At 40.8% G+C, this 70,802-nt stretch overlaps 1 protein-coding gene across 11 annotated transcripts; it reads left to right on the plus strand.

Annotated features, from left to right (window-relative positions):
* The first annotated feature begins 14,073 nt into the window (after window positions 1-14,073).
* NKTR (natural killer cell triggering receptor) lies at window positions 14,074-59,576 on the plus strand. 11 transcript variants are annotated; one of them, XM_068405002.1, is made up of 17 exons: window positions 14,074-14,156; window positions 14,526-14,620; window positions 23,085-23,159; window positions 29,302-29,409; window positions 30,303-30,347; window positions 30,660-30,687; window positions 40,678-40,707; window positions 41,583-41,728; window positions 43,001-43,223; window positions 43,793-43,948; window positions 45,902-45,989; window positions 49,013-49,158; window positions 50,158-53,106; window positions 53,347-53,442; window positions 53,775-53,834; window positions 54,382-54,480; window positions 57,159-59,576. In XM_068405002.1, the coding sequence occupies exons 2-17, from the start codon at window positions 14,563-14,565 to the stop codon at window positions 57,235-57,237; spliced, it is 4,386 nt and encodes a 1,461-aa protein (XP_068261103.1). In that variant the 5' UTR covers window positions 14,074-14,156; window positions 14,526-14,562; the 3' UTR covers window positions 57,238-59,576. The 11 variants fall into 11 exon arrangements, with proteins under 11 accessions (XP_068261103.1, XP_068261096.1, XP_068261098.1 ...); XM_068404995.1 differs by lacking the exon at window positions 30,660-30,687 and adding an exon at window positions 32,102-32,189; XM_068404997.1 differs by lacking the exon at window positions 30,660-30,687 and adding an exon at window positions 32,102-32,189 and having other exon boundaries at window positions 54,385-54,480.
* The last annotated feature ends 11,226 nt before the right edge of the window (window positions 59,577-70,802 follow it).

Below are 70,802 nucleotides of genomic sequence, written 5' to 3' on the forward strand. Positions count from 1 at the left end.
CCACGCTGCTGGGGATGCAGCCCAGGATAGGGTTGGCCTTCTGGGCCAATCCAAGTTAACTAACTTGTCTCAGTTTTAGAACATCAGATGTCAACAGTGCTTGGACAGCCTATAGAACTGCAAGCAAGAGGCCAAAGCATCAGGAAAATTATTTGGAAAGTCTGGTCAAATAGAGAGAGAACAAAACAAAAGAAAATCACCGGCCTCAGGAAGAGAGAAGGGGCTGTGTCGACTGAACACGATGTTTGCTGTAAATAATGCGGTGCGTGCACACTGCCTTTTGCAAACACTGCAATTACTGTCTGGCTGCCCTAAATCTTTGCATTTATCTCAGGAGACTTTGTCTGCTGTGTGTGATTTTTCACTGCTCTTCCTCTGAGCTGTTTGTTCCCCATCAATATTCCTTACGTTAACGTGCCCGTTATTTTTACCGTTTTCCCCTTCATTTCCCTGTAAGCGACAACAAAAAACTGGTGTAGAGAGAGGGTGTGAGTGAGTTCATGCGATGAGTTCAGTGGCAGTTCAGCCAAGGCAAACACCAGAAGGTGTCTTCTGACAGCGCGTTCATCCTACAATTGTTTGAGACAAGTCAACAGCAGAGATTGTCTTTAGTGAAGGAAAACGGTTGATGTAGTGCTCTGGCAGAGGGGATAATAGGAAGCAAACAAAGAAAGATGGTCTGAGCGAGAGGCAGAGACACAGTTTTGTCTCAAGAAATGAATTATTTTCACCTGAGAGTTAAGGGATGCAGTTTGCTCCCATTTAGAATCACAGAAACACAGAATGGTTTGGGTTGGAGGAAGCAGGACAGACACAATCTGCAATTTCAAGCTGGAAAAATCAGAAAATTCCTTAAACTTCTCACGAAGAAAATATTCCTTTATCAGCTGCTCAAATAAATGAAAAATGGATAGAGGAGGGTGATGCCTCGTGTGTGTGAAAGAGGGAGAGCTGGGGAAGGGGGAGCAGACCAGCAAACTGCTGCTCCCCTGCTCTTGAAGAGGGCAGTGAGCATCCGATGAGGAGGACACAAAACTCAGGCTTTTGGTAGGGGAATCACACGGGGAGGAGAGGGAAAGAGCAAAGAGATGAAGCTCTGCGGATTTTCTCCCTGGCACTGCTGACACAGGTGGGGAAGGAGGGTGGGAAGGGGTGGGAGGCACCGCTGGAGCGAGATGAAAGGAGGCGTGTGAACCAAGTAGGGCCATGGTAGCTTGATCTTGGGAACAAAACCTTTCTCGATTGAGGTCTCTTAAGGGCTGATGCAAGTAAACTCAGCGTTTGAGAGGAACAGGAACAGGAAAAAAAAGCTAACTCAGAATAAGGACAGGCTGGAGAGTTGGGCGGGGAGAAATTTAATGAAATATAACAAGGGCAAGTGTAGAGTCCTGCATCTGGGCAAGAACAACCCCATGTACCAGTACAAGTTGGGGACAGACCTGTTGGAGAGCAGCGTAGGGGAAAGGGACCTGGGGGTCCTAGTGGACAACAGGATGACCATGAGCCAGCAGTGTGCCCTTGTGGCCAAGAAGGCCAATGGCATCCTGGGGTGTATTAGAAGGGGTGTGGTCAGCAGGTCGAGAGAGGTTCTCCTCCCCCTCTACTCTGCCCTGGTGAGGCCGCATCTGGAATATTGTGTCCAGTTCTGGGCCCCTCAGTTCAAGAAGGACAGGGAACTGCTAGAGAGAGTCCAGCGCAGAGCCACGAAAATGATTAAGGGAGTGGAACATCTCCCTTATGAGGAGAGGCTGAGGGAGCTGGGTCTCTTTAGCTTAGAGAAGAGGAGACTGAGGGGTGACCTCATTAATGTTTATAAATATGTAAAGGGCAAGTGTCATGAGGATGGAGCCAGGCTCTTCTCAGTGACATCCGTTGACAGGACAAGGGGCAATGGGTGCAAGCTGGAGCACAGGAGGTTCCACTTAAATTTGAGGAAAAACTTCTTTACTGTAAGGGTGACTGAACACTGGAACAGGCTGCCCAGAGAGGTTGTGGAGTCTCCTTCTCTGGAGACATTCAAAACCCGCCTGGACGCGTTCCTGTGTGATATGGTCTAGGCAATCCTGCCCCGGCAGGGGGATTGGACTAGATGATCTTTCGAGGTCCCTTCCAATCCCTAACATTCTGTGATTCTGTGATTCTGTGATAAGCAGCCAACCACATGCAAAAATCTCAGTGCTGCTTTGCTCTCCATGGCTTTAATTGACTGTGATGGGCTGGTATGGAAAATGGTAAGTCTTGTCTTCAGTGGCCTCATGGTGTTGCATCACCAGCCAAGGAGACCTGTTGGGTACCATGAACACCCTGTGGGAACTTCATCTTGCAGCATATAACATTTATTGTGGAATGGTTTGGGTTGGAAGGGACCTTGAAAGGCTATCTAGTCCAACCCCCCTGCAGTGAGCAGGGACATCCTCAGCTAGATCAGAGCTCCATCCAACCTGACCTTGAATGTTGCCAGAAATGGGGCATCTACCACCTCTCTGGGCAACCTGTGCCAGTGTTTCACCATTTTCTTCCTTATATCTAGTCTGAATCTTCCCTCTTTTAGTTTAAAACCATCACCCCTTGTCCTATCGCTGCAGGCCCTACTAGTAAGTCTGTCCCCACCTTTCTTACAAGCTTTTATAGCGCCAGGAGAATTTGACTCAGCCACATCTTGTCAATGCCAGAAGGGCGCGCGTGAGAAAACGCAGCCGTGTTTGCAAATGTGAATAAATCCCCTCTAATGAAGTTTCCTGATGATTTTCCTTGGCTCATATGTTTTTAACCAGACCCAAGTGTATCCAATGCTTGGGTCAGAAATTATATCCAAAACCTTTTTCTACTATGTGGACCTTGATTTGGCCAGCTCTGCAGATGTTGGCCAGTAGCACTGAAGCTCAACTTTACAGAATGTAGAAGAAACATTTTCTAGTGCAGCCAAGATCTAAAAGCCCAGGAATATAGGTTCATAGCTTTTTGTAGATGAGCTTGTAACAACTAGATTTGTAGATTTTTTTGTGGCTTTCCAGTATAAATTTAACGTTAATTAGATAATTTTAAGTTAGAGGGTTTTTTGCTTGTAAAGTCTTTTTTTTTTAATTTTCTACTCCACCTTTGATGCAGTTAAATACTTCTTTTGCTAGAACACATGTACACACTTTCAGAAATTCAGTGCAACCACTGGCACAGGAAGATACTAAAACACTTTTTGGATATACAAGTAGGATGCTAAAGGTAGAGGTGATCAGGAAATGAAGTTTTGTAGCCTTAAAGCTGCTGAATCCACCCTCATAATCTATGCAGCCAGTGTTTTTATGGATCTTGATTTATGTTTATAGACACCGTGTCATTATATCACTCCATTTACCCAGACATACTAACGCTTCCACATCTGACTATATCGTTAGATGCTAAGTGGCAGGAGTGGCTGCATGGCTGGATTTTCTCATTCTCTTCCTTCATTAACCATTAATACTTCATTATTATTGTGACAGTAAAAAGCTTAGTTATTCATTATTACTCTCACAAAGGCCAGGCAGTTACCCCAGATAAATGCTTGACATATTTGAGCACCAGGACTAAAGATAATAGGGTGTAGCAGAATGTAACACAACTAATTCCCCAGCTGATCTAAAATCCACCATCAGAACAGCAACATTTATTTTTGTTTGACTGACAGATGCACACAAGTCGATCAGGAGACCTTTGCCAAGCTGTAGGTGCAGGATACCTCACCTAGATGACACCTCTGTGGTTCAGGTTTATCCCACTTAACCTGCCTGATGCACAGCTCTGGGAAATCCCTGAGCATCTCGCAGCTTGCTGCTGCCAAAAGTGGTGCTCCTGCTCTCTCGTCCTTCACTCCCAGCGTGTTATATCAGCCAAAAAAAATTGTTTGGAGGGGGTCTTAGGTTTGTGGGTTTATTTCTTTTTTTTTTTTTTCTCCTTTTTTTTTTGGTTGGGGCAGTTTTCTGCCAGTTTAAGTTGTTTATTTGGGGTCAGATAAATGCCATAAGTAGATCATTTACCATTGCTAAATAGGATGTGCACAGCCCCCTTTCTCCTGCCTGTGCAGATGTCCCCAGGGTCTTCCCTGTTAGAAAGAAGGAGATCTTGCAGATGTCCAGGACAAGGGGCAATGGGCACAAGCTGAAACATGGGAAGTTCCATGTCTGGAGTCTCCTTCTCTGGAGATATTCAAAACCCGCCTGGACGCAACCCTGTGCAACGTGCTCTGGGTGACCCTGCTTTGGCAGGGGGTTGGACTAGATGATCTCCAGAGGCCCCTTCCAACCCTTAACCATCCTGTGATTCTGTGATCAGGAGGTTGGGACAGGGTGCTGGTGACTGGGAAAGGCAGAGAGTCAATAGATGAGCTCACTTGTTTTAGGAAACCTTACTATGAGATGAGAGTTCAGGTCAGTGCATAAAGTTAAAAGGATGGATGCTTAAATGTATCAGAACAAAGGGGATAGAGCAAAGACTATTTATTCACATAAATCCTAGGCCAAGGTTAGTGCTCGGGGACATTTCTGCCTATACTTTCGCTGCAGCTGGAGCCATGGAGTGGGATGGGGTTGGCAGCCTCCCCCATACTCCCATCAAGATTAACAGCCTTCTCCTCTTCTCTTTTTCCCTCCTGCCAGCAAATCCACCCTGGTTATACCAAGAGAAATATTGATTTATGTGCAGAAACTTGAAGGCTCCATTTTGGAAATCTCCCTGTGGTTTCATATGTGGCCAGTCCTAATTTCTTGCTCTGGGAGGGAAGTTTTGTTGTGCACTGTGAGGGGTGCAGGACTGGAGGCGAGCTGCTCCCTGACTTAAAACATTCTCCTATTTCTTCCTTGCAAAACTGCCCTTGCCCCCATATTTTAAACCGATCGAACTGAAACATGCCGCAATTACTGTCTTTATATCACAAAAGTTCAATGTTAAAAGTGCAATTACAGTATATTTGAAATCCCAAGCAATTACCATTTGTTTCTAGCAACAATTGCAATCCATCAAACGAATATGCCAGCACAACTGGCAGTGTATCTGCAATTATTAGCATGCAGCTAGAACAAACCTAGGACATTCTAGCTTGCATTTCTAGTGGGAGGTAAATACTGAGCCATTTTATTTACATTTTGGAAGCTAGAATTTAGAGTTTAAAGTAAATACCAAACCATTTTATTTATATGCTTACATTCGGGTTTTATTTAAGCTTCTGCCTTATCATAAGACAAACTCTTCCTATGCGGAGGCATAAACAAGATTCTCACTACATCATGCTGGCAGTTTTATAGATCTCTGTCCACCGAGATCTTTTAGTATCGAATTAAGTGAGGCCAAAGTTCTGAACTCCCAGCACAAATATTTTGTGGTTGTTGCAGGAAAGAGAAATTGTCGTTCCCAAACAGATCGATGCAGTAGCCTGTCAGTGGTCAGTGTTGAATCTTTCAGAAGACAATATAAATCCTCCCCTTCTGACCTTCTCTGTCCCTAAGTGCACACCATGCACTTAATTGTTCAATCCAGAAAAAGAAGACCTTCCTGACCTTAGTGGATCCTAATTGCATATAGCTTTATTTATATCAACATTAACATTTATCTTGATGTTATCACTAACGCTGTTACCAGGAGGCACTGCATATTTTATTAATATTCCTCTCTAAACTCACTGTGCCAATCGAGGACTTATAGCAATCCTTCCTTCCCCAGAAAGTCCCTCCTATAAAAACCTCCCACTTCTTTGCAAGAACTCCCTGCATGAACTCATCCCTCTCCCTCGTCCCAACGATTCTGCCCATATTCATAAGCCAGAATTTCCCTGCGTCCTCTTTTGGTACCAGATTCTCCGTTCTTCCCCCGGTTTCAGGGACAGGTAACTGTTCCCTTTGCCTGCTCAGATCTACTGAGAATTACCCGCCTCGCTGCAGCTGTGGCTCTGCCAGCCACTCAGCTTTGTTCCTTGTTGGCACCGTTCTTGCTATTATTATCATTCTGCTTTGGAGCCTCAGCTGCAGATTCGCAGATTTAACACCAGAACAAAGTGCTGTATCAATTAGTTTGACCTCCTCGCTTGCAGGGACCACTACATTTCACTCAGTTACTTTTGTGTTGTGACTTGAATTCAAATTGTTGAAGTACAGCCAGCTGTCTGGATTTAGGTGTACCTGAGATGGCTTTGTGCGGAGTCAGCTTGGCTTCGATCTGATTTACTGGTTCAGGAATGGCAGTGCATACAAATGGAGCTGTACTTGTTCTGGGGCCAGTTTGGGTCTAGGAGTGATGTGGCTGCCAGTTGCTGAGCCTGGGCTAGAGCTCAGCTGGCTCTGTCTGGAACCAGCTCAGGCATCTGGGCTGCGAAGGGCTACAAAGATGATCAAAGGACTGGAGCATCTCTCTTATGAGAAGAGGCTGAGGGAGCTGGGGCTGTTCAGCTGGAGAAGAGAAGACTGAGGGGGGATCTTATCAATGCTTACAAATACCTTAGGGGTGGGTGTCAAGAGGAGGGGGCCAGACTCTTCTCAGTGGTGCCCAGTGATAGGACAAGGGGCAACGGGCACAAACTGAAACATGGGAAGTTCCATCTGAATATGAGGAGGAACTTCTTTGAGGGTGCCAGAGCCCTGGCACAGGCTGTCCAGGGAGGGTGGGGAGTCTCCTTCTCTGGAGATATTCAAACCCTGGACAAGACCCTATGCAACGTGCTCTGGTTGACCCTGCTTTAGCAGGGGTTGGGCTGGATGATCTCCAGAGGTCCCTTCCAACCCTTAACCATTCTGTGATTGTGTGATCTCTGTGCCACATGTCACACTCCTGGAGACAGTAACTTTGGGAGGACAGTGACAAGGTGTCCCACCAGGGCTACGCCAAGTCATTTCTGGCTCAGCACAGCAAATTGTCTCTGATGAATCTCTGCTGGTGGTAGACTGGTCTGCAGAGCTGCTTTGATGTCTCTGGTCCATGGTCCCCACCATGGGCACTGCCCTGAACCTCTGCTGGCTGCATATATTTGCATCACAGCTGAATTAACAAACCCTCCTGCAACCCACAGTGCTGGCAGCCGTGGTGCAGAAACGTCCAAACTGTCTGAGCTAAAACTAACAAGCTCTGAAGTACCTGAGCTGACTGTTTCAAGCATTTCAAGCATATTGTGCTGCATAACAGAGCGTTCTCAGATGGTGCTTAGCGAGAACGTTGAGCTGGGGTTTATACATCTTTAATGCAAAGGTAAAAAGGTAAACTAAACTTTAGATGAAAAAAAAAAAGAAGAAAACCTAGGGGAAAGGAATCATTGTGCCGTTTTCCCCTCAAAAAGCTATTAATTAAATATTAGTTTGAATCAGAGTGATCCTGGGGATATTACATTTCATACCAAGCTGCTTACAGGGCTGGTTAGCTGCCTTCAGCAATATGTATGATTTTTCCTTTTTTTCTACTCTTTCAGTACCATTTTTTATTTCTAATCCCTACCTCAGTGTCACTTCTGAACAAGCGTAGGCTTTTAGGCAAAATTGCCTCATTTCTTTTACTGATAGAAGCCCAATAGAGGTTGTCAAAGTACCTACCAAAAGACCTTAGTTGTCATCCATTCCAAAAGCTCATAATTTAATACAAGACAACAGGCGCAGAGAAACAGATGGGAGATTGCAAGAACACGGTAACACAAACAGTCTAATTTTATTGCCAGGGTAAAAACTCACTTGTGTTGCTGTTATGTAGCGTGGCCCACTCAGAATCACAGAATCACAGAATCAACCAGGTTGGAAGAGACCTCTGGGATCATCGAGTCCAACCATTGCCCTGACACCACCATGTCAACTAGACCATGGCACTAAGTGCCACGTCCAGTCTTTTCTTAAACACATCCAGAGATGGCTCATTGGTTTCCATGCAAGACTCCATATGCAAAACCAGACTTCGTCTCATTAAGTTCTGCACTTCCCTGTGGCACCCAAGTTTCAGTGGTTAATTATATGCTCTATAAAAGAATCACCTTTTTTTGACCTAATTTAAGTATTATTGAATGGGTAAATCAAGTCTGATATTAAGTAGTCTTCATCCTTTGGATAAAGAGTAGTTTTATTTACTAGCAAGGCTTCTTTTTCTTTCAATAGCCCTGAGTTAGAACCACCTGAAGTAAATGAAAAAAAAATTAATTGCATTGAGGTTTGGATCAGACCAAATGTGATCTTGAGACCTACACAATACACCAACCCACACGTCAGACATCTGGCATTTATTGGTCATGGAAATATAAAATCATGAAGTCCTTTCCCTACAAGCAGTGAAAGAGCGAAATGGAGATATTTTTGTAAAATTATTTGGGGAGAACTCAGACACTAATGAAGGGGAGCAAATAAGCAGCTAGGTAGATGGGAAGATTGTGGAGGTAGGAATTAGTCCGGAGCAGCTGGGAAGAATTATACAGCAAACGACATTAAACGATGTTCCAGCTTCTGAACTCACTCATAGTCTTGTTTATTGACAGCATTTGCTTTTGAATGTTTTCTGGATGCGATGTTGGCACTGCTGAGATTTATGCCATACCGGCCAGAGAGACCGAAGCTGTTTGTTTATGCAGGGAGTGCACAGGCAGCTAGAGGAGGAGACCTCATGTCTCCCAAACCTGACCTGCCTCTCAGCAACTGGATGACTTTATTTCTAGTCTCAGCAAGCTGCTGCTAATAATCTGTATACATGGTGTCCATTTAAAGTCCCATATACTAGTTCACATGAAATATAGGTGTCAGGGCCTAAAGAAGCTATATGTACAGCAATATACTCTGCCCCATTAAGCAATTTACCACGTAATGAATTAATGGTTTGCTTATATTTCTATCATGCTGGGACAGCATTAACAAATTCCGTTTACTGCCTGGATAGTAGATGGCTCCACCTACTCATGCCAGGGATGAAAACACTCCTAAAGCTTTAGGGCAGCATGTGGGAAAGCTCAGTAATCCTTTAGGAAGTGTGTTAATGGTTCAGGTATTAATTGGGTTATGGTTCACAGGAATTCCCTGGGGAAAGGGAAGCGTGAATGAAGAGAACCACAGGGAGTGTTTGGATGTGCGAGGTTACAAATATCCCTATAACCTGCCCGAGGACACGTGTGTCCCCACATCAATGCTCCTTTTCAGCAAAAGCAAGTCCTAGGACAAAGGTTTTGCTCGATACATGAATTTCAGCTACAGGACAGCTGTGTAAGCGTCCTAAGAGTTTCTCAGGGAGCAAAAGAGAGAGAAATTCATGGGAGCTGGCTCAGCATATGGGGGGCTATAATCTGGTTTTATTTTCCTTCTGTGCCCCTGTCTCTATGAAGTTATTAATGACATTGTCAGTATGTTAATAACAGTAAATATAATCTTTCTTTACTTTTACCTAATGTTCCTGTTCTGGAAAAGAATGATTTCAAAAGATCCGGCTTTCCATTTCTACGGGCAGGCTTGTTGGACTGCTCCCGCGCTGGACTCTGGGGCAGCCGAAGGGTAACGGATTGTTTCTGGAGTAATGTTCACAGGCTCTTTGAGGAGCTGTTAATGCACGGTGCCATCGGAAAGCTACTCTCGAAGGCAGGCACTGGTGACAGTCTCACCTGCTTAAACCCCCCGAATCTCCTGCTGCACTTGAGACATTCTCCTCTCTATGTCCTCTAGTTCCTAGTTTACTCAGTCCTGTCAAAATAGGAACCATTAACTGCTTCCAAGGCTCTATAAGAGCCCAGAGTTTTAATGTTTTGTGTAATGTGGACAGGAGCTGCTTGCTAGCCATGCACAGACCTTCAACATCTGGGCATTCAATGTCTGGAAAAATGTCAGCTGTTACTGTCGTGGTGTGGATTTTGATCAGCAGCCTGGAGCTGACAGATTTTACTGTTTATTACTTATCCCCAAGCTATTTACTTCCCTTTAACACTCTAAACTCTGCACTCAAATGCTGATGTGGTTATTTTTTAATGAAGCACCTTTTCACTGTTTAAGTTTGCTTAACAGATAACTGCCTGACGGCTTTTCACTTTTAACTTCTTGTTTGCACAGCAGTGAGGCTTGTCGTAATTAAAGCCCCTTTTCAGTTATTCTGGTCTGCAATATTTATTCTTCAGAAAAAATACCAAAGAAATCATTTTGCATGACTGAGTGATTGAAGGAAACACTTCAAGTGCTCTTCAGTAACACAGGTTTTTAAAATTAACTGTAGAATTTTCTGGCTTTTTTATCCACCATCTCTCAACGTTCAAAACTTCAGTGACCCTCGTGAACAGCTCTGAGTCACTTCTCCTGGTGCCAACACTTTGCATCCCTTAGTGCCAACTCAGAATCTGCACAGAGCAGCTACAGAGCAAGGTCTCAAATAAGCAGCCATGAATTTGTCTCACAGAAGTATTTTGAGCACCGCCCCCCCCCAACTGAAATGCCCCAGATAATGAAAAGCTACGCTGAAAATTCCTTCTCCTCCTTATCTAACTAATGTGTGTGCAAATCACAAATTAGCTAAGAAAATATTCAGCATCTGAGGAGCAGACCAGAGGTTTTTCAGACACTAGACCCTCTATAGTATTGCAGCTGACAAACAAAATATAACTGCAATGGCAACATCTAAAATAGCATGAGAAAGAACTGACCAACAACTTGTTGCTCATTAAAAAAACTTGTTTTAAATTTCAGACTCAGGTTTTATGTACAGAATTTGCAAAAAGATAAGGAAAAGCCTCTGTAAATATCTAAAAAAAAAAGCTGGTTAGTTCAAGCTTTCATGGCCACATGTAGACTAATAATTATTAGGTCAATCAAAGACACTTTGAAAAATAAAGACTGTGTCCTAATTTAAGCAGTTTTACCCTGATGTGCACGTAGGTTGTATAACTGCTCCGCAGTGGCTTTTGCACCCTCCTACTTCTCAAACTCCTGTAGCCACGCATGCTCTAGCTCAGAAAAGAATGCAACTTTTAGCCAAGATTTGTCAACATGAATTCTTAGGCATAAAATGTACCACAAAGAAATATTTGAAGTTGTTTTGAGGTAGAATAAAGTTGGATCTGCTGATCTTGGTGCATGCAAAAGTTGTCTATAGGATTGGAACATAGCCGGGAAAATTTTAGCATATAAAAGGGGGCATTTCACAAATTTATGGCTTATCAAAAACTGTATTATACAGAAGCAATTATTCATAACTATACTGCTTTGCCACGCAGACCTTAATGCCCCTCAAATATCCTACGCCCATAGTCAGTGAAATCAACAGTGACTTTGTCACTGGTTTCAGTGGGCACAGGGTGTTACCAGAACAGCACCTGCAGAAGTTCCCAGGTAGGAACATCAGGGAAAATCTTCATTTTTAACTAAAAGTTTCATGTTTCAAAAGACTGGCCTTAGATGTGCTTTGGAAACTTTTTTTTTGCGGTATGACTTTCTTCCACCAAATTATTTATCAGCTCTAGTCCTAGAGACGATCTTAAGAGCTTATCTCCCAGGGGATCAGAACTTCTTTGTAATTTGCTTCTTTATTAAAATAATCAGGGCTTGAAAATAACTTTTTTTTTTATTGCTCACAATCTTTGCTACTTGCATGAAGAGCACGTAGCACATTTCCATGTCTTTCTTGTGTCTTTTGCATACTTCTTTGTTCATCTGCCTTCAGCAAGTTCATGTTCTGAAAATAGAAAAGCAAGAGACTGGAGGTAAAAGGGAATTAACAGTTTATTTCAGCTCAGGAGGAAAAAAAGCCTAAAACCATAAAAAACCAAACATATGGTAGTTATTGTTTGGGAAGATTAAGGAAATCAAGGAGATGTGTTTTCAAATTTAATTTTGGAAAGGAATTTCTGTGGACCTACTGTAATTTAATTTCTCATAGCTTTGTTTCTTGGTTTACCATTTTAGAGTGAGACAAATAATACCCTTCTATTTTATAAGAGCATTTCACAACTAAATAATTCTGTGCTATATTTTCTTTATGTTGTGTGATAGCTTACCATGCAAATATCCCCAAAGGAGCACCAAACCTCTGTGACAACTCCAGAGACAGGCTTCCTTAGGGACTACTTGCACAATCACGTGTTATTAGACATAATAAAGAATGACAGAATCTGGCTGTTAAAGGTTAAATCAATCCTTTGATTTCAGTATTGCTACTTTTCTACTGTTTATTCTCAGCGCATTTTTTTTTTAAAATCTAAGACCTCTGAATTTGACGTAACCACAGATACTGCCGCCAAGTGAAATTACTGCAATGAGTTCTGGTTTGTACAACTTTTGGAAAATGTCCAGAAATGTTTTGTTTCTCAGGTGGTGAAGACTGAATAAGAGTGTCCTCACTGCTCAGGAAGCTGGAAAACTTCTTTCCTGAAGTAACAAAAGACATTTTTTTTGCACAAAGCGGTGAGGCTGTGGTTTAGATGGAGACTATGTAAGAGCTGTAGGAATAGCAGAGTGTGTGCAGGGTGTATACCGTGCTAGGAGAGGCTGCCTTCCTCTGCCTTCTCAGAAAACCCATCTCTGTGAGGATGAGAACAAAGTTACTGTTACAGAAGTAATTACACAAATTAAATTAATATGAAGGGGCTACACGAAAAGCTGTTCTAAGCTGCTGGACATCCTCGGTGTGAAATAACTTGGCCTGAAGGATGTAGTAGGCTGAGGATTTATAGAAGCTCACCATGAGCCGGCAATGTGCACTTGCAGCCCAGAAGGCCAGCCGTATCCTGGGCTGCATCACCAGCAGCGTGGCCAGCAGGGCGAGGGAGGGGATTCTGCCCCTCTGCTCTGCTCTCATGAGACCCCCCTGCAGTGCTGCATTCAGCTCTGGGGCCCCCAACAGAAGAAGGACACGGAGATGTTGGAGCGAGTCCAGAGGAGGCCACGAAGATGCTCAGAGGGCTGGAGCACCTCTGCTATGGAGACAGGCTGAGAGAGCTGGGGCTGTTCAGCCTCGAGAAGAGAAGGCTCCGGGGAGACCTTCTAGCGCCTTCCAGTACCTGAAGGGGGTACAGGAAAGCGGGAGAAGGGCTTTTTACAAGGGCAAGTAGTGATAGGATGAGAGGGAATGGTTTTAAACTGAAAGAGGGGAGATTTAGATTAGATATTAGGAAGAAATTCTTTGCTGTGAGGGTGGTGAGACATTGGAACAGGTTGCCCAGAGAAGCTGTGTCTGCCCCCTCCCTGGCAGTGTTCGAGGCCAGGCTGGATGGGGCTTGGAGCAACCTGGTCTAGTGGAAGGTGTCCCTGCCCATGGCAGGGGGTTGGAACTAGATGTTCTTTAAGGTCACCTCCAACCCAAACCATTCTATGATTCTATGATTTAATACTCCTTCCTGAACAGTTTGACACTTCAGTGATTGCTGAAGTTACCATTCCCACACTCTAGGAAGGTCCAACATCCCAAACTCAGAAAAAAATAACCTATGGCCTGCGGTAATAATTAGAATTTCTTTGGTTTAAAATTTTCTTGGGTTCCTAAGCCACAGCTGGGTAAGTTTACACAGGCCTGAGGCTTAGCAAGGGACAGGATCATCCCAGGCTGGCCCTGGGCACGGCCTTGTTTTCATGCAGAAGGACCAGAGCGGTCCTACCACAGCCCCGAGCAACGCATCGCAGAGAACGTTTTCCCATACAAAACACTGAGGTTTATTTGTGCTCAAATATATAAAAATATATATTAAAAAACTATATTTTCCCTTCAGAGGGAGACATTTCTGCAAAACCGCTCAGGCTTCTCAAATAAAAGCGGGGGGTAGTGGGGTGGAAGCACGGCGGGGGGTCCCTCAGCTCCACGGCCATGACGGGGTGACGGCGGTGGAGGGCGATGCCCCCCCACGGGGGGTCACCATGTTTTTTATTCCATAAAGCACCGCCCTCCTCCCCGTGCCCGTTCCCCCGCCTCGGCGAGGGGACGGGACAGGCTCGCCCCGCCGCGCTAAGGGGGAGCGAAACACCCGGCCCTGAGGCGTTCTCCCCTCACAGCGCGGGAGGCGGGAACGCGCGCGGGGGCGGAGCGCGGCGGGGAGGCGGGGCCGTGCCGTGCGGTGCCGGGGCGGGGCGGGGCGGGGCGTGCGGACGGGCCATTGAGTCCGTCAGTTAATGGCGGTCGGGGCCGGCGGCACCTCCTGGCGGGAGGGTGGGGGTAGGGGGGGGCTGAGGGGGACGCGGCGCGGCGAAGGGACAAAGCGCCGGAGTTGCCAGGTAAGGCCGCGGCAGCCCCTTGCCCGGGGGAGAGGATGGGCAGGGCGGGCAGCGCTGACGGGGCTCCCCCCTCCCCCCGCGCTCCTTCCTCCCCACATCGGCTGTTTGTGAGAGGAACACGTTCTCCTCAGCGTGAATTTCCCCCCACCCGCCGCTTCCCGGAGCCCCGCCGCCGGCCCTCCCGCACCCGCGGCCCCTCCGGCGGGGGCTGAGGAGGGGGAAGGTGTGGGCTGGAGTTTCTGGCAGCGCCGGGGCCGTGTAATTGTACCCCTCGGTGCGGACGGAGGGAGGGAGGCGGGCGGGAGGGCCGCGGGGCGGAGCGGGCGGTGCGCGGCCGCTGCCCAGGGCCCCTCTTCTTTGTGTGTCCAGGTGGCGAGGACGAGGGGCTGCGGGGTTGCCCGCGGCCATGGGGGTGCAGGACCGGCCCCAGTGCTTCTTCGAGATAGAAATCAACCGGGAGCCAGGTGAGGCTTGCGGCTCCGGCACGGGCGTTCCTCTCAAGTGTTGTGTTTGTTTTGGGTTTTTTAACCACATTTTTTTGCCTTAATAACTGACTTAAGCTGTTAGCAATGAGTTTGGCCATTGATATGTTGTTTCTAAATTAGTTCTTAGTAACTTTGGATGTTTACTGGGGTGCTGGATGCTTTTTATTCTCCTTTGAAATTGATTTTTATTTGCATACATGGAGAGGTTCGGTGAGGCTGACTAACGCTATTCTGAAGATAAAAAGCATTCGGTAACACAAGTGCTGTCTGGTTATGGTTTATACCTTTACAATTCCATAAACTGTGGAAAATTGGGGCAAGTTGTGAGAAAACTGGAGAGGCACTCCTAGAAGTATTTTAAATCATAGAGTAATTAACACTGGAAAGGGGCGTCAGGAGGTCATCTGGTCTAAATCTTTCCTTCTCCTGCTCAAAATGAGTCTTCTGAATGTAACTGAAGAATTGACCATAGAAGCATAGAATATCTCACCAGGTGGCCTGTTTAAAAAAACAATAATTAAAATAAGTCATATTTTCCCTATGGGAAGTGTAATCGCCCGTAAATGGTAGACTGTGAGCTTTAATCCTGGAATAGCTGCTTGATTCTCTCTTATGTTTTCCCCACACTGTAAAAATGGTCGTACAGATGACTTACCCATCTTTTTGAACATTAATTAATCCATATATATTAGTTGTCTCACGTATACTCAGTGCTTTATATTGCTACTATTTGTCTCTCAGAAAAATGAATAAATGTGATGGCTTCATTATGCTTTCACTTTCATTTTCTGCCTTAATGTTTTTCTGAAAGCCTTGGAAATAAGAGTTTATATCTCTGCATTTTCAAATTTCAGTTGCATTCAAATGTAACTGTAACCCATTTGGCTTGCTTTTTATATTTACCAAAAATGTCAAAAGAAAGATTCAGTTCTCACTTCAGTGACCTGATAGGGCATATCTATAAATCTGTGGCTATTGTAACTTCTGTTTGGGTTATTTTAATTAACAGTGTCTTTTCTGAATACTTTCATTGAAGAGAAAAATATTAATGTAAATGGACTTTTAACATTTTCTGTTGCTTAAATTCAGATTTACTATGGAATGAAACTACTAAAAATGCTTTAGGTTGGGTAGGTTTCCAGTTTAGGAATGGTAGTTTGATGGGATCGATTTATATGAAGACAATTCATTCTCCATCTCACGTGCTTTTAATCTTTGTTAGGGTTTTTTGTTTTGACTCTCCATCTGAGGAATATCTTCCTGCACTGTTTTCTTCTGCTCTTTCTTTATGCGTGCATTCCTGCTCCCATTTCATAATACCTCTTGTTGCCTTCCTTGTCCCCTCCTCAGCCTTCTGAAAGTGGATTACCTTGTTTTCCCTCACATCTGCTTGGGTTTGATGACTGATAGCGGTGTCCGAGAGGAATTGCAGCGTTAGTGTTCTTGGTGGTGCAGAGCTTTCATTACCTGGAGTAATGGCACAGGAGCTTTGGCTCTGTTTGTGGCTGTCTATATTTATTTTCTCTTTAAGGTAACAGGGATCTCGTAGCTGTATGTCAAATGCAGAGCCGTGCTGTTTTTATTGCATCTGATTAATGACTTGTATTTTTTGCAGGAAAGTGTTCCAATTTGTAAAATGTTGGTGTTGGTACTTGCGTGTAATCTGGTTATACGACTTTATTCCAGTGTCTTTGTTCATTCACTATGCAACTATGTCTTGGGATTTGAGGTTATATTTAAAAAGCTTAAACACTGCTCTTTTAGCTGTAAGGTGACCTTCAAAAGCTGAGTCAAGTGTGAATGATAAAGCAGTGCTTCCAGTTGACATGAAGCACTAACTCTGAGAGATGTACTCTCCTGCTGATACTAGCGAGGTACTATTTTTAACTTCTAAACTGTCAGCAGATCTCCAAAGTAAAATTTTACTTATTTGACTTTAATACAATAAGCCGATCTACTTGTTCATTTTTATTAGATGTAGGGAGAAAGAACTGGGGAAAAGAATAATCCTGCATTTTGTTGCTAGCCAAGAAATAAGACATTGCCCCCACCCTGTCTGCACTGAAAAGCTGAACTAACATCTGTCGACAAAATGCAGAGGATAAGAGGACGTGCCTCTCGCTGGAGACATCTCTTTGCCTGCGGAATGCAAAACTGTGTCATTTTTGATGGTGTAGATTGCTTGGAGTCCAAAAATGTTCCCCATGCAGCTGCCAGCTCTTAGCTTTCCCCTTACAGACTTTGCTTACCAAATGTTTGTACAGATACCTGTAGCAATTAAAAATGAGGGAGCAGTGCAGAGACTAGATGAGCAGGAGCAGCAAAAGGCGGGGGGGAGTGCAGAGCTGGAATTAGTTTTACTGTTTAACTAGATCCCTTACAATATTCACTCCTGTATTTTCTAGCTTTGGTTGTGCTTTCAGAAACTGTATTACAGCTTTTGTGTCCATATTTTAATTTTGGCTACAGAATCTTGGACTAAAACTTGGTGCCTGCTTGTATGTGCCTCTTGCAGTTTTGCAAACTTTGTAGGCTTTGTATCAGTGCTTTTTAACTCTAAATTTAGGCTGCTTTTAGTAAGTTGCCTGTTAAGCATTTTTTTATGAATGCATGCCGTGGTTGATAATTTTTAAAGAGCAAATGGAAAATAAATTAGTAATTAGCATTTATTTTGATACTGGCACAGACAGCACCTCTCCCTTCTTCTGGGTCACCCCTACCAATGGATTTGGACACCTACAGCATGCACATAGGAGTGAACTACTTAGAGTACGCCAAGAATTTGGGAATGGCAGCAGATGCCTATTTAAATAATTCTGTCTTTTCTCTGTGATGCAAAATCTGTGTGGAGCTTCAGTCTTTCAGGTACCATGACAGAACAGATGTCCCACTGGGATGTCACATACATACTCTGCTGCTGTAGCTGTTCATGTGGTCATCCAAAATATTTTTCACACACCTCCCCTCCCTGCTCCCCCTGACTGGCTTTGTCCATCATGAAGTATGTTATATTTACTCATTTTTGCTTTGTTTCATTCTTATTCACAGAAGAATTTTCCTTCTTCTCATCTTTTTTTTATTATTATTTTTTTTTCCTCATGTCTTCTGTTATTGTTTGACCCCACACTCACTTTTTCATTCCACTTCAGTTTCGTTCCTTCCTGGAGTATGTCTCTTCCCTTATCAGTCAGTCTGTTCTTTCATTACTTCTCTCCTTCCAGTCACTTTTGCCTCAAGTTTGGTCTATTTTGGGATTTCAGCTGCTCTGAATTTATGTGAAATAAGCTCCACTGCAAAAGCCATTGTAGTACTGTGCCTGCGTGAGCAGAACCAGGGAGGCCTCTTGGGGTTTTTGTTACCCTACCTGAAGACAGAAACTGTTCTCAACTGGCTTCCCATTAATGTTTGATCCTTTGAAGGGAAAAAGTTATAGACGGGCAGAAAATAGATCAGCACTTTGATTCTGTCCGTGAATCAGTTGGCAATGCAGCTGGGGGCTGTACAAGAGGGCGTGCTGCAGGGGGGACCCCTATCAGAGGGCGTCTAAGGGAGGGGAGATGCAGATTTGGAGGGAACTGGTTTAATACAATCATTGTATTAAATACAATTGTAATCCAATCATCATATAGGATTGTTGTTGTCAGTGCAGAATGAAATACCCTGAAGACTTACCTTGAGGTCTAGAACAAATTGGATTAGCAAATGGAAGACCAAACTGATCAGCCTCTACTGCTAGGAGAAGGCAAAGAGTAGTGTCTCAGTTGCATTTCTGTGTGAAACTGAAGACAGTAAATTTTGGTTGTGTACAGTACTGAAATACATTTGCTTTTGTGGAGACCACGGAAGGCTGGAATGGAGGGAGCTTCAGGGGGTATTTGTGGAGGACTGGGTTTGGTAGAGAGCTGGAGAAAGAAATTTACACAAAGAGTATGAGGTGGGGTGAGGAAGGGTTAACAAAGTGTTAATGTGTCAAGACTTTATAGATCCCTGCTCAGGGGAATTGGGACATCCATTGTTTTAACAGATTTTTTTAAATAAAATCTGTTCTTCTTCCACAGTAAGCTTTTATTTTTCTGTAGCCACATTTCTACTTAAAGGAATCTTTTTAAATTTAGATGACTTATACGATCATTTTAGTGAGCAGTTATTCAGACTTATATGTGAATCTATCTTAAGCCTTTGGGCCTCTGGCAGACTTCCTGGTCTGTAAGGGATGTGTATCACCCTCTTAATGGTTGTAATCCCTGCTTTCTCCTTCAGCAGGATATTCCTGTTGATATACTGGGAAAAGTGCTGCAGTGGCTTCTTACTTGGTTTGCTCTAAGCAACTGGGAAAAGGCAAAACCAATATATTTAAATTTAATTTTGAATAACTAGGTTTATTTTGGGGGTGTCTATTTAAAATTGACACCGTTATGGCCTAAACATAACATAATCTAGCAAAACAGTTTATATTACATGGAAAATATACATTCAAGCAACATGTGTTGGCTCCCAAGGTTGTTTCTGAAAAGTTAAGCTGCTAAATTGGAGGAAATCGCTGGATAAACATTTGAGATCAATGATCATTTTGATAAACTTTGCTAGCAGGAGCCCTTATTGTAGTGTAGGATGGATGTTCCTACCCTGAATTTATACCACTTGATTTGAATCAAGTACTAGTTCTTCCTCAGCTGAAAAATTGATCAGAGGTTCAAAAACAAAACAAAAGCAAAAAAAATTTCATCTTTCATTGAAAATAAAGTTCTGAAATTTCTGGTCGTTATGCTTTCTGGTTTCTGTAATTGGTATAGCTCATTAGCTACAGATAGCGCCTATGAAATCCAACTTCAAAGCATCTTAGACTTTGTATGTGCATCACCTACTGTATGTAATTACCAGTAATGTAAATACTTCCTTCATCACTAATTTCTATCACAAAATATCTTTAAAAAATAGGTTAAAAGCCTGCTAAGAAATAAGTGTACTTTATCAAAGTATTGTTTTACAAATAATAGGCAAATGTTAAGTTATGGCTGGATAAATTTCTATGGATAAAAAGTCCAGTAATGTAGTGTAAAATCTGCGCTGTGGTACAGACAAACATGTCTTCATAGCTATGAGCTGGTGAGAATCAGTTTTCTATTGAGAACAGCACTAAATTAAAATTAAAGAAATATCCTGCCTGCTGATGCATTAAAATAAAGATTGTAATAGTTTGTATAACTTCCTTGTGGTACTGGAAGATTTGCATCTCAAGTTAGGTGAGAGTTTCATTGTTAAAAATATAATCGGAGCATTTTTTGCTTTAGTCTCGCAGTGAGGTATCTCCACAGGCTCCTCTCGTGGCTAAAGCTGACTGAGGAGTCTGGGTGGGTTTGAGCTGACCTACTTGAATAACTCTTCTTAGCAATTTTTTGTTTGTTTGTTTTAATTTACTGTTCGAGTCTTATGGTTAATCACAGAAAACTTGTTCCCTAATCAGATAACTTTTGTATCAGGGAAATGAAGCTGGAGAAAGTATTGGACATTTTCTCTCTACAGTGAAAGTGGATCATTTCAGAGAAGAGGTGTCTAAATCTGAGGAAATTAGTAGCACCTCAAATGTTTTTTTTTTATCTGTGTTATGTCAGCATATACCTCAGCTCCAAGTTTAAAATTAGATTTTTATTTTTTGAGGGAAGAGGTAAGAGATTTGTAGGTTCTAAGCATACTTTTTGTACAGATTCTTATTTTTTTATCATCAGTTGTTAGTTCATATGTATTTGTCTGATCAAGGTGTGAAAATGTATTTGATCTGGCACATGTAATTGACTGTTAGTGGAAAACAGAACCTTTCAGTGATAAAGTTATTTGTGCAGTTTAGGTGAAATACAGATAGTGACCCACCAGATGGATACACAGTACGTGGTTTGTGTGTTATAAGGAACATTTTATATAGCTGGATATAACAAGGCAAGCAGTTCTTTAGGTTATATGGAGGAGAGATATCCTTGTCTTTTAAACTGGATCTATAGTCTTTTGATGTTTTATGTGTGCATTACAAACAGTTTGTAGGAGTTGAAAGGCATGGGAAGCTAGCAGGCATCGTTATTTACAAGGCACTAGTGAAAGGCACTGTTGAAATCACGATACCTTAGTTACAAATGTCTTTTTCCGTGTTTGTTCTGCCTTGACATCTTCAAGAACGACATCACAGAATCAATCAGGTTGGAAGAGCCCTCTGGGATCGAGTCCAACCATTGCCCTGACACCACCATGTCAACTAGACCAGGGCACTAAGTGCCATGTCCAGTCTTTTCTTAAACCCCTCCAGAGATGGTGACTCCACCACCTCCCTGGGCAGCCCATTCCAATGTCTAATGACCCTTGCTGAGAAGAAATGCTTCCTAATGTCCAACCTGAACCTCCCCTGGCGAAGCTTGAGGCTGTGTCCTCTTGTCCTATTGCTGGTTGCCTGGGAGAAGAGGCCGACTCCCACTTCACTACAACCTCCCTTCAGGTAGTTGTAGACTGCACTAAGGTCACCTCTGAGCCTCCTCTTCTCCAGGCTAAACACCCCCAGCTCCCTCAGCCGTTCCTCGTAGGTCAGACCCTCCAGACCCTTCACCAGCTTGGTCGCCCTCCTCTGGACTCGCTCCAACACCTCAACATCTCTCTTGAAGTGCAGGGCCCAGAACTGAACACAGTACTCAAGGTGTGGCCTCACCAGTGCCGAGTACAGAGGGACAATCACTTCCCTAGACCGGCTGGCTGCACTATTCCTAATAGAGGCCAGGATGCCATTGGCCTTCTTGGCCACCTGGGCACACTGCTGGCTCATGTTTAGCCGGCTGTCGATCAGCACCCCCAGGTCTCTTTCTAACCACTCTTCCCCCAGCCTGTAGCACTGCATGGGGTTGTTGTGGCCCAAGTGTAAGACCCGGCACTTGTTCTGGACACTTCCACCAGAAGCGGTGGTGTCTGTTTAAGGTGCTAAATATGGTGTGGTTTGTGTGGAGGATGGGGACTTGCAACCAGATGGCTTTGCAATTTAGGCCTGAGGGCAAAAGCCCCTTCTGGAAGCCCACAGGCGGTAACACCTCTTGGTTGTTTGGCAGTTGTCACCTTGGTAAATCAGCAGCTGGTCTGTATTTCTCTACTCTTAGCAGAATGGAGGTAGGGACAACTTTTTCTCTGAAAGGCATCGTGTTATTTCACAGAGCGAATGCAAGAGGAAATTGTTGGATTTTTTTTTTTATTTCTCTGCTTTTTGAACCAACAGTTCGCCTTGATGGCAATTGTGTACTTTTGGACAAAGTCCTAAAATTGAACACAGTTTCTTAGGAGGCTCTCAGAATTTTCCTTGGTGACAAAGTATTGAATAAAATACATTTGAACTTGAATTATTATCTTTTTTTTTCTTTAAGGGAAGGAAAAGAGAAGTTAATTCCTGGAGCAGATACTTTTTTAAATTCTTTGCAGTCTTACTGGTGTACACCACTAGAGGGTAGTGCTCACTGACAGACTAATGCTGGCCAACAGTGTGGCTTGTGTGGCTTATTTCACAACCTATAGAGATAACGTTTTCTTTGCTAATTATGTATTTTTTAAAAGATTTCATATATTTGGGAGGTTTTTTGTTTTTTTTTATTTCTTTAGTAATATATGTCCCAGTATCTTGGAAAATAAAACAGAAAATGTGACTCAGTTCTAAAATAGTTTTTCTTTCTATTAAACCACTCTTCAGCATTATTTTAAGTTTTCCAAGGTACAGAGCATAACTACCACCAACAGTGCTGAGAGTGAGAATTCATCTATTCACTTTGCAGAGAGAGAAAGTGGTATTTGATGCATAGTATCTGGCAAGTGGATTGTTAGTCCTGGAGCTGCTGGTGTTGTTCTGCCTCTCTTTCATCTTTCCTATTTGGTTCATCTGTTTTTTTATTTTAAACTAAAGGATTTTAGGCCAAGAGTGCCCATGCGTCTATAATCCTTGACACAGTGTGGGTCTAAGTCAGTTTGACTTTTTAGGTAATGATCACAGGGAAAAGTGTGGAAATGTAGTTATTAATGTATTTGTATAAACATAATACTGGGGGGGGGGGTATGGAAATTTCTCCAGCTCTCCGAGGACCTGTATTTATGGCAAATCTTTTTCAAAACAGAAATTAATTGAGAGGATAAACTATTTTAGTAAATCAGGTTGGCTTTCTAGGTTAAATCAAAATGGAATCATTAGGATTTTTAAAACATTAGATGTAATGATATTACTTAATCTTGCTTTTTTTACAATTATGGTGGTGTTCTTTCCTGCTGCTTGTTTTAGTATATGCATATTTGATGTGTTTTCTTATTCTGCTTGATAAAATAACTTTTTCTCAGAAAATGATATTTTCAAAACATGCTGACTTATTTATATGCGACTTTCTTATATCATTATAAAGAGTTATAAAACTCTTAATTTTTTTTTTTAATCTTTTAGTTGGTCGAATTATGTTTCAGCTCTTCTCAGACATATGTCCGAAGACTTGCAAAAACTTCCTTTGCTTGTGCTCGGGTAAGTAGCATCCTTATGTTTAAGATTCTTCTTGTTTCTTACAATTATAATTTGTTTATGCAAGCATAAACCACAACATAATAATAGTGCTGATCGTTTGTTTTCTGGTAAAAACAAAGCTGAGAGGTGTTAGCGCTGAGGAGGATTTGAATAATCTGTAGCAGGAAATGGTGTGGTATTCTATAACTATGACTTGAGTTAGAGTAGTGGAGATAATACATGAGTACAGAATGCAAAATTCTGAATTTATGCAACAAAAGCTTATTTTTTTTTGTCCCTAATATGGGGCTCCTGTAGGTAGGAGTGATTGACAAGGCTGAGACTATGGTGGAATCATTGATCACTCGAGTCACACAAATGTGATGAAGGCAAGCAATTCTTTTGGATTTATCAGGGCTTTAGGATTTATCAGGAGAGACATTAACTATTAATGTCACGTCACAGTATAATGGTGACATTTGACTTGAGACACTATGTAAAACTTTGAATATGTATATAGATTTTTTTCTTATATAAAATGTTGATTACATATGATAATATTTTGGGTGTATTTCAGGTTCATAGAAGTGCTACACAGGGATCAGAGGACAGGAGCATCTATTAAATCTGAGAAAACTTTTTCATTTTTAGCTAAATGAAGGACTAAAAGGGAATATGATGGTCCCTTAGAAATGCTGGGATTGTTTGGTGGGAGAGAAGAGATCTGTGAAATCAAAGGGACAGCATTGGCAAAAGAATGTCTGGGTATAACGTAGCACCCTCCAGCCCATTTTTTTTTAAGCAGGACTTAACTTTTTTAAAATGCTTTCTAATGATTGGAAGAGTAAGTGTAGTAAGGGTTTGGTGGGGTTTTTTGGTCTGCACTGTTCCTCAGGGATTTTTCAGCTGTAAGTTGAAGATTAATCTTGATTAGGTTATTATAGGCAATGGTGTGTGTTATTTATGCGAAGAATGCCTTCTGTGTCTCTTGGTGGTGTCCTGGTCTTTTATACCTGAATGCTCAGGGACTTGCAATATGCCTTGAATTAACTGCACCAGTGAAGCCTCTACTGTGTATATGTAATAACTCTTTTTCCAAATCATTAAAATGCTCCAGCAGGACTTTCCAGGCAACATTTTAACATCTGGCTTTAGTGAACAGCTTTCAGCTGACTGGTTATGTTAAACAAATTTGTTGATATCCTTATGCGTTAACTTCTTAAAGTTCATCTTGTCAGAGCTCAAATCCCAGAATGTGAAGTGTTCTAGATAATCTCTGTGAAGATTTGCAAGAGCTTTTTAATACTATGAACTTTTGGAAGGTACAGTACATATCTCATATTTTCTGAGGTCTGTGTGGTGATGTCCTCTCTTTTTATTTTACTTTCTGATTTTTTTTTTTTATTATTAAAGAGATACCTAGGGATAGACTGAGAATGGGAAAGAATGGTGCAACCATCATAAAAAAGGGAACTCATTTGGAGTTTATCTTAATCAGAATAGATGACAAAGGATAGGAAATAAAATGCAGTAGCAGACTGAATAGCGTAATGTCTGAGCCTCATGTTCTGTAGCTCTGAAGGACTGTTTAAATCCTTACAGCAGCTTTGCTAGAAGAATATTAGGTGGAGATGAAGGAAAAGGTGTTGGAGATAATGAGGAATGAAACAAACAAGCAGAAGAAAGAACAACTTAAAAAAAAAAAAGTCTGATTTCTTTGTATTGCGTCCGTATTTGAATTCGGCTCTACAGCTGGCTGTACAGGTTTCATTGGTGTCCTCAGCTGGAACCTGACTTTAGTTGGAAGAACATTTGAAAGTAAGCACGAAGTTAGGAAATCTACTCTTGACATCAGACTCACAGACTAAAAAGATACCTGAAACATTTGTTTAGTTCTTGCAATTTGTGTTTGCTACTGTGTACTCCTAGGTTGGAATGATGGTTTGACAGGTATCTTTAAAAATTTGCTAATAAACAGATGATACTTAAGTTCTGCAGGGGAGAGAAGAGCATACAGAAGAACCTGAAGTAATTTCATACCTTTTGGTGAATGTAATGTTTAAGAGAATGAAGTTATATTCATTTCTTTTGCTGGTAGAAGCCATCTCTTCTGCCGTGGTAGTTCTCAAACGTGAACTCAGGGTGGTTGAGCTTGGAGGCTAGGATTGCATGGCTAACATTAATTCTTTTCTTATTTGCACTAATTACATCTGTGTTACTGTTCAGTTTGCCTCAGGTTTTTTTCCTATCACTGTTCCATCTGCCTTTCTGCTTCTCCTTGACAAGTTCTTCCAGTGCACTCGTTACTGCTAATTTATCTGTATTATGCATGCCATTTTCCCTGCCCTCATGCCTTGTACTGTCAGAGCCTCGATTGCCTCAGCATGTAAACTGAACACTCTACGCAAGGATGCTGTCTCCTGCGTGGTACCACAGATGAGAGCTGTGGCCAGGAGCTGTAGGCCAGGCTTAGGGTCATCCACACTCTTCACAGTAGGATCCAGCAGTTCTCTGGTACATAGTTTCTCCCTGTCCCCATGGACTGGTGTAGCATTCAGTTGGACTACTGCTTCTGGGTTTGCCTAGATGGTGTTAGAGGACCTACAAAGCCTATCTTCAGAAGAGCAGCAGTTCTGTGATGGGAGATGAAGGTGTTCTGGTAAGATTGCCTTGACTCCTGGCAACTAGAACGGAGTATGAAGGGTTGCTTTAAATTTTTAGAGTTGTGAGCTGCTGTAGCATCTTCAGAGACCAAATTAGTCATTTGCTTTCAGAAGTCAGGCTCCCCTGACTCCTGCCACTTCTCACAGTAAGATCCATTGGTAGAACTTCAGTCATCATAGAATTGTGAGTTCCTGTCAGGTATATCTTTTGGTCTTCGCAAAAAGATCTTTAAATCATTGGAGGTTTTCTCAATACAGCATCACTTTCTGGGGCTGGCATCTTCTTGTAGCCATATGTGAGGTCTATGCTCATCTAAGGAGGTATATACCTGTATAATAGAGAGGGGATGCTATCCTGTTCTAGACCATATAGTCTACATAACGGCTATTTTAGCAGCAGGTCTGAGCATTGTACACTTCTGTACTACATAAATTTGGGATTCTGCATGGTAGGCCAATCCAGCATGTTCTTTTTCCTTAGACATGGGAGGGTACCCACCTGCATTGTAGCTGTTAAAGGCCCCACACATACATGTGTCCTCACTTATTCTGTTATGGACCTCATAGCAACTTGATTTGGGCTCTGCACTTCCATTGTGTCATTGTGAAGAGGGTTTCACTTGTCTCAAGGCAAGGTGATAGGCCCTGAGAGAAAGCCTGTAGACCAGTGTTTGACATGCTGTGCCCGTTATCATGCCTGCTGCTCCCTCCATAATCTCTGTGAGGCAAGCCAGGAATGTTTTTGTCAGAAACAGATGGAGGAGGACAGGGTGATTCTGGCTGCCTTCCTGCAGCCTGGCACTGTTGTCAAAAATAGACCTGGCTACTGTGAAAGAACACTGTCTGCCTTGACAGCAAGAGGCTCCTTGCATTTAAATTAAAACATCTGGGTTTTGCAGGTCCTTCAGTCAGTCCACCTATTGAATAAGCACAAGCCCATCTGCTCTTTGGTGCTTTGTCAGGAGCTACCCTTCTCATAATCTCAAACGGGAGACCACTATTTGGCACCTAATTCAGAATATCTCAGATTGGGTTGGCAGTGCAGGGTGTTAATAGGGCATGAGAGAAAAGTTTACCTGCCAAAGGGAGAAGGGCACTTCGATAAAGGCCCTTGTGTTGTGGCCTCCTCAGCTAATGGGTTATCTCTTGCAATCACTATGTAAGTTCTCCTTCCAAGTGATTTGCAGCACGTGGAAAGAACTGCTTGGGCAGGAAGAGTGCGAGTAGATGGGGCTCAGACCCATTTTTTTTTCTTTCTCAGACAAAATTCAGGCATATTTCTGGCAAAAAGAATAAGGCAAGAGTTTGGCTATAAATAAAAAAAGAAACTCAGCCCATGGGCTTTGTGCTGGCTGTTGTGGAAAAGTGTCTGAGCTTCGGGAGGTGCTACAGCTCTAACCAGTGGAACAACTGGTCTCGGTCTTTTGCCTGACTGGGAGTCTAATGATTGGTTTTGAAAATCAGAGTGACATAGTACAACTTTTGCAGGAACTTAGACCTCCACCATTTGGCCAGCAGCTTAAGCACATTATCTAAAGTGTCTGTGGCTTATGGGGAGGTAGTTGAGTTATGTGATTTTGCCCACAGTTGTATCGTGCGTGAAAGGAAGGGAACATCACAAGTGTTGCCATTTATTGTGATAGGGACTGTGCTGTCTTGGCGATACTGTAAAGGAGAGTAAGAAAAAAAAAAGGGACTACAGGTTCTGGCTATGGTCTAAAGCTCACCTCTCACCTTAATGTACCAGCTCAATTATGTGGTGAAGTGCAATGCAGGATCCCATTCTGTAAAGGGATTATCCATAGCCTGAGGGACATGCTGAAACATGACCAGAAATGTAGGCAGGTTCTCCTTGGTATTGACTGATGTGGGATTTCCAATGCCGTAGCAAAGAGGCATGTTTGGGGGGGAAAGGGGTGTGTGTCCATCCCTGTAATAAATAGCTTTGCTTGGATAAGTTCTGTGGAAGATATAAATGGGGTAGGAGGGTTATGGAGAGTTGGGGTAATGGAAGATAAGTTGTATTCTCTGAGTGAAGGCTTCTACAAGTGCGATAAACAGCAATGCCATGAGTGGTTTTTGTGCCACAAACTGCTCTTTGCCGTCATCCTGGCAGCGATGGGCTGTTTGGAATAGCAAATTCGGGGTGATTTGGCCATCAGTTAATTTTGGGTGGAGGAACAATAGATCGCAAAAGGGGAGCGTTGGCTCTGGGTAACAAGTGCACGTACACATCTGAGGCTACTACACGGTACAGAACATACTGGTGGAATTTTGTCTGGCTGTCAAATGCCCGTTCCATAACCAGTGGTGGGATGAAACTGAATGCTGGGTTGTCGTGTCTCATTACAGAATATCTCCTGCACATGTGGTTTACGTTGGATTTTAGCTGTTGCACAGGGTGTAATATACCTATTACTCTTAACTGCCGCATTCTGCCAGCTCCCCTCTTCTTGGAAGCTAGTCCATGTCACTTGTATGTTCCCTGACTGGACCGGTATAAATCTAAATATATGAACCTACTATGCAGGACCTCTGCCCTGCCTGTCATAGTACCCTCATCCACATGCCCAGTGCAGTTTTTCACCTACATTTTGGAAGAAATATTAATGAAGCTTGAGGTTCTGGGGTGTCTTTCTCAAAAATCACCAGTAGGCTTGAACTACAGCTGCACAGGGAGTCCACCGAGTGCCACTGCTCAGGAAATCTCAGGCTCAGAAAGGATTAACAAGTACTGTAGCCTGGCTTGGCTTCTGCTGCTGGGTAAGAATGGCCCTGGTACCAGTTCAGGGTTAGGGGTTTCTTCTGTGCCCCCCATGCCCCGGTTATGATTCTCATTCAGTTCATCTTGGAATGGTTCTTGTATACACAATTTTGTTCCCCTGTTCTGTCAGTCTTTTCAGAAATGGGAGTCTGTTTTGTGTTTTGTACTGAGATGGTGAGGGTTGGTGCCGGGCAGATTGGCATTAAGGGGTGGCCTGACATTGGTGAAGACGTGGCACATGCTTAGAGTAGCTCAAACCCACTTTTCCAAGAGTGGATCGCATTGAAAGTGAGTTGAAGCCTGCTCTGAGCTCAGTTTCTGTCCTGGGATTCAGCTGGCACATCCAGATGTACAAGTGATTTGAAAAGGACTCCGGTGTAAGCTTCAGCTACCATATTTGTGTAGCTATAACCACAGAAAACAGTTAACTCCTCATTATAGTGAACTCTTGTTCTCTTATAAATTGTTCAGAGTGGATTGCTGATAAGTACGTTCCCTCATGGGAGGGGAGGAAATATTTTTTAAGAAGAAACCTGATTTTCACTTGAGAGTCCCCTTGTAAATGGATCCCTTCTGCTATTAAAGGGTGGTGAAAAGGCAGCAGGTAGGACTGTGTTATCTTTTATAGTTGTGCTATTCTGATGGCTGTCTTATATCCATTAGCACTAGGGAGGTAAAACCCTTGGAATTTGTTCAGTGACAATCTGTAGATTCTTTTTGTTTAACCATCCTGCAGGTGAAAAAGGAATTGGCAAAACAACTGGAAAGAAGCTGTGTTACAAAGGCACCACGTTCCATCGTGTGGTTAAAAACTTCATGATTCAGGGTGGGGACTTCAGTGAAGGTAAAATACACTTTTAAAACTGAAATGTTTTAAGTGGAACAGAAATGTTATAACTTATATTTATTTAGAAAATGTGTTAAGTTAAAGAAGGAAAAACCCACGCTTGCTGGGGTTAGCACCTATCTTATTACAACAGAATTCAAATCCAAAATGTAGTCTTACTACTTCTCACTTTTGTGCATGCAGTAGAGGCAGCACTAGTAATGCTCTGTTGATAAAGGGACCTAACTATTTGAATAAGTTTACTTTTAAAAATTATTTTTAGTAACTGAACTAGAAGTGTTTAATGGGTAAGTCTCCAAAAGGACATTTTCCAGGAGTTTCTTTGTTTCCTTCCCTGCAGTCTGTGTACAACATAATGTTTTAGCCTGTTGTCCTTCCCTGAAATCTGTCCTTACCAAAATGTGTATCATCTTCCCTGTCCTGAAATCTTGTACCTGATAAAACGGGCACGGTGAGGGAGTATCTTGTTTTCAGAGTCAAGTAGAAGTAAGGATGCCTTTAAAACTGCCAGCTACTTTCTTACCTGATCTGTTCTAGTGGTCTCTCAGCTGCTTTGAGCCAGGCAAGATTGTTGGTCACACCTACTGTTGTCTTTTTTTAGTGTGCTGTTGTTGTTTTGCTGTCTGCTGCTGCAAATACCAGTGAGGATTATTAGCCTTTGGAGCCCTGCTACAGACTGTGCAGTGTTCAGAGGCACTAAGGCAATCTTTGCTCTCAGTATTTTGAGTGTCAAGGGGGTAATACACGGCTGTGACTTTAATTAAGGAGCTTTTGTTCCCATACTAGTAACTGGCCAGAGTATCCTGGTTTGTTACAAACTGGTGGAATGTTACATACAGCTTTTTTCATAAACAAAACCAAAGGTTTAATTCATGCTTTTTAATGTGTAGGTAATGGAAAAGGAGGTGAATCTATTTATGGTGGCTATTTTAAAGGTAAGAGGAAATATGTCTTTACAGATTCTTTATTCAGTTCTGAGATAAACAAGTCTTGATTCCCAAGCTACTTAATGAAAACAGGTCTACTTATAGATCACCTTTTGCATGAAACTAATGTTGCATGAGAATTATTTTTATATGCATGACTTTCAGATAATTTTTTTGGTAATATTTAACTTTAACTGACAACTAATTAAGGCTAACGTTATTGGTTAAACATGACTTTCAGCATGGAGGTTAGGCAACTTTATTCATGAATAAACTCCTATCTTCCTGCCTAAAACTGTCAACATATTCTTTTGTTTATAGAGAATGTGGTCTTTTGCAAAATGAAAAGGTAAGAGACAAAAGCTCAGTAACACAAATTCAAACTCTGTTCCCTTGTACCCTCCCTAGTAAATATATAGACAACTGATAACATCCATTTGTAGATGGATATCTGTGTTGCTTGGAGAAATGAAGAGTTCTGTGTCTAACCTTTCTGAGGGTTAATGACTTATTCTGAGAAAGAATACTGCCATAATTTCCAGCTCTAAACAGTTATTTCTTCTTTTGTTCATGTCCCTTTCCTCCCCTTCCCTGTTCAAGGTTTGTATTCAAGTATTCATTTCTGAAAGTGTTTGTTTATATGCTACACAAGTTATTTCACTTGCAAATAATTTGTAAATAAATGTACATTTACCTCTTTTTAAAATCTGTTGTTGGAAGGAAAATGGTGAGTTTATAAAGTATTCGTTTAAAGACATACAATTATTTCTTGCACAGAAAAACAGGTAGTTACTGTGGTGTTCAAGTGTTAATAAAGGCACTGTATGTATTTGTGTATCAGCCCCTGGTATGTTTTGCAAGTAGCTCTGCCTGGTTAAGTACTTGCCATTAAGTTTGTCTTAAAGAGAGACATAGTTTGGTGTTGGAGCATTACAGCCTTTAGTCAAAAGAAAGCCTTGAGTATATCCCTTTGCTAAGAAGTTACTAGGGTTTGTTTCTAGAGGCGGTGAGTGCTAAACACGCAGTGTTGTGTTTTGTTGTGTAATCTTAAATGTCATGGCTTTGTACACCCAAATTACTATTTGTAGCTTTGAAAATGAACTTCAGAATATCTGGTTTTATATTACGCTGTACAACCAGAAGTCCTCTTTAATTCACTGGAATATAAAATGGATGTTTTGTTTAGTCTTAATTGATTTTATACTTAGATTGAAGGAAGAGTATGTTCTTTAGTTTCTCGTTCAGGTATCTAGGGTTTCTTTCCCGTGTAAGTTTTGAGACTTCCAGTGTTGAATTGATAGGTGGCTGTCTTTTAATGTGCCATACCAGGGAAATGGCTTTTTCTCTAGATCTTTCTACCTGAGGTGCATGCTGTGTAAATAGCAGTATCATGTCTGTTAAGTCTTGTTTAAGGATGTCAGTAAGTCTGCCAACCTTGCTCTTATTCAGAAGATGCTGGATTTAAATCCAAGTCTATGAGAATCTAATGTTTATTGAAGACACTAATAATGACTTTAAATATTTTTTCATAAGAAATGTTTTCACTATACCTGAAACTTTAAGAAAGCTTTCTGTCTCATAACTGCTTCTACTGTAGCTTTTGAGAGGCTTGTTTCAACTTGATCTTTTGGTTTTTTCCAACCTGTTCATGTTCCTTCAGCAGCAGCAGAATTTCTCCTTATAGCAGCCATAAGTTACTAAGAAAACTAGACTTGCATTTCTCGTCAGGGAAAATCTGACAAACATATTTTTTCTTCAAACAGATGAAAACTTTATTCTCAAACATGACAGAGCGTTCCTTTTGTCAATGGCAAACCGAGGGAAACATACCAATGGTTCCCAATTTTTCATGTGAGTAGATGTAATATGAGAGTCGAGCTTTTCTTAAACAGAGAAGCGCTGTTCATGAGAAAGATGGTATTGCTAAATTATCTATAACACTGTTATCTGCCTGATTTTAGAGTTGAGTAGGTACCTACAGTGTAAGCTATAGTAGGAACCTTTAGTTATCACAATTTGCTTGTGGCATTCATTTGGATTAGAAGCTGGTACTACATGGATGTTCCTTGTTCATTGCTTTTTACCCTAAAACTATGGCTTATGCAATAAGTTCTTAGTGTCCAGAAAATAGATTCTTTGGCTTTGTGTGTGCACCAACCAAATCTTAACAGGTTATCTACAAATTACAATGTTGAGCATTGTATGCAGAAGGGTGTGAGATCTAGGGGTGGTTTGTATGGTTTTGCATGTGCTCTTTAAAATATGCTGATTTATGATTTAGTTTTGGGGGGTATTTTTGTGTGGTTTTGTTTTTTTGTTGTTTTTGTTTTTTTCCAGGGGAAGGATGAGTGGGGTTGTTCATTGTTTTGTTTTTTTTTTTTTTATTTTGGGGTGTTTGTTCCTGACATCCTTTTCTTCTATATTGCTGCGTAGTTCTGTTTACTTGTGCCTATACCAACTATATTGGTACCAACAATATGTAAAATTATGTGCTGATAATCAGATTTTTCCTTCATTACCTTAAAAAAAAAAAATCCTTTCTAGTATGTGGCTATATTCTGTTAAATTATTGAAAACTCATGACACTGCCATCAATAAATACGCAGCTCTGATACGTCAGGGTCTTCTGGTTAAAGTAGTTCTATTCTAGGTTCAGTATTAGTATTTTTAAACTTGCTAATTTTTATGTGATTATTCATCCTGTTGACTCCCTTTTAAAAATTGCCTTCTGCTAATGTTTAACAGTTTGTATTTGGAAAGATCTGGATTATAACTTTGGGCTTGTGCTGAGAAGAACTTTGTGAAATAACACTGGTGTTTTCAACAGGAAATTTTAGTGTAGTTATTAACTAGAAATAACTTTTTTTTTCTTTGCCATCTTTCTTGGGGGTAAGAATGAATGGCGCTTCCCTGTCTTCAGTAAAGGAGTAAATTGTCCTCAAGAAACTTTCTTTTTTTCTTTGCCTGAAAAAGATCTTCACTGTGATACGATGAAGTTCAGATAAGAGACATTTTTAGGTTTGTTCCTAAAGAATGCCCTAAAAATGGAAAATGAATAGGGACCTAAGAGGAAGTCTCACAGTTACCACTGTTCTGACTTTCTGTAGAGATAAAATTGTAAGTGTAAAAACCAAACCAAAAAAAAAAAACCCACAAAAAACAAACCAAAGAAACAAACAAACTTGTTTTCTGTTACCTTCAAACCAAATTTTAGATGTGCTTCCTTACAATAAACCTGAGTGGATATATATATAGACATTAATATGGAAAACAATCTGTATATAAAGAAACTTGCATTTAATAAGCTCTCTGCAAGACATTGGTTCACTGTTTATTACTTTGACTTATCTTTTGGTTCTTTTGTAATAATTTTCCATTTTTAAGCTTATCTGAACAATATACATGAGAACTTAACGATGTCACATCAGTCAAGAAGCTATCATTTGAGGGCTCTAAAGTTTCTTTTCTCTCCTGCATTTGATTCAGAACTCGTCTTTTTTCCCTTATGCTTACTTGTTCAATTAGATTTAACAGACATAAACACCTTGTCTCTCCCCACACACCAAAACAACCTAAGGTTGTATTAGATGCTAAATTGCCAGTTACATGGGACAATAAAATGAACAGTATTTAAGAGCACTTTCATCATCTACAGAACTATTTTGAACGATGCAAAGTCTGGCTTTTCATAAAATCACTGTAAAAAGAAAGTGTTAGTTTGGTGGGAATTGAGGCAGAGTGAGATGACAGAACATAATTTTCTCCATGTAAGTGAGATTCACCTCAGCTGCCTGTAGGAATCTAAAGCCATTTTTGGGGTCCTGGGGTGTCCTACCTGGCCTTCAGCTGCTGGGAGAGAAGGGTGTGGATGTTCTGAAGGTCTTATGTCTTACCTGCCTGCCCTATGCAGACTTCTTGGATATCCTGTAGTGTCTTAAATGGCACCAGCTTGCCCTAGAGTCAGCAAGTGAATCAAGCCCAGGAGTAAACTCCCAGTGTAATTGATAAGGTTTGAGTGGCTGCTAAGTCTTTAAAAGCCACTGAAGCTGCTTGTAAAGGGAGGGGTGTGTGTACACAGTCAGCTGCAAAGTCAGGTTTGTGTTTGGTAACTCGGTTTATGAGTAGGCAAGGATGGATGGTGAAACACATAGTTCAACAATCTGTCTTTTTGGGTAGTTTTTTTATGGTGGAACTTGGTTTCTGCTTCATAACATGGAGAGTTTGAATTTCAAGATTCAAAGTAGGAAACAACTGCTAAAGACTTTAGGCAGTTTCTGACTTAACTTTAAAATGCAATATATTAAAGCAGTTAGTCTTGCTTGATGACATTTGTCTGATTACTTCAGGGAATGCCCTGTGCATCTGTACAGCTTTTCTTTAAAAAAATATGTTTGTTTCCTTTAGTGATATACTTTAAGCTGCAATTAAAATGTGTTTCTTATACTCAAAAGAATGCTCAGTTATTCAGTAGTTTATCATTAGGAAAAATGTTCTTCAAATGTGTAACCTGCAAATTGTGTGAAAGGCAGTTTTCAGTGGCAGTCTTTAGATATATATTTTATTTTATGGTTTGAACATGTTTGATTTTATTGATTAGATTTATAGAAAGGGAAATAGTTCATCTCCATCTGAACTTCTTCAGATGTTTGCATTTTTTCCGTAGATAACTTCAGGGATGAGAACTCTATATTTCTCTATTGTACATGTGTCTAAAGTAGTGCAAATAAGTTTTTTATATAAGTATTTTTCCAAGTAGAGCTAGAATAATAATAGCAAGAATCCTGACTATAACAGTTTTGCTTGCTCATTGGAAGTGCTTCCCCTGCTTACCACATAAAGTGTCATTTGGAATAACTAGTCTTTACAGAAAGTAATTAGGCAGCAAATATCTCTTTGACAGACTGCACTAACGAACTGGTCAGAGCAAGACTCTCTGCAATACCTAAAAAGTGTTAAAAGTTGAGCAACAGTGGTCAGTTTTACTCGAAACAGAAGCTCCAGGCTGATCTTAACGTAAACAAGCATCCTACCAATCCTAAAATATCATCAGCTTGCTTTGATTCATCAGGAATTTCTCTGGCATGAATGAGTTTGAAGCATTTATAAGCAACAATAGATAACTGGGCATAGAAAAGACAGTGTAAGTATTGTTAGGAAGCTCTGGTGAGGGCAGTGTAAAAAGAATTAACATAAATTAAAGCACTGGTAGAAACTGGCAAGATGCAAAAGTAGAATAAAGAGTCAGAAGTGTATATATGGTGTCAGAAGTGCTGTGTTTACTGCTCGTTGACTAATTTTCCCCACTTATCTTTTTTTCTTACTTGAATAGGAGTAACAGCTGGTTTGAAAGGAGAACGTTTAGCTAAGGCAGGGTTGGTTTTCATGCACGCACACTTTAAATAGGTCAAGTCTATTCACACGTGTCTAAGAAACATTTCCTAGTCTGAAGAAATGCATCTTGTTGAAATCCAGCAGGAAGGATGTGGAGACTATACTTTTATAATGTTTGGATTTGTGAAATATTGGAATTTCAATTTTCTATGCCCAAAGGGACCTGTTGTAGCATTTTATTGCAGACTTGGGTTGAAGACAGTTGTAAGGTACCAGTTTATAAATTAGCGATTTGTATTTTCAGGTAGCACCACTATTAATTTCCTTCCTTTCTGTGAATAACTTTTTAGAACCATCAGTTATTTAGCAAGTGTTTTAAACACCACCCAAGTGTGTTAATCTTCTAATTGTCCTGTTTCCATGTTGATACTTGGATATGATACCCCTAGGATGGGGTAGAGGTTGACAGGAACCACTCTAGAATCATCTGCCTTTTTCTGTGTACTCCAATATCCATTTTGAACTGCTGCCAGAAAGATTATTATTAATATTAATTACTGGGGGAGTGCATCTAGAGCATTGCACAAATACAGCTGATGTATTTAGGTCCCTGATTTAGAATTGGGGGGGGATAGTAGGCCAGTTCTGGGATGTTCCAGCTCACTGGCTGTATTACTTGTTGGGTGATGTTCTTGCACAACATCTTCTGGTTCTCAGTCAAGCTGATCTGATAATGGTATCTTGTCTCTTCAGAGCAACCCCATCATGCCTGTGGCCGTACCCAACCTGCTAGTAAGGAAAGTTGCAAGACAAAATCAGTGCAACTCTTGTGAAAACGGGTAGATAAAATACTATAAAATTAATGAGACTCCAGATCCTACAAATGCTTGTATGGGCTTAACTTTGCTTCCGTTGTCATACAAAATCTCTCGGGCTATGCTTACTAGAAAAATAGCAGTGACTGTGCAGAATGAAGCATAAAGAAAACAATAGGAAGCAAAAAAAAAAAAGTAACCAACCTCTTTGTTGTCATTGGGAAGTTTTGTGTAACAATTAATTTATTGCCTTGTTATTTAGCCATGTGGTTTCCTGGGGAATACGTCCTTATTGCAATGTACAGAGGAGTCCTTGGTTGGGTTCCTTATCAGTTCAAACGCTTGGATTTCTTGCCTCTGTGTTCAAAAGCTATTTAAAACGTGAGGCTGTTTTGCTATTACTGCTAGATTTATTTTTTTTCCCATATTGAGGGTATTGTTGGTTTAATGTGTCTCTCAAGCTCTGCTTTCTTGCTCAAAACTGAATAGCTTTTTGTTTTAAAAACGTCGTTAATGTGTGGTGCCATGCCTAGTTACTAAATTCAAACTAACTACTTTGATCTGCTAAATGAAGGATAAAATAAATTGTGAGGATGTTTTTGTTTTGATTTCACAAATGATTTCTGAATGTTACCAGGTTATTAAAAGTGGTTCATTTCTAAGTCTTTTTGGCGTCACAAAACAGGTATTTTTTTAATCAACAGTTAATTTTTTTTTTTCCTGTGAGTCAAATACCTTTGAGCTAATTTCGAACAGTTGATGTATAAAAACCTAAAAATTCCAAATGAGAGGGGCTGATGGTGCGTTATCTTTGAGTAGCAGTGATATATGTGCACTTATCACACAAGCAGGTCCCATTGGCTTATCAAAAGTTTCTATAAAAGCACAGCCCATATGTTTATTTGAGAGAGAAAAATACAGATAAGATCAACTGATGGTGTTCAGAATTATACCAGAGCAAAAGTGTGGTATTAGTTGGTGCACACGTTTTGTCTTTTTTGCATCTGTAATATGTTTGTTTTTCTATAATTCTGAACACAAGCAACCTAATAGTCATGCACGTACTTTAGAGAAAACATTTATTATTTTTAGTTTTAGAAAAGCTTCCTAGTACAAGGAAGATGTCAGGTGATTATGAAATGTATGAAGTTGTAGACTTACTGATTTAACACATTTCATTTGTAAATCAAAACGTTTAAGCTGTGGTGTGCTGTCTTATGAAATATATATTTAGGACTGGATTCAGTAGAGCATTTGAGCACCTATGGAACTGCAAGCATGTGAATAAACCCCATTGAAATCATTATTCATCTGCTTCAAGTTGTGCATGTGTTCTAACACTTGTTGCTGGACTGAGACTTAGAGGGGAGCAGGAGGATTCTCTTTTCTAACATTTATCTTTGTAATAGTGTGTGCAAGCAGGTTGTGTCTGTAGGTTTCTTTTTTTTTAAGAACTTACTGTAGTTTTCAAAGTACCTTGTATTCTAAAGAAAATTTAGAGCCCTCTTTTAGGCATCCTTGTTCTGCATACAACTTGATTAATATTAATTTTAAACTTGTATTTAATAAAACATAGACTCAGTTTTGTCTCAAAATGTATTACAATTTATTTCTGCCGTTTTTGTGTAAAATTTACAGAAACAGTGTTACATCGTGCGCTCCAAAGGTAATGTTTCGTTCCTCTAAGGCTGTGTCCTTTCCTTTTCTTCTTTTATCTTTCTTGTTTTTCTGATCATATTGTTATGTGCATTGAATCCTTTGTTAGGACTGAGGTTCTTGGGGGGTGGGTGATCACATGCTTTTATCAAAAAGATGCTTTTCTCTTCAGCAGTATCTTAAATCAATTTACTTTAAACTTGAGTGAAGAAAGGTATTTGTCCTACTGTAAATAACTTGGATAATAGTATATATTATAAGGCAGATTTTGAATGTTTTAAATTATAAAAGTTCTGTATAGAAATGTTTTAATAAAATACTATTTTGGGGGAGGAACTCATCATGACTGTAGGTTTCTATAGTGCAAGGCAGTAAGTAGGTTTTCTCCTGATTAAGTTTTGAAGCCAAAGCAAATGTTCAAGGATTGAAAGGCAGAACATATGCAGGAAACTTTGAAGTGGTCTTCTAAAGTGCATGTTTGTAGAACAAATGTCATGTTACAACCCTACTATTGAGATGAGAAAACCTTCAAAAGCACAGTGAGGAGTTGGGTTTCTGCTTCCCATAAGAAGTCTGTTAAGTCACCTAACTCCTCGTCATGCATCTGAAAAGTTTTCGTTTTGGATAATGCTTTTTCCTTTTGTCTTCATGAACACGTAAATGAGAAAAATCCATTACACTGGCAGTTTGATAAATTAAATGGATAGGAAGAAACCTCTGTGGGGGTTTTAACGTACCAACTATCCCTTTCTTTGCTTATTGAGGGCTAGTCTACAGAAAATACATGCTTAGGTAATTTGCTGAATTGGTCTTCAAGTGCTGCTGCAGCATGGCAGGAGCAATTACTACAGCATTCACATCAAGTGTGTTTGAACCTGTTGCTGTTTCTGGCTAATTCTAAGCACTGTCTTGTTTATTGTTGGTTTCGTTGAAGTAACCCACTTCTATTTTTCCACTACTTTAAATCAGCTTTATAATGAAGGCCGCTTAAACTGTTCATTTAACAGCAGGTTGTTAATGCAGTTAACTTTTGCTTAAAGAACTTCAAAAGCTGTGAGAATTTTTCAGTTTGTAGCAATGTGCTGTATTAACAAGGGAAAAAACAACACTCCCTACTATTGAGAAATTAAATGTTGGCTTGATAGCATTTCTTTCCCTGTGTTAAACCAAAGAAGTTTTCTGTATTAGTTTTACAGAAATGGAAGGTCTGGTTGGCATTTGGAGCTTAAAAAAAAATCAAGAGTGTAAACGCTCCTGATTCACAGTTCCATCTTTTGGTATATGTTCCAGCACTGCGGTGTTTTGTGACCTACTAGTGCAAAATTTGAGTGAAGAGATGTGCTTAAAAAGTAATATTTTATTATAGCAGAGAAAAACTGACTTCATTGTTCCACATCTGTGTTATTGTAGATTTAGAAAAAGCAGCTGTGATTGATTATTTATTTTGAGGGAGGGGAGTTCATTGGACGAAGGCTAGAAAGGCAAAATAGTGCCTGGGGAGGAGAGAGGAAGAGTGTTTTCAAATATTAAAATAACTTGGAAAGCAAATTATCTTGAGTCCTATTTTTTTTTTCTTCCCCAATATATAAGATTAATCAAGTTTTGATGTTACTTACTGAATTTTTCTGCATAGCAAAGTTCCCTGTGCAACATTATGGAGGCTTAATTGTAGAAGTAATTTCCTTTCTTTTATGGAAAAGGATATTGAGAGATGCCAGGTTAAAGCATTAACATCACAAAGGTGTATCTTAATATATAATTATGTATGCACAGCCTTGAATATTCCAATTTGAAGTCAACTCAGAAATTTGGCGTAACTCCAAATGCCTTTTAGGATGGCATACAAATGTAATGCAGTTGCATTTCTCACAGCAGTAAACTGTAGGGTGGGTAGCATCATGTCTGCTTGCATTGTGCTGCTGTTGCTTTTGGGAAGCCTGTGAGCTGATGGGCTGAAGTGCCATAGTCTTGATGGTTAAAGATAGTAGTAGTGCTGTGAGTTCTGAGTAGTGAGGCCAATCAAGTAAATGGAGAGTAAGAAAGTATTTGGGGGGGGAAGCGAAGAATCTATCACCTATAACTCTCTTCTTTATTTTTAAATAAGCTGACTTTAAAGTGACCGTGTAATGTAAGAACATAACAGTTTCAGAAACATTTAAATCCCATTAGTTACCCAATATTTATTACCAAATTGTATCTTCTCTGTGATCAGAAATGTTAGTGAGTTATATTTGAATGTGTATTTAAAGATGCTTATTTGAAGATTATTTATTGCATGCATAAAATGATACGTGGTACAGCTTTCAAGTTTACACAGTCAGCTAAACTTCAAACAAATTTCATGTAAAAGTTTAAAAAAGCCTGTGCGTATAATCTGTAAAGTTATTTTAATTCCATGTATGTAACTGAATTTTTTCACTATTTTTTGTCTTACCTTCACCTCTTTTTTTTTTTCTGTGCCATTCTCCTCTTTTACTTCATCTGAATCCCTGATTATTTTTTTTTACCATCTTACCATCTTGCTGTTTGTCAAACAGAACAACAAAACCTGCTCCTCATCTCGATGGGTAAGAATCCTTTATAGTTTCTCCAATGATGGCTAAAATTTGACGGTTGTAAGACTTCACATGTTGTATTGAAAGTAGGCAACAATGGGGAAACAAATTCTTAATTCTGTGAAAGATTATACAGTAGAACAAGATGGAAAACAAAAGCTTTAGTTCTGTAAAAAAATTTCAAGTTGCAACTTATTTCTTAAAGCTGGTCAAAAACTTGGTCTTAAATCTTAACATTAATTTCTTTAAAATTAGTTGCTGCCCTCAGTCCATAAATCAGTGAGTTGAAATGTCAAGTTTAACGTATTTGGATAGTACTCTTTTTTTGGCATGTTTTTATCCCCAAAATGTATTAGTTCCTGGAAGTATAAGTTACGGGGCAAATGGAAGGACAGAGAAATGTGGTATGGTAGAACAGAACTGGGGATTCCTTAATTATAACTGTCCCTGCAATGTCAGTGGGAATTTGTATGCTGAGCTTGTATAGACCTATAAATGCTGCTTCTCTGGGGAAGTCTGCACTTTGTCATCTTTATTTATGGACTCTTGATCTCTCTATTCCACAAAATTTCAAAAATAGAAGGGTGGATTAGAAATGATGATTTATTTACCCTGCCCATGTAGAAGAGAGTAGAATGACATCAAGTATTTATCTCAAATTGAACTGGAGTGGACCTCTGTTTCATGTTGCATGAAATCTTAACATTGCTGTAAATGTGAAAGTAATAAAAATCTTATTTTTAAGTTTAATACATTTTAAGAGCCAGATGATGCAAGTGAAGCTGAATGTTTCTATTTCAGAATGACTTTTTAAATCTGAAATTCATTGGAAAACAATGACAGCAATATAAAAATGTTTGTACTTTCCAAATATTTTATTTCTGCAGTGTACATGTTGTCTTTGGCCTGGTTATTTCTGGTTTTGAAGTAATAGAACAAATAGAAAATCTGAAAACTGATACTGCAAGTAGGCCCTATGCAGATGTACGAGTTATTGACTGTGGGGTGCTTGTTACAAAATCAGCAAAAGATGGTAAGCACACGTATACCTGAAGTTAATTCAATGTTGACATTGTTTTCAGAGAGTATAAAAATTATGCCAACATTTAGAAATCAATATGGTGGATCTCTAGAATCTTAATTAATTTTTACAATTTTTACAAGCCTTTAAAACTCTGAAATCTTGGTGTAGGTGAGGAAGTCACAGCACGGGAAAAGGTTTTCTGACCTAAACCTTTATGCCTTGGAAAACATACACCTGCTTCCTATTCTCCTTAATTAATGTTTGAGGTTACTGAGACATACTGAGGAAGAACTTAGAACTGATTTTTCTGAGTTTGAAGGATGGGGACACAAACTTTTCTTGAAGTTGAGTTTTGTACAGTTCCCAAAGGTTTATTTTAAGGTCATGTAATGTTAGTATATGCAGTAGATGTAGTCAACATAACTTTCCATTTCATGAGAATCCATAGGGAATAACTTATCTTAAATACATGTTTGGATAGTTGCTGTAAAGTAGTGGAGTATTATAAGTGTGAGTTTTCTACCTCACTTTTGACTTTCCATAAGGATAATGTGGTTATTTATGTCCTCTAGAGAAAGTCAAGAGGATGGATAATGTAAAAGTATGAGGGTGCAGAAGGGAGAGAATGACAGAGTTTTAGAAATAAGACATATACAACTGAGGCTGAGACTAACTCTTTCAGAAACTTTGTTTTGTAATCTGTGCATTGCTTTCTAAAGAAACTACATTTTTTTTTTTTACTATAAATAGTCTTTGCTTATCTGTGTATTCTATTCTAACCCAAAGGTATGAATTCAGTCTTATGACCTAAAATAACATTTTCAAAGGAGAAAAGAAGGGGAGCCCTCCTTAAAATTGTACTTATTCCTCAGCCTTTTTTTATGAGCTTGGCACAAGTTAATGTGCAACTTCAGCTATAAACTTACTGTGTATTAATTTAAAAATGTTTTGGCTTTGCAGTGATATGTCATTTTATGTGGTGGAAGTTGTGCATGGAAGTTCTTGTAGTTTACTTAATTCAACTAAAGGAATTTTTTTATAACTTATCTTTGCTGGAAAATATTTGTATAATTTTAATGGTATGCGTTTAGACTGGACACAATTATATGACTTTATTATTGTACTTTATTACAACTCATTGTGAAAAAGGTTCACAGAGCTCCTCTGAGGGAGTACGTCTGTGTATTTATACATATAAAATTGTATCTTTTGTGCTGTATATATACACACTACGCACACATGCACATGTACACACTGTAAGTTTAAAATGTCTTTTTTAAGCTTTGGAGAAGAAGAAGAAAGTATGTTCTGACTCAGAAGCTTCAGACTCCTCCTCCAGTGCATCGAACTCTTCAGAAACTTCATCTGAAAGTGAAGCTGAAAATGAAAGAAGCAGAAGAAGAAAGCGTAAAAGAAGAGCTAAAACCAAACAACCAAGAAAAAGGAGAAAGGAAGAGAAGAAAAAAGAGGATCCAAGGTGCAAGCGAATCTCAAACCAAAGACGGTGACTAGTCTTTTAATTTAAGAATTTCAGGGAAATCTGAGAAAATCTACTTTTTTTTTTTTTCATTAAGTACTCAAGCAATTAATACGAAGGTGCTTTTATTCTCTAATTTTGGATTTTGATGGTTGATTTTTATAAACAAACAAAACCAAACAAAAAAAAAGCTGAGCTTGTCGGGTAGCTTTTTCTATGACATGGTTTAAGATCTTTGTAGATAGAAGCTAGAGTGACTTTGAAGTAAGCCTCAGCATGTTAAAGTATTTAGGACTCACTATGCCTGTGTTAACAATGAGACATTAGGCAAATAAGAGATCTTTGATTTATATTCGATTATATTTCAAAAAATATTTCGTGACAAACAGCAAATTAAAAGCAAAATTATTTATGGTAAAGTGAGAACTGAACTTTCTTTCTAGTAACAGTGTACCATCCTTCCTTTAGCATAAAATGAGTTGTTAATGAAGTATGTTTTGGTTGTTAAGCCATCTTAAGGCTCAGAATTTGCTTTGAAAAGTGGTGTTTATCATTTGATAGTTAATTTTGATTTATCAACTTATTTTTCCCCACAGCAGCCTTTCTGACAAGAGTGATACAACAGAAAAAGCAGTCGATGTTAGTACAAAGAGGGACAAGCCTGTGGTACGTCCTGAAGAAATTCCCCCAGTGCCTGAAAACAGATTTTTGCTGAGAAGAGATGTGCCTGTTGTCAGCGTAGAACCTGAACCGTAAGAATCATTGAGCTTTCTTATTATGTTGACTTGTTGGAAACTATGTATAAACTTTTCCTGCTAATGTATTACTAGTACTGAGAGCAAAGGATGGATGTAGTGTTAGAATTTCTAAATGAGGTGATTTAATTGTCCTTTTTACAGTTTTCTTTGTAATACTCCTTACAACATGTGTCAGGTTTTCTCAGCAAAATCTGATGAGTTAGTTTCATTGGTCCTTAAGGGTCGTGCATGTTACTACCTTAAACTCAATTACAGATGATGCAAAAAAAAAAAGAGTGAATAATTCCAGAAGAAATTTTGCAATGTAAACCACAGCAAATATTTGATCGCAAGGTAGACTTGATTGGGAGAGATTGTTACCGGAAAATAGTAACCAAAAAAGACCTCTCTAAACCAAATGATAGTTTAGAAAGCCGACATTGGTTTATTGCAGCACTGGGTGCATGGGGGATCTCTCCTCCTAGCATGCACACCTGAGAACAAAAGCTTGCTCCTTATATACATAATTCCAAGAAAAGCCCACCCATTCCAAAAAAACTTACACGTATGCTAATACATTATGTAATGCATTACGTAATGTCTTTACACATGCGTACTAAATTGGGGAAGGGGTCTTGGGTGGTCTCTGGGGGTCTCTGGTGGTCCCAATCCCCCTTAAATCGTGCTTGTGCGCAAGCGTGGTCGAGGCCTTCTTGTTTACGAGTACATGTGTTCTCAAGAAGAAGATATTGTTTTGGACTTATCTCTCCTCTGACACAAGAGTTTATGAATCAAGTTAATTTAGACATCACAAAGTTGTTCTCTACAGTTTTGTTTTGTCTTTTGGCCCTTTTATAATTAGAGACCTTTGTTTTTCTAAGACTAAGCGTAAACAGCATGAATCATTGTTTACTAAAACCTTGTTATCAATCCCATAAACAAACTCTATCTACAAAACATGTAGTTTGCTTCAGAACCTATTGTTATTCTCTATTATTCTAGCTAAAAGGAAAATTATTGACAGGAAAGCTTGTTCTGTGTAAAGGTAACACAGAGCAGGCCTTTTAGAGCCTACTCTGAGGCCTGCTCTTGCTAAACTGTTGCGAACTCTGAGGCCTACTCTTGCTAAACCGTTGCTGAACTGAACCGTCTGGTATCAAGGTGATTTTTCAACTTTCTGAAACTGAAGAAGAAACTTTGCTTCAAAATCAGTCAAACAGAATTTTATGACCTATGATCTTGAAAATAAGAGAAAGTGCTATTCTGTTGATACAAAGGAAGTTAGGAGTTCTCAAGTTACTTTCACTTCGTGTTTGCACCTCTGCTAAATTACATTTAGGTTCTTTTTCAATCGAATTTATTTGCTTTTGGACTCAGATGAGCTACTATGTTACATTATCAGATATCTCTAAAATCAGTTTGTTTGCTTTTTTAATTTCAGTTAATGGTATGGTTTCTGTAAGCCTTTTCTTGAAACATTACTCATGTTTCCAAAGCCTTAGTAACTGCTTCTTTGGAGGATTTACACCTGTGAAAAGGAGTGCTGAATTACCTCTGGTTGCTTAAGAAAGCAGCAAGGCTTTAGAACCTGTGAACTACTGGGAATTGCCAGTTGTGTAACTGCAGAGATCCCGAAACTCTGTCCATATTGTCTTCATGATCTGTGTACCAAACACAAGTTAATCTCTTTAGAAAAGCCAAGTACCACTTTAACAGAGTACTTAACAAGTTCATTGTTAGCATTTATTTACATGTAGAGAGGTCAGATAGGCCACACATTTCTATGTTGATTTGCCTTTCCTTGCAGAACTGTCTTGCTTTATTTCTTGGAGAATTCCCTGAATTCTTAGTTCTGTCATCTCAAAATAAATGAATAAGATGAATATTTTGCATGATGAACTTACAATTAGTTTAAGTTAATTGTTTGGTTTTTTTCCTTGTAAGCTCATGTTGTATTAATTTGTGTAGGAAGCTTCTTGATACCACGCCAGTTCTGACTGACCAGAAACCATCAGTCTCTAAATCTGGACGAAAAATTAAAGGAAGAGGCACAATAGTATGTGACTTTTTTTTTCTTTCCTCTCACCCAGAGTATCTTCTCTGACCTTGAGCTTTGAATTTCCTTGGAGGTTTTGTGTGACTCTTTAACTGTTGTTGACATGTTGTAGATTCTAGCTTAGAAGGTTGAAATACTGTTGTCAGGTAGATCATTTTATAACACTGCTTTTTCCATTCTTCTTGTTACTGGCTTTTTTACTTAAAGATTATTTGGGAAAAAAAATGCTTAATCCTCAGCTACGAGAAGTCTTCAAATAAAAGAATAAAATTATTTCTTTTTAAAGATAGAATTTAATTCAGCCAGATTTGTCCCACGTGAGCCACGAGATCTAAAGTAAAGAGAAGTGACAAGAGCTTTTACTCTTCTCCACTCATTGGATTTCCTTGCTGTTTCTGTTAAGCATTAGGACTGTAATGCATAACAGTAGGCAAAGCTGTTCTACAGCGTCCTAAGTGTATACAGGCCTTTCTGATGTATGTTGCTTGTCTTCCCCCGTTCTGGTGTTTGCATCTTCTGATGGCTGTGCATACATCACTGAGAAACAACAGTTTTGTTGGCAGCTTTGGCAGAATCACTTACATTGTTTGTTCTGCTTTTTGACATCTCAAGTCAACCTTTTGTTTCCTTTTTCTAGCTGCCTAATGTGGTTTGTCAAATTCCATCAGCTATCCTGGCTGAGATCGAGTCTGTGTAATTTTGTAGATGACACTGCATGGGCAAGAAGTTCCTTCTTTGCAGTGCTGGTAGTGAAGCATTTTTACAGCAAAAGTTTTCTTGTCTCTTCTCTAATAACCCACAATACAGGGCCCAAAACACTGCACAGCTACACTGTTCTCACTGAAACTAAGAAAAGCTTTTGTAATTGTGCATTCGATTCTGATGTATTTCAAACTGGAGCATACCATGACTAAACATATTCTTCCCCTTTAAAATGTTTTCCTGGATCAATTTAGCAGGTGGTATTTGGGTAACCATAATCCAAACCAAGGCTTGGTCCTGCCAAATTTTTTTGCAAGTGGAAGTCCTCAAAAAAAAGTTTCTATATAGGAAATCAGTATCTGTATAGCTGAAGACAGTTTTCATTGGAATGGTCTTAACTGAGACTCCTCTGAGCATGATTTTCATATGTGATAGCCACTGGAGTTGAGAAGTACTTTTCTACAAATCCCCATGATGCAATTATTTTAAGCCACAAAATTAACGGCTTAGATGGCCGTAGTGTGGACCAAGGTATTGTAGTGTTTGAGCCTCGCCTGAGAACCAACCCTTATTTGCCAGCCTTGACATTAAATCTGATAGCTGTCTTTGCTGCATCTGATGGCTTTTATTTGTATTTGACACTTGTGATATCCACTAGAGGAAGCCTTTTAAATTGGAATGTTTTGAAATATTTGTTTAAAGAGTTCTGGAAAAATAGCTTAAAGCTGAGTGGAATTGGCTTTTACCAGGGATTTGGGTGTCTCTGTTTTTTTTTGTAATTTTGGGATCCTCTTGGCAAAACTAAGAATGAAAACCAGTAATATCAGAAATAATTTAGGGCTAGCAATTAGTTGGAGGAAACATTTTTCTGCAATCTCTAATAGTCTGATTAGCAACAGTTTCTATCCAGGGTGAACTTGTTTGATATTTTTCAAAATACTCGTTTGTAGTTTTGAATCCTCTTAGGTTCTGAGAGACTCCTGAGTATCATATGACACAATTAGGGAGGTCCATGAAACCTTTGCAGCCTATTATATGCCATTCATCTGTAAAAGCTTTTTTTAAGTAGTCATTACAGAATCACATAATCAGCCAGGTTGGAAGAGCCCTCTGGGATCATCGAGTCCAACCGTTGCTCTGACACCACCATGTCAACTAGACCATGGCACTAAGTGCCATGTCCAGTCTTTTCTTAAACACCTCCAGAGATGGTGACTCCACCACCTCCCTGGGCAGCCCCTTCTAATGGCTAATGACCCTTTCTGAGAAGAAATTCTTCCTAATGTCCAACCTGAACCTCCCCTGGCGAAGCTTGAGGCTTCAGCTCAAAGGATAGGGAAGCTCCAAGCACCAGGTTATCCTTATTTTATTTTTTTTTTTAATAAATATGATGTCTTAAGGACTTCTGACTGTAATTAACTGAATAAACCAATACATGCATCTTTGTGGTTTTATTCTGGGAGGCGATATTTTTTTTGCTTGCTTTTATAAGTAGCTCAAAATAATTGAGTAAAATCCAGATGTTTTTCTTTATTGAGTCAAGGAGCATCTAATTTCCTCACAGAATTTACCAAAGTGAATATCCAACTGGATAATGAAAAATAATGAGATAGCAATATTAGTTTTTTTTCTCTTGCACAAGTAGCTCTTATTACCTGCTTAAATGCCGTGCCTAAGCATAGTTTAAGTATGAAGCTTCATTACACTGTTGTAAAAGGCTTGGGTTTTTGGTGTGATGGGGTTTTTTTGTGGGGTTTTTTGGTGTTTTTTCTTTTTGCTTGGAAGGTATCTTAAACTGAATTCCCATTTCTGAAGAGCTGAACAGCAGTAACTTTTGCAATAGGGCTTGTCTTTACTCATACAAGTAGTTAAGTGTCTGCTAAGTGTCTGCTAACCGGAGTAAAACATCTGTGCTTTAGTATCCTGAAAAAAGTTGGTTATCTGCAGTCATTGTCTTATTTCAGAAGTTGTTACATAAAGGGAATCCATGACCTCTTCCTTAATTCTTCCTTTTGCATTTTGAAAAGATGGGTTAGCTGCTGGCCCCTCTCAAGCTTTGTGAAATGCTCTCAGAGTATAAAAAGATACAGTTAGCTATGTAATTCAGTCTCACGTGTGGGATATATGCATACCAAAAGTGGGTATTTTTGGCAGGAAATCTAGAATTTATGTTTTCTTCATGGACTTTGTGTGGTTAATGTCTGACTTGTGTTATGAAGATGCAAGCAAAATCTGTGTAAGAGGCACCATATATTTTCTACATTATCCAGTCTCTTTTATAGCTGCATAATGTATTTTTCTTTCTTTCTTTGCTTTTATAGCGATATCACACCCCACCTCGATCACGATCGTGTTCTGAATCCGATGATGATGAGAGCAGTGAGACCCCTCCTCACTGGAAAGAGGAAATGCAGAGATTACGAACATACAGACCACCCAGTGGAGAAAAGTGGAGTAAAGGCGATAAGTAAGATCCTTACCACAAATTTAAAATGTCTTGGCTTTTAACACAAGCTTTAATAGATTGTGTAGATGTACCATGTCATTTATGTTTGAATAAAAAAATGCAAATATCTTTGTGGTTAACACGTTGAATTTAAGTTCCAAAAATTAAAGTGGAAAACTTTCTTAAAACCTTTCTGCTTTGCTAATGTGACACCAGATGAACACACACTGAAAAGTGTCAGAAGGTTGGAAGACTTGTTTCTAATGGTGTCATCTTGGATCCTTATTTAAGAAGTAATTAATTGACCTGTCAGCTAGTCATGTCAGATTTCCTTTAGCCTCAAACTTAGTTATATGGTTTCTTTAGATGCCAAATAAGACAATCGAATCCACCAATCCTATATTGTTTTAGTTATATGTTCTTTCTGCAATTGCAAATTCGGTGATAGAAGCCAGCTCTCCAGAATTAATGATGACTTGATACTAAATATGAGCTTCTATCAAATTATGATAGATAAAACTCGAAAGCCGAAGAATATTATATAGAATCATTATTGAATAAGTGCAAATGTTTCTGATAGTTCTTTTTATGTACTGAGTCCATTCAGTTCATTGCTGTATTGCAGCATAGCAGCTAAAAGAATACTAAATAAGATGATGTTTTAAAATTTGTATTTAAATGCAGTTTAAGAATCCTATAGTTGTAGAGGTCAAAGTCCTGTGGACTAGGGCAGTTAAAACATTAAATCTCTTTACACAGGTTCTACAACATGCAAAATTTGCTGATGTTGGCTGATTCATCTCTTACAGAGAAGTAGCTCTCTTGATAGTGATATAATTCCATATCTTAAAAGAAGTGTAACCAGCTCAGTCAAAACGCAATTATCTGGTATTGAAGGGTGGGTGTCTGTGTTAATTTTTTTTAAAACTTAATTAATTGCATTGGAGGTGGGGAAAATATTTAGTTTATCTGAAGTTTTTGAAGAGTTTCCACTTAGTGTGGGACTTATTTGTTTTCTAGGTTGAGTGACCCATGTACAAGCAGATGGGATGAAAGAAGTGCATCCCGGAGATCAAGATCTTGGTCACATAACGGTTATTCTGATACAAGTACTGTAAGATATTCCAGCCATCACAAAAAGCACAGAAAAGAGAAAAAGAAGGTGAAACATAAAAAGAAATCTAAAAAGCAGAAGCATTTCAAGAAGCACAAGCAAACAAAAAAAAAGAAAACATCAGCCTCATCAGATGTAGAATCCTCTCATTCCTTCCGCAGGAGGACAAAATCACCTTGTGAACGTGAGAGGAAATCTCGTTCTTCGTCATCGTCTTCTAGACATTCATCCAGAAGAGACTGGTCTAAATCTGATAAGGAAGACCAGAGCTCATCAACTTCATCAAGCAGAGGGACTAGATCATGCTACAGGTCCCGGTCCAGATCAAGATCTAGGTCTAAATCAAGGTCTTATTCCCGAAGAAGTTCTAGATCAAGATCAGCCTCTAAATCATCGCGTTCTCGAAGTAGGTCAAGGTCAAGTTCTAACCCTAGGCATCAAAAGACAGTTTCCAGTTCTCCACGAAACATTTCAACACGATTAAACGAAAATAAGTTGAACAAGACTGCTGAGCCTGTAAGGGCAGTTATACTTCCAAGTGATAAAGTCGTCGTACCACCAGTTGTCCCAGAAAGCCTTCCTGTTATACCCTTAAGTGATAGTCCCCCACCTTCAAGGTGGAAACCTGGGCAGAAACCATGGAAGCCGTCTTATGAGCGAATTCAGGAAATGAAAGCTAAAACAACCCATTTAATACCCACACAAACTAATTACAATGTAGTAGTTGTTAAAGAGGCTAACACTTCTTCCTCGTATCACAAGCGACAAAGGAGTTCAGATAGCGATCGAAGCGGTTATTCCAAATATCGTAGTGACAGAAGCTCAGATAGTTGGCCGAGATCAAGAAGCAGGTCCTCTCGAAGCAGGTCATACTCCAGATCTTATACAAGATCTAGAAGTCCATCTAGCTCTAGGACGAAATCTCGTTCTTCTGGCAGATCACCATCACCGAGTAAATACCGCAGTGACAGGTCGGGTTATAGTGAGTCAACATCTTATTATTCCCTTAGTGATGATGATAGACACAGAAACAAAAGAAAATCTGCATCAAGTGATCAGAAAACTCGGTCTCTTAAACTGAGGCAAGAAACAAGCTCTGAAAGTACTCTCCCTTATAAGTGTACGAAAGACTATGATGAGTCTTCTCAAGGATTGAAAGAGAGTGACAGTTTATCATCTTCAGACTTCTCTACTGACAGCGAGTGTTCTGCCAAAATGAAAGTAGTCCAAGAAAAAGAAGGCCGTTTTCAATTAGAAGGAGATACTCAGAAACAGGATAAAAATAGCTTAAGTTCTGAGAGAGCAGAGGAGAAATCCAAGTGTGAGCGGGATTCTGATCATGCTAAAAAGAAAGCATCTAAGGAGAAATCTTCTGAGCAACCTAGAGGTGGTGCAAAAACTAAACGAAAATCCTATTCAGGTAGTAAATGGGACTCTGAATCAAATTCTGAAAGAGGAGAGGCAAGGCATAATAGGGGAGATTCCAGACCCTCCTCTAGTAAAGAAGAAGGAGAAGCCACATCAGGATCTGATACAGAGCTTAGCGTTACCAAAAGGATAAAAAAACAATCAAACTCTTCAGAAGGCTTTCTGGATTCTGATTGTACGTGGAAGACAAGCAAACAGTTGTCATCTTCTGAATCTGAGAGCTCTTGTTCTAGCTCAACAAACGTTAGAGGAAAGTCAAAAAAACACAAACATGGATCAAAAAAACCTCTTAAAAAATCACATTCCAAAAAAGCGAAAGAAAAAACAAAAGGGAAAAAGGAGAAGAAACACAAAGTTCAGAAAAGAAAAGAAATGTTTCATTGGCAGCCCCCCCTGGAGTTTGGTGAAGAGGATGATGATGAGATAAATGAAAAGCTGGTTACCAAGGATGACGATAAAGACAAGCAGCTCACCAGGGACATAAAGGATAAAAAAGAAGTTTATGAAAAGGATGAAACAGTCAAAGATAAAATGGGAAATGGTGAAAAGTCTTGTGCAGATGAAAACCTTTTAGGTAAAAACACTCCATGTGATGCCTCACCAGATCACAGTAACGTTAATAATGATAGCCTTGAAACAAACGCTTCAACCAGTGTTTTAAACTCGGGAATAAATGTGACCACTTGCAATGATGAGATTAAACAAGCTGAAGAAAGTAACCAGAACGGATTGGAAGATGTTATTCAGACAGATGACAACATGGAGATTTGTACTCCGGATCGTAACTCACCAGGCAAGGTTGATGTGGATGTTTTGTCTCCTGTCATTCTCACTGATAAACCTCAGGTTTTAAGTGCTAGTATAAACAAAGATTTACAGGTTGAGACCCCTGAACAAGATGCTGTCAAACTAGGAAATAATATTATAGACTTGATTAATATTAAAGAAGAAAAAGAAACAGGAAGGCAAGAAAATAACTCTGTCCCTGCGTCTAGTGCTAAAGACTGTAGTTTAAAAAGTGAAATTACTGAAAATACACAAAGCAATGTGATAGATAATAAATGGAAGCCTTTGCAAGGTATCAGTAATTTACAACCAGCAACAATTAGTACTGCCGCGGAAGTTAAGAACGTAGCGTCAGCACCAGAGCCTAAACCAGCAGGTTTAAGAATTGAAATAAAAACTAAAAATAAAGTAAGGCCTGGATCTCTGTTTGATGAAGTTAGAAAAACAGCACGGCTAAATCGAAGGCCAAGGAACCAAGAAAGTTCCAGTGAGGAAGAATCTCCAAGTAGAGACGACAATAGCCCATCCAGGAGCCTCAGTAGGTCACGAAGTAAATCTGACTCTAAATCCAGACACAGAACAAGGTCCATATCTTACAGTCACTCACGAAGTCGATCCCGAAGTTCTACATATTCATATAGGTAAGAAGTCTGTGGTATTCCCAATAACCTTCCATGTGAACTTGAACGTTCTGATACTTCTAGGGCATGTTTTTCAACTCATGTTTTTCTCTTAAACAGCACTGTATCATTTGATGAGTATGGAATACATATTTAGCTTGAAAGATAAAGCTTTGTAATACTTCTGCTTCTTGTTTTCTGCTGCTTTTCTCTTCAGTTATATTCTGTTTGGTGCCTTTCAAAGTTGTTCATTGATTGTAGGTCAAGAAGCTATACAAGAAGCCGAAGCAGAGGATGGTATAGTAGAGATCGGTCAAGAAGTCGAAGTAGTTCTTACCACAGTTACAAGAGTCGTAGGTAAGTTTTTCTAACTGGAGATAGTGTTGGGGTGTTTTACAAAACCAGAAAATTAGGCACAGCAGTGTGATGCTTCAGTCTCTGAGCGAGTTGGAAATGTGCTTAGCTGTGCATACTGTGGTCCGAAGTATCCACTTGAAAGGGGCAAGTGAGAATAGTCAGATTTCACAATTGCCTGTTACTGAAAAATAATTTTATTTAATGTTTTGTGGTATGAATAAGGAATTCTGAGCAAAACATGTTCTTCTCCTCTTGCTCCCCCTCTCTCCCCACTCTCTTCAGCACTTCTTTCTGATTAACTTAAAATGTCTCTTTATGTTTTTGCTCATCAGCCGAACCTATAGTAGAAGTAGATCCAGAAGTAGTTCTTATGGTCATCACAGTCGATCCAGGTATGGTTTATAGTTTTATACAAACTCTGCAATAAATGTACTTATAAAAATATCTTAGTAGAAGAATACCCTTTTACCTATGGTACTTAAAAAATATAATAACATGATAGCAACTTCAATCAAAGCAAAAACCAATAACCAAATCATCCTGGCATTACAGTTATAGCTGAGAGATAAGTAATAGTGGACACATTTCCCTTTATTGTTAAAATTGACTTACAAATGGAGTCACTTTGTTACTTGTTTTCAGAAGTGCTGGCAAACAAGATTTTTACTGCATCTACAACTTGTAGAGAAAACACAAAACTTTTTAAATGCTTATTAAGTTTTCTAGATTAATAAATTTGAGATTTTTACTCTTGGTTTGAAGATGCTTATATTTAAAATTTTATAAAATGCAGAATTATTGTTTGCCACATCCTTCAAAAGTAATTTCTGTGTAGCCACTTGTCTCTGTATATAAATGTCTTTAAAGCATACGTTTAAAATAAATAGCATTTTAGACAAGAAATTGTAAATTTACACTTACTTTCTTTTCCCTTTCAAGTAGGTCATACACATATGATAGTTACTATAGCAGAAGTCGAAGCAGAAGTAAAAGGAGTGACAGCTATCGAAGATCTAGAAGTTATGATCGGAGATCCAGGTGTGTCTTTTGCTAGCATGGCTTTGACACTATTTATGCAAAAGAATTTGCTAAGTGCATACTTACGATGTTCATGAAGGCTAATGGGTTTTTTCCCCCAAGTATAAAAAAATACGTTTTTATAGTAATATAGTATTACAAAGTAATAATTAAAAACAATTAAAATTAGAGCAAGTGTGTGAGTGTGTGAGTGGCTGAAGGAAAGAAGCCAGAGAGTGGTGGTCAATGGGACTGAGTCCAGTTGGAGGCCTGTGTCTAGCGGAGTCCCTCAAGGGTCGGTACTGGGACCAGTTCTAGTCAATATATTCATTAATGACTTGGATGAGGGAATAGAGTGCACTGTCAGCAAGTTCGCTGATGACACCAAACTGGGAGGAGTGGCTGACGCGCCGGAAGGCTGCGCAGCCATTCAGAGAGACCTGGACAGGCTGGAGAGTTGGGCGGGGAGAAATTTAATGAAATATAACAAGGGCAAGTGTAGAGTCCTGCATATGGGCAAGAACAACCCCATGTACCAGTACAAGTTGGGGACAGACCTGTTGGAGAGCAGCGTAGGGGAAAGGGACCTGGGGGTCCTAGTGGACAACAGGATGACCATGAGCCAGCAGTGTGCCCTTGTGGCCAAGAAGGCCAATGGCATCCTGGGGTGTATTAGAAGGGGTGTGGTCAGCAGGTCAAGAGAGGTTCTCCTCCCCCTCTACTCTGCCCTGGTGAGGCCGCATCTGGAATATTGTGTCCAGTTCTGGGCCCCTCAGTTCAAGAAGGACAGGGAACTGCTAGAGAGAGTCCAGCACAGAGCCACGAAGATGATTAAGGGAGTGGAACATCTCCCTTATGAGGAGAGGCTGAGGGAGCTGGGTCTCTTTAGCTTGGAGAAGAGGAGACTGAGGGGTGACCTCATTAATGTTTATAAATATGTAAAGGGCAAGTGTCAAGAGGATGGAGCCAGGCTCTTCTCAGTGACATCCCTTGACAGGACAAGGGGCAATGGGTGCAAGCTGGAACACAGGAGGTTCCACATAAATATGAGGAAAAACTTCTTTATGGTGAGGGTGACCGAACACTGGCACAGGCTGCCCAGAGAGGTTGTGGAGTCTCCTTCTCTGGAGACATTCAAAACCCGCCTGGACGCGTTCCTGTGTGATATGATCTAGGGAATCCTGCTCCGGCAGGGGGATTGGACTAGATGATCTTTCGAGGTCCCTTCCAATCCCTGACATTCTGTGATTCTGTGATTCTGTGAAATCAGAATTTCTGACATACTAAATTTGAGGATAGGGGAAGCAACTAGGATGAGAAAAAACTGAGGAGGCTCCAGTTCATTGTATGAATGCATCCAAAATAAGCACGTTTGGGGATTTTAATAATTTAAAATATTTCTTAAAAACTACAATGAACTAGCTCTCAAAGTTTAAATCAAGGGCCCTGTTATGGATTAAAAGCTACCTGGTATGCAAAGAATTTCATTGGATGGTAAATCCTTTTTGGTTAGACTGCAAAAGTGGATTTATAAAAAAAACCTGAAAGGGTAATTAAAAATTGCAGTGCTATCCAGAATTAATTTCTAACTTCCTAGAATATATTTTGAAAGAACGTTTTACCTGCAAACCCAGTGTGCTTCTGATGAATTTAGGATAAATTTTATTCTACTCAGTCCAGGGGAATTCTATAGGTGTAAGTGAGCACATATATCTATCTATCTATGCAAATATAGTGAATATCAGTGATTTGTTTTGTACCTTTTAATATGTCCCATATTAGCAGTAAATCAGGCAGATCTGACTACTGTAAATTTTTATTCTCTGCTGTCCTCATACTCATTTTTTCACAACTTTGTACCAACTCTTAATGGACTTTGCTCCCACCCATTTCACCATCTAGTTCTGACAGTCAGACAACTTTCATCTTGTGTTTGAGGAGAAATTAATGAGATTGACGAAAAGGGTGGAAATAGACTTGCAAAACCATTGTTTTGGGATGCTGGGAAGCTTCAGAGAAACAATGTTGGATTAGGATGTGCTCGTCTTTCATTGAGAAAGCTTTCCTTACAGGCACGAGGCTAGAAAATCTGATGGAAGTTTGTTCTCTGTAATTTGAATGTGTCCTGTGGCTTGTCTGAAACCATCTGGACTCTATCTTGATGCTTGGCCAGGTGCTGAGCTTGGAATTCTTCTGGATAAGCCAAAACATTTTAATCTACAACTTCCACTCTGTAGACACACACTCCTGTTGTTGTTAGGGGGCCTAATTCTTTAGACCCTTCTTCAAACAAACTGCAACAGATAAAGCAAGGATTTGTGAAATTATCTTAGCTGAGAAACGCTTGCAATGTAAAATTGTATTTGTTAGAATATACTTCTCAGTCAGCTGTTAGCATTTACAAAAGCAGTTATTTTGGATGATTTCTTAGCTGTGTCAGAGAAAGCAAGAAATTTTGTAGTTACGAACAGTTTGACTTGAGTTACACAGGGTTTTCATCATGTGAAGTTAATGAGTTTTTTAATTTTGATTGTTCCTTAATGAATATTTCACTTACATAAAATATGATCCTGTAAAGACTGCCTGTATGTTTTCTTCTTGTCTCCTCTGTGTCTGTCTTGACAATTTTTTTACGTGATGCAATTTTGAATTCGAAGCTCAAAATACAATTTTGAGGCATTTTTATCTTTTCTTTGTAGATCTTATGGCTCTGACAGTGAAAGTGATCGCAGTTACTCTAACAACCGAAGTCCCAGCGAAAGCAGCAGATATAGCTGAAAACATTTCTTTGATGATGGAAACCGTGCTTAATTTTTTCAGTGTTAAAAAAACCTGTTTTGACAGTGTCACAAGTGAAGGTGAAGGGTGTTTACTGAGTTAGCTGAAACTTTACCATTTAACAGTGAACTCACTTGACTGACTGTGTACTTATGAAGTACTGAGCTCAACTCGACTGATTTTTATGTCAAATGCTACTTTTACAAAATAGAAAAAAACACTTTTATTTCCTTGAATTAGATTTTCCAAGCCATGAATGACCCTTAGGAGAATTTGCTGCCACCACTTTTCTGGGTGCAGCAATCAGTACTGTCTTCAAGTATGTTTATAAACACCTTAGGGCTCTCTGCCTGTTACTGTTAAATATATGCTAGCAACTATAAAACTGTGAAGAAAACTTCTTACAAAGGCTGCCGTTTCTAGTTTATTAAAGTGCTTTTTTTAATGCTGGAAGATGGGTTTTGTGCTGTCTTGTTGATTATTGCATTATATCCAGGATACACACAACAGCTAGGTGATGAAAACAAAGACTGCCGCTCTGTCTTAATCCTTCCTGTACTGTGATATTCCAGAAGTCTGCTGAAAAGGGTGAGACTCTACACCATGGGAATTGTCCAACTGACAAGCAGTGAGCAAAAGTGTGGTGAAGGAGTTTTGGTCTTAATATCCAACTTGTCTCAATGTTTATGTTTTAAAAATGAATTTTGTGATTAAACAACGATCTTAAGAGTCTAAAAAAAAGTGTTTCTAAACACTTCTTGGATTTCATTTCAATGCATATTACAGTGCTTGGCATACTTAACACATTTTGAAGTTGAATGTTGTAAACTTGAGTATATCATGAGTTTGTTCAAAACACTTTTTAAAAAAAAAACTTAGGTGATGATAATTTTTTCAGAAAACAAACCATAATGGTTCCTTTATAAAATATCTGTAGATGCATCCCATTTGCCATAGGGAATATCAGATATTGATATCACAGATATTGAACTATATGTTGTTAAATTGCTATGACTACAAAAATACTGGTATGCCTGATAAAAAGCATGGACAATACTCTCAAAGGACAGTTTAATACCAAAAATGACTCCGCGTTACAGGTAAAGTTTGCAAAAAAACCCATAGATTTACGCTGAAGAGCATTGAGCAATTTTTGCAATATTCTGATTGAGTTGATTGAGAATAATTTGTAAAGTTTTTCAGTGTTTAGAAAGTTGTGTACTAAGAAACAGTTTTTTAATGGCATAATGTAACCTGAAAAGTGGGGTCTGTAGTGAAAAAAGACTAACACAGCTTTATTAGAGCTAATGAGTACTGTTGTATCATAATAGTTTTCATTACTGACTTTCTGTAATATCTTGAGATGCTTTCATTTTCTCAAATGTTTTCAAATATTGAAAATGATTTTTTTTTTAAATCTCATCAGGACCCAACAGCTTTGAAAATTAGAAGTGGTAATTTCTTGCATAGACGTCAGTTCATACTGTCTCTTTGATTGAATTAAACTATCCCAAATTAGCTTTCAGTACACTTCTGAAACATGAAAAGCAAGTTCAAAGTGAAGTTTGAAGACTGCAATGACACCCTCCACTTCTGTCCATGAACAGCTGAGTAAGACATTTGCACATAGGTTCCTAACACTGAATTTGTCATAAAGGTTTTTCACTTTCTAGAATAACCCAAAATTCTGGGCTTACACCCTTCCTACTCCTGTAGTTCAATGAAAACGTGTGTGCATGTAATCCTTTGGAATGAATATTTTTTAAGCTTCTTATGCTTTTTAACATTAGTACATTTATTACTCAAGTCAGTATACATTTACAGACAGTTTCTAACAGTAGCAGCCACTTGGAGTCCTGAACAAATATTTCATTGCTAACTTGAGGCAATATTTGTTGCAGTTTATAGTTTTAAGTCCAAATATAACATGTTTTTTTCTCTTACTGAGAAAATAGAACTAGTGGGCCAGTGGTGTAACAAAATATACAAATACAAACATTGCCAGTCAATACTTATTAGAAAAAAAATTGCTTCAGAATTGGATTTTGTCATATTTCAGATCTGAGTTGACTTTTTATTTTTGAGGCCAGGAAAAGGTAACAAATACAGTCAATCGATTAATTGTAGTTGTCCAAAATTACTGCAATGTCACCAATGTCTTTTTCATATCTTGAATTAAAGCTTTATAAAGAAATTCCTTCTGGTAGATGGTTGGGGAGGGGTGTGAGGGAGTATTTTTCTTAGTGAAGTCTGTTAAATTGTGCTTCAGATCGAAAATGTACCCCTGAGCTGGTTTTCTAATGTTGGTCTATGTTTTTGCAATTTTGTTATTCAAAAGTAGTTGCTCTTTGTAAAATAAACTTTTGTACATATCTGCAAAGGCTGTTTTCTCTACATCTGGAAAAATCTGTTGCTGCTTGAGGGGAAACAAGCAGGAAAATTAAAAATACACTTCAATTTCTGTATCCGCTTTTGTCCCTTGCAAGACTACATCCAAGTTGCCTTTCCTTTTGCTGACCTACATAGAGAATGATTCCTCAGCAAGACTCTGCGCTGGGTTTACATAACAGTCATTGGAGGAACAAATATTTTGAAATTTCCAAGTGATTTGAGGTCTCACCATTTCCTCAAATACATAAAAAGTTCCTATACTCTGTGAAAAGATAACACTTAACGGATCTACACGGAAAGCTCTAAAGGGGCTGAGTTTAACTCCTTTGCTAAATATTCTTTCCCAAATACACGTTCCCACATCATTTCCGCAGCATCTTGGAAATGTGGTGTTAGTTCAAGTCAGCAGATGTAATGGCTCAGGGGACTGATCTGGACCTTGTGTTCCAGAAGAACTGGGTTTCCTTGGAAAAGACGGGCTTTGTCCTAAGGGAAAGGCTAATTGTCTTGGTCTGAGGTGAAAGGGACAAGTGGAAGGGTTTCCTTGTTCAATTTCTTGTTTCAATTTGCATGTGGGTCGGGGCAATCCCAAGCACAAATACAGGCTGGGCAGGGAATGGATTGAGAGCAGCCCTGAGGAGAAGGACTTGGGGTGATGGTTGATGAGAAGCTCACCATGAGCAGGCAATGTGCACTTGCAGCCCAGAAGGCCAACCGTGTCCTGGGCTGCATCCCCAGCAGCGTGGCCAGCAGGGCGAGGGAGGGGATTCTGCCCCTCTGCTCCGCTCTCATGACACCCCCCTGCAGTGCTGCGTCCAGCTCTGGGGCCCCCAACAGAAGAAGGACACGGAGCTGTTGGAGCAAGTCCAGAGGAGGCCACGGAGATGCTCAGAGGGCTGGAGCCCCTCTGCTCTGGAGACAGGCTGGGAGAGTTGGGGCTGTTCAGCCTGGAGAAGAGAAGGCTCCGGGGAGACCTTCTAGCACCTTCCAGTCCCTGAAGGGGCTACAGGAAAGCTGGAGAGGGGCTTTTTACAAGGGCATGGAGTGATGGGATGAGGGGGAATGGTTTTAAACTGAAAGAGGGGAGATTTAGATTAGATATGAGGAAGAAATTCTTTACCATGAGGTTGGTGAGACACTGGCCCAGGTTGCCCAGAGAAGCTGTGGCTGTCCCCTCCCTGGCAGTGATCAAGGCCAGGCTGGATGGGGCTTGGAGCAACCTGGTCTGGTGGAAGGTGTCCCTGCCCGTGGCAGGGGGGTTGGAACTAGATGATCTTTAAGGTCCCTTCCCACCCAAACCAGTCTGTGATTCTATGATAATGTTGCTTTTTGGGCTTAGAAAGCCATATTCTGTGCAGAAGTTAAACAGGATCACGGGGCTGCTCTCAGGTGCTGCAGAGGTCAAGCCGTCACCTTGAGCCGCCTCCAGCAGCAAGGCTAGAGGCAGGGCACTGCGCTGGAGCACACTGGAGTAAAAATAGAGCAGCTGACACCCGGTTAAGTGTTACTCATCAGTGACATTTTTGTGTTAAAATAAGTCTTAAATCCTGCGTTGTAGTAAAATTATTACTCGAGTATAAGTGGTTTCATCAAAAGAAATCGGGGAGCTCTGGATGAGGGTTAGGTCTGTGTGTCTTCGGTTGTTTTGGCAACAGATTATCCGCTGTGTAGCACAGGGAATGTTGTGGTGCAGCCCTGTAAGAGCAAGCTGTCTGTCTCCAGTTGCAGGTGAGTGACTTAACTGGTCTAGAACAAGACAGTATTAAATGAACACAGCTTGCTATCAAACAACTCGTTCTTATAAAGCACATTTTTACAGCGTAAATGCCCTTTTCCTACAGTATCGACAAGCAGAGAGATTTCCTTCCTCCTGTATCACTTTTAAACAAGGGCTATTTGTGTCCTCGCACTCGAGGGTGAGCGGCGTGTGAAGTGCTCTTTCAGGAGATCACCAAGTGTCTGGCAGCGTATTAAATTTCTCTTGATGGCTTTGTGTGGTTCGTCATGATCACGCTTACGGTTTGGAGCGGAACACAGTGTTTAGATGACCTTGAGCTGCGCTCTGGAATCCATCTGGTGTAATTTCCAAACTGAACGCTGCCTGGGATTTAAATCGGGAGAAGATAAAGCTTTGCATGCTCCACCCCTACTTAACAGCCATATAAATAATCCTTTTTTTTATATGGTTGTGAAACAATAATGATTTTCCACCTGGTTTTAAAATGCTTTAGCTGCTTAACTGGGGTAAGTTCAAAGTGTTTAAAAATTAAAGGGACCAAGTCGTGAATTTAATAATGTCCGTGTAATCCCTCTGAAGTCAATAGGATTGCGTGCGTGGAATTAGTCAGTCTGTGGCGGTTTTAGGGTTGTTTTTTAATGAAGGGAGCATTTTGGAGTCGCAGCGGATGCAGAAAGACGAGGTGGGCGTTACAGAATCCCAGCCTGGTTGGGGTTGGAAGGGACCTCTGGAGATCACCCAGCCCAACCCCTGCCAAAGCAGGATCACCCAGAGCACGTTGCACAGGGTCGCGTCCAGGTGGGTTTTGAATATCTCCAGAGAAGGAGACTCCCCAGCCTCCCTGGGCAGCCTGTGCCAGGGCTCTGGCACCCTCAGAGAAGTTTTTCCTCATTTTCAGATGGAACTTCCCATGTTTCAGCTTGTGCCCATTGCCCCTTGTCCTGTCACTGGGCACCACTGAGAAGAGTCTGGCCCCATCCCCTTGACACCCACCCCTAAGGTATCTGTAAGCATTGATAAGATCCCCCCTCAGTCTGCTCTTCTCCAGCTGAACAGGCCCAGCTCCCTCAGCCTCTCCTCAAAAGAGAGATGCTCCAGTCCTCTGACCATCTCCGTACCCCTCCACTGGACTCTCTCCAGTAGTTCCTCGTCTTTCTTGAACTGGGGGGCCCAGAACTGGACAAATAATAATTAATTTGGTATTAATTGATATTTCTGCTGTGATGTGTATCTGTCCTTGAAAGAACATGGTGCAGCCCACGAAAACCAATGTCCTTACCCAAAGGATGGTCTAACAGGGAGAGGGCTGAGCTCAACGCAGCTTGTGAACACTTGTAGCTCCCAACCTGGCGTTATGTCCTAGTCCTGGCCTTAGGCTGCAAAATTCCTTAATTCAGCCAGGAAGGGGCTGCCCTTCCTCTTGGGCTTGCATTTTCTTCCAGCTCATCATGCACGCTGTGAGAAAGGACAATGAAGAGTTCTCCCCCTCTCCTAGTGCCTTGGCTGCCCATCCCATCACTTGGGCAGTGTCTGTGTAACTTCTCCCTTGTGCATTATGGAAAATGAGCCATGAAAAGCATGAGGAGGATTGGGAAGGTCGTCAGGGATGGGAGAGGGTAGGGAGCTGAGTGCTGCACTTCCAGCAGAAACAACCGGCTCTTCCAGGAATGTACCAATGAGATGAATCAATCCACAGGCTTTTGGGTCGTCAAGTGCCGGTTGAAGAAGTGTGTTTAAGGGAAAATGAAAAAGCAAACCCGTTCGGCTGAGAGGGCTGGATAATTTGGTGTAAAGAAAGGTTTTTCTTTATTTAAACCAGTGCAGCTGTGACAATTTTGTATGTTTATATTCGCTGTTGCAAAACTTCAAGAGAACTTCAAAAGAACTTCCTTTTCCCTGGCAAACCCCCACCCTCAATGTCCCCTGCGCACTCGATGTGGCCAAACCAAATGCCACTTGTTTCAGATTAAAGCTTTCCTCCTACAGAAGAAGTGAGGTCCTAGAACGCAAGCAACACCAGTGGTGATGATAACCAAGTTGCAGGTGCACAAAGAAAAGAAAAAGAAGAGGACAAATATATGATCCTTTCTCAGTAAACTTAGCAGGCTTTTGCAACGGCTGCATGTGAACCACTGTTTAGTAGTGGCCATATAAAGCTGGGGATGGGTTTTTCTTAATCCCTTTATGCTTTTGGGGTCTGCAGCATCCTCTAGTGATGGCTTCCACCTTTTAAAGAAATAACACTAGGTGTGGGGAATTCATTTTTCTACTGTAATGTGCAGTTGGGTAATTTCGTTGGGCATCCTTAGCCCTCATTTTGAGAGAAATGGCAAGCAATGAGTCCCTGGTCACTTCATTTCACCTATTTTCAATGTCTTCCCTCAAAGGGACCAATCAGCCCTTATTGTGTCCTGTGATTAGGGCTGCCCAGGGCTCCTCCACATTGGCTGCTGATGTCGCCTGTAGTCACTGGCACAGAGCAGCGGCTGCTCTGCAAGCAGCATTGCGATTTGGTACTGAGGCTTAGACATAATTTTGGAGAGCACACTAGACGACAGATACCTCACATTTGACAGACTTCGCTAGGACCTGCAACTCTGGCTGAACAGCAACAGCCTTCAGCCCATGCACTGAAGCTCTCTTAAGACCTTGCCTCTCGCTTCTTCAAAGCTTGAATCTCTTCCTTGTGACAAACAGTTGTTCATTTTAAGAAGTCAAAAAAACAAGGGGGAGGGAGGATATGAAGTACTCGATGTTCTCATCTGTGGAAAGATGGTCTGGAGAGTAGAGCGTTACCCAAGACTTTGAGATGGACATTGGTTTCTCTGTACCACCAAAGCTGCCTTGTGTCGCCTCGAGTCCAGAGAAGGGCAACGAAGCTGGTGAAGGGTCTGGAGCACAAGTGTGATGAGGAGCGGCTGAGGGAACTGGGGTGTTTAGTCTGGAGAAAAGGAGGCTGAGGGGAGACCTTATCGCTCTCTACAACTGCCTGAAAGGAGGTGATAGCGAGGAGGGGGTCGGTCTCTTCTCCCAGGTAACAAGTGATAGGACAAGAGGAAACAGCCTCAAGTTGTGCCAGGGGAGGTTTAGATTGGAGATCAGGAACAATTTCTTCATGGAAGGGGTTGTCAAGCAGTGGAACAGGCTGCCCAGGGCAGTGGTGGAGTCCCCATCCCTGGGGGGATTTAAAAGATGAGTAGATGTGGTGCTGAGGGACATGGGTTAGTGGTGGCCTTGGCAGTGCTGGGTTAACATTTGGACTTGATCATAAAGGTCCTTTCCAACCAAAACGATTCTATGATTCATCTGGGGCAACTCTGCGTTCTCAAGTGCACCACAAAGATGTGGTGCCCTACTGAGCTCGTCAGGATCAGTTGTTAGAGAAATGAGAGCTGTCTAAGGGTCATTTGGTCAACAGTAGTTCATCTGGGAATACGAGCTAGTAACACATAACACACCGGCTGCCTCGTTGTGCCTTTGCTACTTGGTGTGATTCTAGATCTCCCGAGTGTAGCAATGCACAGTGATACACACCTCCCTTCTTTTGCCATTAAACTAGGGGGGAGAGAAAGACAAAAAATAAAATTTTTATCATAACAGCTCTATCTGCAAAAAAACCCCCATACTGATGGTGAAATCTGGCTGCAGCCATGGTGTTCCTACAGATGTCCTGCAGGAAACAGCACAGATTCCACGATCGTCTTTCATTTCTCTCAATAGCTTCTAACCAATCCCTTTCAGAAAACATTTTTGCCAGAGAATAGGGAAAAACGGGACCTTTTCAGCACCGTTTCCTCCTCCCCAGAGGCAGGATCAACTCCATCTGTATAAATCGCAGTAGTTCTTATCCAACCTATCTGTAAAAAACTGCCAGCGCTATGATTCAGCAGTTGAAGTGCCAAAACCAAAATTGCCTGGACTATCCACGCTATAAAATAAATAAATACATTTTCTGATGGCTGAACTAAAGCTCCTTTGCTGCTGCTTAAGCCCATCGCTACTTCTCACAGTTAGAGAGGAAGAGAATGACCTTTTTCATTCTACTTCAATATTTAAGTAGAAGGAAGAAGGCCACCTTAGATATTTGTCAAAGGGTTGAGCTAGCTCTTGCCCAAATCTGGTCTTCTCTGGACCAGATAGCTCCAGGTCCTTTGGTTTTTGAGGGGGGTTTTGGGGTTTGGTTGGGTATTTTTTTTCAACTTCTTAGATCTGACCATCTCCTGGACTCTGCCACCAGCCCATAACCTCCCCAAATCACCATATCCAAGCGGACAACGTGCTCCAGCCGAGGCTTCACGGTGCCATGTGGATCTAAAGCATCGCTTCACGTGTCCTGCAGGCAACGTTTGTGTGTCCCTGCCTGGGGCTTTCTGCTTTTGCAATGGCGTGAGGAGGGCTGCTCATGTCCGGGCAGGGATGTGCTCACCCACTCCCTGCCCGTGCTGTGCTCCACAGCTCAACTCTTCTTACACAACCAGCAAGTTTTCCCTTTGTTTCCACTAAATTTCAGCTTTTTTTTTTTTCCCAGGCTATTTCTCTAATGTGTCAAGATTGTTTTGAAGTTCCAGCCCATCCTCCAAAGTACTTGAAGTCCCTCCCGGCTTGGTATCGTTTGCAGCTGTAAGAAGCAAATTTTCTATTCATGCAAGTAATTATTAAAAAAATATTTTGAGCGGTACCAGGCCTGGGACAGATCCCCAGGGACTCCCAGGCTGTGTATCTCTTCGCTTTCCCCGCGGATCATAAATAACTCCTCCGAGCAATGCTCCCTCCTTCCAGCACTGCTTTCTTCCAGCTTCGTGTCATCTGTCCCTGCCATCCTTCCTCTTCCAGCCACACGAGCGCAGCCACACTGGGGACACGGGGATGTGAGCAGGGGCTGGCGTCTTGATTTAATTTGAACTTCAGCTTGTCTGACTTGAGCTTCTGGATGTCGGGTCTTACAAAACCTTGGCTGAAGGTGCCAAGTTTTCCATAGTCACCCTTGGAGACCGTGTTTCTAATCCCCCCTGTAACTTTCTCTTTGAAAAACTGAGTGATGGTGCATGTTCCCTGAGCTTTTCATCCTCAGACATCTTCTCCAGGCCTCTGCTTCACCCCTGTGACCTTCTCTCCTGAATATCTTTCTGCATCCTCCTTGAATCAAGGATACCAGCACAGATACCAGCATTTAATATTTGTCTTTAGCACTAGTATAAACCAGATTATTCCTATGTGATCTTCACCCTGGAGATATTTTTATTTGGGGGGTTATTTTCCATGGCTTAGGCAGAGGGGGAAAATTCACTTTTTTCTGTATATGAGTATTTACTGAATAAAATGGTTTCTTGTCTTTCATGTTACCAATTTCCTAGAATCACAGACTGGTTTGGGTTGGAAGGGACCTTAAAGACCATCTAGTTCCAACCCCCTGCCATGGGCAGGGACACCTTCCACCAGACCAGGTTGCTCCAAGCCCCATCCAGCCTGGCCTTGAACACTGCCAGGGAGGGGGCAGCCACAGCTTCTCTGGGCAACCTGGGACAGTGTCTCACCACCCTCACAGCAAAGAATTTCTTCCTCATATCTAATCCAAATCTCCCTTCTTTCAGTTTAAAACTGTTCTCCCTCGTCCTGTCACTCCATGCCCTTGTAAAAAGCCCCTCTCCAGCTTTCCTGTAGCCCCTTCAGGTACTGGAAGGTGCTAGAAGGTCTCCCCGGAGCCTTCTCTTCTCCAGGCTGAACAGCCGCAACTCTCTCAGCCTGTCTCCAGAGCAGAGGTGCTCCAGCCCTCTGAGCATCTTTGTGGCCTCCTCTGGACTCGCTTCAACAGGAGGGAGTTTATACCCCTATCGTGGTGGAAAGGTTCCCCATGGATTCCAGGGACATAAAAGTCAGAGGGAAGCGAAGGGGCTTTGAAATTAATGCAGTTCTCAGGTATCTGCTTTGCCAGTGCACCAAGTACCAATCTTAAAAATCACTCCAGACTCTAGATTATCTAAGGAAAAAAGTAAGAATATGGGTTTTTTTCTAAGAAAATAGGTAAAAGTCAGGGTGAACTTGGAGACTGATACAGAAGAAGCAGTACCTGAAGGGGCTACAGGAAAGCGGGAGAGGGGCTTTTTACAAGGGCAAGGAGTGACAGGATGAGGGGGAACAGTTTTAAACTGAAAGAGGGGAGATTTAGACGAGATATTGGGAAGAAATTCTTTACCATGAGGGTGGTGAGACACTGGCCCAGGTTGCCCAGAGAAGCTGTGGCTGCCCCCTCCCTGGCAGTGTTCAAGGCCAGGTTGGATGGGGCTTGGAGCAACCTGGTCTAGTGAAAGGTGTCCCTGCCTGTGGCAGGGGGGTGGGAACTAGATGATCTTTAAGGTCTCTTCCAACTCAAACCGTTCTGTGATTCTATCATTCTATGATTACCATCTAGCACTTATTTGGTCTCTGCTCTCCAATGTCCCACTGAGCTCTCAGAAATGAGGACCGAAGCCATCAGTCAGGACAAATGTGGTCGGTCTGAGAGGTGAGACTTCATTTTGACGTGCTGCATCCACTCCTGAGCAGAAACTCCTATTTGGGGGCAAAGTTTCCTCTACTCTCCAGAGACCCTCTTGAATATAAATGCATCTCCAGGTATTTCCTGTAGTTCTTGATAATTATTTCAATCAAGATATCAATTTATAACTTCCTGACTAATAAAATGCTGTTTCTTACTGCGTTATCCTTTGATATGTAAAGATGCCTTTGAACTGCAAGCCCCGTGCTGGGAAGACCCACGCAGCTTTCACACCTGGCTCATCAACAAGCAAACCCATCGCTGCGCTGTGAATGTGACTTGGAGGTGACACCGAAGAATTTCTGAGCTGTCGCAGAAATTTAGTCCTTAACTTTGCACGACGCAATGCAGGAACCACTTAATGTACGTTTTAGCTATGAATTAGATAAGGACTGAAGCTTATTGCTTGTTCTTGATGAAGTCTAGAGGTAATAAGTAGTAATCTAAGCGCATCTTGCTGGATTTGGGAGAATCTGGTCCAGCAAACTGCCCCATTTTCCTGTAGGTGTATCTAGCCTAATAGCCTTTTCCAGCAGCGACAGCAGATAATAATTCAGGAGAACATGCAAGGCAATATCTCCAGTTCGTTCCCCTCTGCTCTCCGACCATCAGCATCATGGGCATTGGTGGATACCAGCTTGCCTATTCCCTCTAATACCTGCTGGCAGACCTATTGCCCATGAATTTCTTCAGCCCTTCTTTGAATTCGTTAATGTATTTGGTTCTTGTGGCAACCTGCTGACTAAATGAGGACTTTGTTATCTGTTTTAAACTGATCTGCTACTCATTTGAGTAATAGCTTTGCATTTACTGTATTGCCAATGGCACCCTGGCCTCTATTAGGAACAGTGTAGCCAGCCGGTCTAGGGAAGTGATGGTCCCTCTGTACTCGGCACTGGTGAGGCCGCACCTTGAATCCTGTGTCCAGTTCTGGGCCTCGCACTTCAAGAGAGATGTTGAGGTGTTGGAGCGAGTCCAGAGGAGGGCGACCAAGCTGGGGAAGGGTCTGGAGGGTCTGACCTATGAGGAACGGCTGAGGGAGCTGGGGTTGTTTAGCCTGGAGAAGAGGAGGCTCAGAGGTGACCTAATTGCAGTCTACAGCTACCTGAAGGGAGGTTGTAGCGCAGTGGGAGTCGGCCTCTTCTCCCAGGCAACCAGCGCTAGGACAAGAGGACACAGCCTCAAGCTTCACCAGGGGAGGTTCAGGTTGGACATTAGGAAGAATTTCTTCTCAGAAAGGGTTATTAGACATTGGAAGGGGCTGCCCAGGGAGGTGGAGGAGTCACCATCTCTGGAGGTGTTTAAGAAAAGCCTGGACATGGCACTTAGTGCCATGGTCTAGTTGACATGGTGGTGTCAGGGCAATGGTTGGACTCGATGATCCCAGAGGTCTCTTCCAACCTGGTTGATTCTGTGATTCTGTATTCGTTGCCTTCATGATTTGCTGCACCTTGCTTGTAAGCTCGCAACAGCCTTCCCTTCTCCAGGTTGAAGGGTCCTGAGTTTGTAATCTCTCCCTGTAAAGCAGCTGCTCCATCCCACTAGTCTTTTTAGTTTTCTTCTTTCTGCTTCTCCAGCACCATGATGCTCCTCTTGGAGATCAGGACTGCACGCAGTAGTCGAAACGTGGAGGCATCAGGGTTTTCTGCAGCAGCAAAGTGATGCCCTGAGCGTTGGATGTGCTCAGGGAAGGCAGAGAAATAACAATTTCTTGGCTTTTTTTGGCTGCCACCTTGAACACACCTTGGTTGCATGTTGAGCCAGAGATTTCAGAGAGCTGCTGGTGGCAATCTAAGATCTCAGCTCTAGGTGCTGGTTCCAACCTCAGCATCGCACGAGCGTGGTTTAGACCTTTTTCCTCCAGATGCTTTACTTTATGTATTCCTATACCAGAGCTCATTTGAAACTTTCTTCTCTGCTTTGTCTTTTTTTTTTTTGAGAGCCTTCTGGAATCAGTGTGGCACTTAATGACCTTGGAAGAGCTCACCTGCAAGCGTGGAGATGCAGGTCTGCTCTTACTCCTCCAGATTGCTGATGAGGATGTTGAAAAACCCCAGAGTCCGTCTCTGGTGAACCACACTATGGACTCTTTTCCGTCCCAAAAACTGACCATTAAAGCCCTACCTTTCACTTCTTGTCTTTTAAATAGCTTTTGAGCAATAAAAGGACCTTTTCTCCAGTCCTGTGGAAACTTAGTTTCTGTAATAGTCCTGTCAAGGCCTTTAAAAAAAAAATATTGATAAAATCCTGCAGTTTTCCCACCTAGAACGTAGAATTCAGGTTAAATTTTATTGAATTTTATTGAATTTACTTTTGTCCAGTGCCCTGAACATAACAGGAGTTAAATCGTTCATGCAGCAAAGCAGTAGCCAATAATGTCTGGAGAAAGGCCTGGTGGGAGAATAAAAATATTTCTTTCCCTAAATTGTTGAAACTGCCAAGTCAAGTTGTTAATAGAGATTGTCTCTCCAACGCAACAGCAGCGAGGACAACTTGGCTTGGCCTGCTTGGCTTGGCTGGCTTGATGCATCCAGTGCAGAGGCCTCGATTGTAAAACCTGCAGTTAAGTAACGCTCGAAATAAGCCCTTTTCCCCCAAAACGAAGACCGGACAATGCGCTGTTCCTCTGCTGTAACTCACCCCAGGGACAAGCAGGACCCACTCAAAAAGCAGAGTAATGTCAACTGCGCCCTGCTCTCCTCCTTTATAACACATTTAGGGACCCACCTGGAAAAAATACCCCAAGGCACCAGTTCTGGTGCTGTGTTTTTTGCAGCACCGATTCTAACGAGTTCAGAGAAGGGCAACGAAGCTGGTGAAGGGTCTGGAGCACAAGTGTGATGAGGAGCGGCTGAGGGACCTGGCGGTGTTTAGTCTGGAGAAAAGGAGGCTGAGGGGAGA

The sequence above is a fragment of the Nyctibius grandis genome, chromosome 7 (genome assembly GCF_013368605.1).
Source record: "Nyctibius grandis isolate bNycGra1 chromosome 7, bNycGra1.pri, whole genome shotgun sequence".
NCBI lineage: Eukaryota > Metazoa > Chordata > Aves > Nyctibiiformes > Nyctibiidae > Nyctibius > Nyctibius grandis.

Coding starts and splice junctions, on each gene's coding strand:
- NKTR (XM_068404995.1), top strand. CDS start 14,563: ATGGGGGTGCAGGACCGGCCCCAGTGCTTCTTCGAGATAGAAATCAAC. Junction 45,990..49,012: donor TTAAAGGAAGAGGCACAATA/GTATGTGACTTT, acceptor TTGCTTTTATAG/CGATATCACACCCCACCTCG. Junction 54,481..57,158: donor AGTTATGATCGGAGATCCAG/GTGTGTCTTTTG, acceptor TTTTCTTTGTAG/ATCTTATGGCTCTGACAGTG.